General features: G+C 39.5%; 1 protein-coding gene across 4 annotated transcripts; it reads right to left on the reverse strand.

The window, feature by feature from the left end:
* Positions 1-6,684: 6,684 nt before the first annotated feature.
* On the reverse strand, positions 6,685-56,311 carry LOC101875339 (period circadian regulator 2). 4 transcript variants are annotated; one of them, XM_034063725.1, is made up of 24 exons: positions 56,172-56,311; positions 47,671-47,729; positions 37,384-37,855; positions 36,759-36,827; positions 33,551-33,705; positions 32,946-33,067; positions 31,240-31,441; positions 29,701-29,752; positions 28,175-28,317; positions 27,764-27,842; positions 23,101-23,207; positions 22,354-22,507; positions 21,837-21,945; positions 21,282-21,413; positions 19,707-19,803; positions 19,117-19,273; positions 18,914-19,035; positions 18,366-18,539; positions 17,846-18,106; positions 15,618-16,465; positions 13,109-13,295; positions 12,051-12,243; positions 10,276-10,426; positions 6,685-9,180 (listed from the first exon to the last, which is right to left on the reverse strand). In XM_034063725.1, exons 3-24 carry the CDS (start codon positions 37,755-37,757, stop codon positions 9,031-9,033), a joined length of 4,038 nt encoding a protein of 1,345 aa, XP_033919616.1. In that variant the 5' UTR covers positions 37,758-37,855; positions 47,671-47,729; positions 56,172-56,311; the 3' UTR covers positions 6,685-9,030. The 4 variants fall into 4 exon arrangements, 3 of the variants coding, with proteins under 3 accessions (XP_033919616.1, XP_033919615.1, XP_033919617.1); XM_034063724.1 differs by lacking the exon at positions 56,172-56,311 and adding an exon at positions 55,858-55,906; XR_004549680.1 differs by lacking the exons at positions 6,685-9,180; positions 10,276-10,426; positions 12,051-12,243; positions 56,172-56,311 and adding exons at positions 14,190-14,285; positions 55,858-55,918 and having other exon boundaries at positions 13,249-13,295.
* Between the last annotated feature and the right edge of the window lie 15,778 nt (positions 56,312-72,089).

Raw genomic sequence — 72,089 nt, forward strand, 5'->3', positions numbered from 1 at the left:
GCTTTCTGGGCTGTGAGTGCACACTGCTGGCTCATGTTCACTTTCTCATTGACCAACACCCTCAAGACCTTCTCCATCTCCCATCTCAGATAGAGAAGGGGAGGAGAAAAAAGCCTAGAAGAGAAATCAACTGCATTATTAGCCCCAAACTTTTCCAACCATGTAATTCACCAAGGCCTGAATAACCCAAGGTTCTAGGGAATTTGCCTCCTTTGGGCCTGCAAATGCTACTTGATACTTATGACCAGGCTTCATAAAACAAGGATGCCTTCATTACTCACAGCAGACACCCAAACATGGGTGGTAGCTACCCACATATTGCTCCTTTCCATAAAACAACATACATGAACTCCTTTCCTGCTCAACAGACTCCCAGCAGACACTTGCAGATCACGAGGAGTCCAAGACCATCATATACACATCTGGGCCTCTTCCAGGTTCTGTCCATCCTTCACAGCAGTGGATGAACTGGTCAGAGAACAAATGTAACGGAATGCCCTCATCCAAAGGGAGCACACAGCTTCTTACCCAATCCAGGATTCTGGAGCAAGTCTCTGCTGAGTAGCTGCTACTTTCAAGCCTCCCACTGCTGACACCTCCACTGAACCAGCAGTTTCTTTATAAGCCAACACAGGTTCTCAGTGAAGTCTGTGACAGCAACCTACAAGTAAGAATGGTGTGCTTCTCAGGAGCTCTGGGATGCCTGTGCAGAGTGCCCAGAATGGCCCCTAGCTCACAGAAAGCTTTATATGAAGCGACACATAACTTATAATAGTTCTCAGTGTGCTTGGTCTCAAAAAGAGGGTTAAGACCCAGACAGCACAACTATTCCCACATTTTGCCTTATGTGCCCTGTGCAGATTACAGAATTAGAGAATGGTTTGGGTTGGAAGGGACCTTAAAGCTCATCCAGTTCCAACCCCTGCCACAAGCAGGGACACCTTCCACCAGAGCAGGTTGCTCCAAGCCCCTCTGTCCAACCTGGCCTTGAACACTGCCAGGGATGGGACAGCTACAGCTTCTCTGGGCACCCTGTGCCAGCACCTCAGCACCCTCACAGGGAAGAGCTTCTGCCTAAGAGCTCATCTCCATCTCCCTCTCACCATCTTAAACAGGGGCAGATCCAGGTGCAGGACCTTGCACTTGGCATTGTTGAACTCCATGAGGTTCACACAGTCCCACCTCTCCAGCCTGTCCAGGCCTCTTTGTATCCCATCCCTTCCCTCCAGCGTGTTGACCACACCACACAGCCTGGTGTCACCAGCAGACTTGCTAAGGGTGCACTGATCCCACTGTCCATGTCACTGACAAACATGCTGAACAACGCTGGTCCCAATAACATCCGCTGAGGAACATCACTCATCACCAGTCTCTACTTGGACCTTGAGCCATTGACCACAATGCTTTGATTTGTCAACCAAATACCTTATCTACTGGAGCAGTACATCCATCAAACCCATACCTCTCCAGAGACAATGCACAGGAGCAGCTTCTCAGAGCACCACTGTCATGCAGACAACAGGGACAACCAAGCCAACCAGTGTTTGTACCTGCTTTTCTGCTGCAGTGTGTTACCAGCAGCACTGAGCTGCCCAGTGGTGCCCATGCTGGCTGCCATGGCGCAGAGCCAGTCAGGGTGACTCAGTGAGCAGCAGGGCAGACTCCACTTTCAATTGCTGCAGGAAGCAGGAACAATGATTCACATCCTTTCAGCCAACATTGAACCATCGCTTCAAGGCTACAAAACTCCAGTGACAAAAAGGGAGTCTTCAAAATACAATGCAAAAACCCAAGATCCTGATGCTCTGTGATTACTGAAGAGTCTGTTCCCATCCTGTTCCATTCCAGAAGCAGTGCTCCTCTATTTGCAAAATCATCATCTACTCCTTGAACCCCTTTTTAAAACCAGAAAACAAACAATAGACACAACACCAAACCATACCAACCAGATTCTCACCTCTCTGCTTTTTGCATTTCCAGGGAGGACCAAGTAGCAATATCTATCTGCTGCCTTAACACCTTGGGAATGATTTTATTTGTTGAAGTTTAAAAGATGCAACAAAACCAATATTATACTGACACAAGGTAGAGATTTTTTGCCTAACTGGCCAATTCAGCTAACCCCCCAGAACCTGCTTATAATTTATGTTCTGAAGTCTATGACTAGAATGAGACTCAGGTACTGGGTGAAACACTAAGGTTTTGCATAAATTGCAAGTGTTGATGTATCTAGGGCGAATGACAGATACACGAGTTCTATCTTCTAGCTCTATTTGGTCACCCAAATGAGTTTTGTAAGTCCCATTTGACCCTGAACACTTCAGAGACGAGTTTTCCTTGACCAGTCTAGCATGGCCACACATGCATGTACAGGTAACAGATGTGGATGACATAGGCCAGATGGCAAATGAAATATGCAAACAAAAAGACAGTGTCATGTAAAAAAAGTAAATCAGGAAAGGCAAAAAGCATTCAAGCATGGTTTGGTTTAGCTGTGGGCTTCTTGTTCTTCTGCTTTCCCTCCCAACTAGCATGCTTCCATGCTGCCTGATTTGGGGTAATGGAGCACCACAGTGCTGGCAACACCAAGTGAATTCTCAAGTTCTACCTCCCTCCTTGAATACACTAGATGCCATGCCCATTACTTTTACATCTTGTACACTTTAGACTTTATCTGGCAAGCTTTCTGTTAGTTGTTTTTACAATACAGTATAAACAGGCAGCCACTAAGTAAGTCATTCGACACATTGGCTCGCCTGTAACAAGTAGGTCCTTGCAACAAGGAAAACAGCGATGGTTGGCCAAGCAAGAAGTAAGGGATTGAACTGTGGATCTCAGTTCATTTTGCCACTTCCAGGAAAACCTATCAGTTGGTCGGGAATTCTCCAGCTAAGTGTGTGGCATTCACCTTTCTTCCATTTCTTGCTGATGAGGAACCAAAGCAAAAAATTGTTGCTTACCATATATTCCCCCCTAGAAATGCAGCAGAACCCTATAATGTAATTGAAAGGATTAATCTCTCTGGCCCAAATTAGATTTTAGCATTTTCTATTGCTGAAACACATCAGTGTGTTCAGCCTCACTCCATTTCCTGTTAGATTCCCACTAATGGGCAGAAAATCAGGACTGCTGGGAAGCAGCAAGGGAGCCTACCTGCTGCCACTGGTTTGTTTGCTGTAGTGCTTGTAACCATGGCATCTGAGCAGTAAGAAATACAAACCATGCACCTTCAGAAGCGGAAGGGCTTCCACTTCCCCTGTCCTTCCCCTGAAACGAGAGTATCGTATTTTACATGCTTTGTTCTTACTGGGTTTGTTTTTAGAGAACACTGAACATTAAGAAACTCTTCAGACAAAGTTATTTCATACTTTGCTTTCAAATAAAGCCATAAACAGATGCAAGTGGCCAAGTTACTACTTTGGAGTTTGCTTTTCAAGAGACACCAAAATCTGGTGTCTGGACACACCACTTTGGTTTGACTCCATTTCTGAACATTACTTCTAGGGTCCAGAGACATACAGAGACTGTGTTAATTCAGGAACACAGCTTGGCAGAGAACCCAGGGAAACAAAGCCCCCACGGGATTGGGCTCTGCAAACAAAAGCTCCAAGCATCACTTTTTCCTCTGTCCTCCCATATTTTTTCTCTTTGTTCTTTTTCTCTAGATTTAGGGCAACTCCAGCCTTTCCTGTTTTGACAACTTTCTCGTCTGTTATGGCCACAGCTCACAGAGGCAGATTTAACCCTGTGCCTTCCTTTAGTGTTTTGACAACTCCTGTCTCCATTCAACTAAACTGTTCCTAAAGGCCCAAATATTCACATGACTCAATACTCATTTTCATGCTTTCTCAAGGTCTCCCTCTGATGAGGATCTACTACAGCTCACCTAGAGAAAGAGAAAACACTGTTTTGCTGTTGATAAAGCTATTTTAATCTAAGACATAGTGGTAAGCAATTTCAAGGAAGAGACAGTGTCCTTTGGAATTGTGTTGTTACCCTCTTCCTCCAGTTCTTTCAGGAAAGTTACAAACTAGAGTGCAACAACCCAAATGTTTCCAGAGCAGCAAACTGTCACCTGCTATATATAGCCCAGGTATCTCAGCTCAGACCCAGACTAATCTAACAGGCTTAGAGGTATAGCAACACACAATGCTTGGAAGGCTGTGGATACCTTTCATTACAGGAATTCATTCTCAATAAGGTTTGGCAATCAGCTTCTAGTCATTACTGTAAAGTCTGCGAGGCTTGGAGAAGGCTCTTAGCATCCATACTACTGGGAACAGACCTGCAGGACAAATAATACCGACTTTTCTCTCACTCCCAGGCAAAAACTCCCCAAATTCTATATCTTAGGAATTTTAAAAGTCCTCTTTGGAACTGCTTGAATGAGCAAGTTAGACTGTACAAACTACCTACACCTCCATTTACAAACCCTTCTTAAAACATATTAGAGGCAGTTCTGGACTTCCTGACCTAATTTACTGCAGGCTCATTCCAACTCATAAAGGATTTACATTACAGTAGCCAAGATATCTTGACCCTCCTCTGCCTTATTCAGTTTATTCCCTCAGAAGACTCTATGGGCAGCACCACTCTTCAACAGCTTCCTGAGCTTTTGAGCCCCTTGACCCTGTTAAAAACATTCAAAAAGACTCTACCTGTGAAGCTGCTGTTGTCAGCCTAATGAGCAAAATTTAACACCATAACCTTCACAAGCCTATGAAGGCTAAATTAGGTGACAAGGCAGTTGTAAATCACTTCATCAAACTAATTCTGTCACTAAGTGCAACCTGCAAAGCTGTTTACAGTATGCAGTCCAGTTCCATTTGTACCATTCTGCTGGGAAACCAATTCAAGACTATAAAGGGTTCAATCACATTAGGATACAGTCACCTTTATTTTGCTAATTTGTTAGCTAATAGAGTATCATACTTCTTTAAAAAAACAAACAGATTTTCCGTAAAAACCCAAACCAGAAATCCCAGAAATTTCCATTCTTTTCATTTAAGACTTAAGCATCACTCATAATGGCAGAGTACATACAGGGAAGGAATTTTAGGTGGACTGATAGGACTGACAAAACAACCTTCTTTCCAAGTGCTTTCATAATCAGGCCTTTACAGTTGATCTCCTTTAAATTCACTGCTCAGGCAATGCAAAGTAATTATGAAAAGAATACTAAATACACTGCCTGACTACATCTAAAGCTTTAGGAGCCTGCAAAGAAGTTTGGCAACCATCTTTTTATATACACACAGCTAAAGACACAGGCAGAGCTCCCTGGTTCTTTACATGATATAGGAATCCTTCGTTGTTGCCACGTGATTTCAGCAGTTGAAAATTTCACGTGTTAAACGCACTAAAAGCTGATGCTTTTCAAGAATCCATTTCCCTTTTCCAAGCAGAAAGTTTACACTTGCATTCCCTGTCATCGGGCCAATGGCTCTTCATTACAAATGTTATCCTCGTTATTTGAAATTCAAGCTACAGTTCCTTACATCAAGCAACATCACAGCAAACTCAACAGCCTCAAAATACAAGAATCTGAATAGAGGAAAAAAGGTGGCAAAGCTGCCAAATATGATTGCAGGACACCAGTGACACCTAGGGGCTACTGAAATGGGAGAAACTTGGTGACAAAGCCTGTTCCCAATAGTCCTGCAGTCAGCCATTATGCTGAGGTGCTGATAGAAGGCATGTCACACCAAGGAGGAGCACATGAACACCTGAAGCCACATTTCTTAGTCTTATTTACATTTACAATTGCAAAAATAACCAGAAGCAGAACTGTGAAAAATTATCAGGTAATTTATTGTGGCAGCAGCACTGCAGTTCTCCTAACATTATAGATCCATTGTCAGAACTTGCATCCAAATGCTAGCCCAATGCCTTCTCTCAGCTGCGGATACCTTGTGTACATGCACAGCTCTGAGGTGTAGTTCTGTAAACTGTTTCATCAACACATCTCTCCTCTGCATGTTTAGCTAAGCAAGGAACAAAGGTGCTATTAGGACACAAGCATTTTCAGGCTCATGTATTTAGGGCCTGTCAGAAGACTTCAAACAGACCTGGATGATGTGTTGAAGCAGCATGCTTTAAAATTGTATGTCTCGGCAACAGAGGACACAAAACTACAATTCTACCCTTGGCGTGAAGGTAATTCACCTGTGTGGTGAACTGCTTTGTGGTCCAGAAACATCTTCATTTTGCTGCTCACAGAAATATCTGGATTCCTGATGACATGACCAAACTAGGGTTTGCATTACTTGTTCTGGTTTACAAAACCAGAAACCACTTATGGCATGGAGAAAAAGACCTAATGAGAATCTCACCCTCAGTACACCCTACAGTGGAAGGGTGCTCCAACACAGCATCACTGCTAAAACGACATTACTACTCAAGTGAGAAAACAGAAACTTCCCAGCCACTCACCTTCTCCACTCTTCAAAGTAGTAAACCTGTACATGTTTTCAAAACAACTAGTCAATGTAAGGATTCAGTCTTCCATCTGACCACTGAACTTACAGGTCAGACAAGCTGGCAGCGATTTTACTTCAGGACAATGCATCACAACTAACTCAGCAGCTTGCAAGTTCTTCAGTTTGAACAGTTCATATACTACCAGTCATGTATATATTTTTGCTTCTTACATGGAGTAGAGACCTCAAGAAACAAAAAGGCAACTAAAAATATATCTGTTTTATTTACCAGTTTTCTAAAAAGCAAAGTCATAAAAATTAGTCACAAGTGGCAAAACCAAAATATATTGCACAGTGTACAGAAAAACATTGTTGACATGTTGACAAAGTGTCATCACAAATAAATCATCTTACAACAGTTGGAAAAATTACAGCTTCAGAATCTTATCTATAAATGGAGGCATATAGATTTAAAGTTACAGGAAAATATTTTAATACCACCCTGTAAATGCAAACACTTTAAGGATGCAAGATTAAGTCCTTAAGTAAGCACATCCACAAAATGCTCTAAATATACTTTTCTCTTCCTTCCACTAAGTTATGGTTACAAGATGGTAATTGAAAAAGAAAAAACAAAACAACCAAAAAAACCTCAAAAAAAGAAAAAAAGAGAAATGAGAACAAATTGAAAGTAACCAAAACAAAGCCAGAAAAAAGCATGCTAAAGCAAACAGGTTCAAAGTGGTTGAGAAGTCCCTGAAAGTAATTGGTATAATTATGATGTGCTCCTTATACAAAGCTTTCATTTTTCCCAAACCCTGGTCCAATTAAAACTATTTGTGTTTACATGTAAAAATGGAATATGGTTACTATGTTGGTATAGCTGCACTGTTCCATTTTAGATTAAAACATTTAATACATTGGACTTGAACACCAACATCTGAAACTTTCTCATTCAGTTTATATTTACAGATATTTAAATTTGACCTTGCTAAGCTATTAAAGATGGGAATCAGATCTTGCTGGGTAGTGTTTCACACTACATTTGAGACACTTATGTTTTCAACTGTAGTTCTATTTGTTTCATCACAAGCTCACACTCAGCTATCTGCAGAACCTGATCCCAATGCAAATTTCCTCATGATACTGTCCAATTAATAACTAATCACTTTGCACAAATTATTTCTCCCTCTAAGTGAATACCAGTCACTTCTGCATGGTTTGGTGGTGTCAGATCTATCACCACATCATTTTTGTATGCAAAGAGAAATATTCTTATACAATGAAAATAACCTCAGATTTCAGCAAATAGAAATGTTATCTGAATAAAAAAGGAAACGCTTTCCATGTAAAATATTTTAAGACAAACATATTAAAGTTAAGTGAATTTCTCCATGTTGTTCCTTCCCAGACCTAGAGCTGACATTTAGCAGTAATGCAACTGAATGTCCACCAACCAATATACAGTTGTTCTTTTGTGTTCTCTTCCCACATCCAACACGTACAAACAGCACAAGAACATAAAGTACACATATTCAAGTCAACAATCTCAGAGGCATTAAAATTAAATCCTTGACAGCAAAGGATTTCAGCCACACTAAGTTTCAGATTATGCAATTCAAATATTGCGAAAGTCAATGCTATTCTCAAAATCACTTCTTTTTTATAAGAACTATCTCCAAATGACAAGAAACATCTAATTCTCTCTTGCCACTTGTAAGTTTGATGTTTGTTTAGCCACACACAGAAAACTGATGGCCAACCTCCTGACACAACAAATCAGAAATACAGGTTAAAGTCATACCAAGCTTTGTCTACCAGTCACTGGAGCATACATGCTCATCCTCTGTGGTCTTAGTTATTAAAATCTTTAAGCATAAAGATGTCTTGTGTATAAATTCTCAAAATGATGCTTCAAGGTAATAAACAATTCATAATATTGCAGCGTCCATTTAAATAAAAGGCTACAAAGTTGTCAGCACTCCTCTGCTCTTTTACATATTCACACGAATATTTTAATCCAAGACCATCTTACAAATTTAGTTTAACATTTCTGAGACAGAAAAAGTTCCTACATTCAAAACTATATGAAACAGAGGATGGGATCAACTGGTATGAGAAGGGCAAGTGTGAATTAATTTGCTTGAATGTTATTTCTTCTACGACACTGGACCACTTCAAGTATTAAGAACGATGCTAAAGAGCCACTAAGCAAAACTGCTAGAACAACTTTTAGCGTTGAATCATTACCAAAAAGAGATTTGAAGACCTGTTTGTATGTAAGGGGATTTTCAGTACTCATTAACCCACTCTACAAAAAACAGTAGGCATCAATGAAGGTTTCTGTAGTTTGTAAAGAAATACTTGAGGCATGTAAGTGCAAAATACCAGTTTGTCTTTTTTAAAGAAAAGCTATACCATCTTCAACGATGTCCTTACTGGGAAGAGACTGCCACCATTTAAAAAGAGATTCATTCACAAATGACTCTTCTAGAGCATGAAAAACACATTTGATTTATGATATAGATTCATCTTGCTGGGAACAAGATTAAAACCAGTATGGATCATCACTGTAGTTTTGGAGCAGCTTTGAAAACAACAGGCTCAAAGGCTATGTTTGTTCTTCAGTGACTTGACTCAGGGAAACCAAGTTGTTTTCCCCGCTGTCTTCAATCATCTCATTGAGGTCCATTTCATGGATTTCTTCATCATATGATGTATAAAAATTGCTCTGTATATTGTCCTCACAAAAAATACATTCCTATAAAAGAAAAAGTTACAGAAACATCTATAAATCACAAAGAAAAAAACCCCTTTGCAAACAACTGTTCATTTACATTTGATCCCTGATTCCAAGGGAACATTTACATCCATGCTACAATTATCAGATACATTCCTTTTTCCAGCTTTCTCCCACACAGTCATTTTATAACATATAATGATCAATACAAGTACTTGAGAACTCTACTGGAAGCAGTTATATCATAGATCCCTTACAATGCTGACATTTTCCATGCATTTCCAGTCACCTTTTCCACCATCTGATTGCTTAACCCTGCAGTAATACGTTCATGTCAGTTACAGTGCGTAATAGACTGAAGCAACTGTAGGCTTACACAAGCTGCATCCTGAAGTATTAATGTTGCAGTAACATTAACATCAGGATTAGGATTCCACTGCAACTGTAACACTGACTTTTGATATAGTCATGTGCAAAGAGAGCCTCTGCATTTGATAATGTATGTCCAAAAAAGCTACAAGTCATGGAAAGCTTAGGGAGAGGAGAATGCAACCAGGTACTGGTGTGTGACTAAGTAAAATTACGCAGACAACAAATAAAAGTGCAAGGATGCTGTGGTTTTTTTTTTTTGTTTTGTTGGGGCTTTTTCCTTTGTTGCTTTTCAAGACATTAATCCACTTAGAGAATCAAGGCAAGAGATGATCCTGTGGGAGAGAAAAGCCTGATCCTGATGGAAAAAAGGAACAGTGTACTCCCGTTAATTCTGGGCTTTCTAGAAAGCAATGGGCATCAATTTCTGCACATAAAATAGAGATTTTTACATAGTAAAGTTTCTGGCTGTGTTGGTAAAAGATTTCAAACAGAGGAAAAGAAATTAAAAAACAGGACAGAACTTTCTTATACTCTATTCATCTCTGCTTGTAATTTCCCATTGGAAAGATGTCTTATGGTAAATTGAATCAAGCCAGAAACCACTGCATGGAAGTCTGGATGAATTTTTTAATCTGTCTAGTTGACCAAGCTTTCATAGAAACAGGAATGGAAAAGTCTGACATAGGCAGTTAATAACGTAAGCACTATTGTACATGCAGAAGTAACTAACTCATTTAAACTTACGAAATTAGCAACAGTTTTTGGCAGTCCACCTTGCTGGATCCATGGATGAACTTCTATCAGCTCTCTTTTTTGTTCTTCTGTAAACTTTGGCTGCAGTTTCTGCATTTGCTTTAATTTCTGCTTATCTTCTTTTAAAACTGTTTCCAAATCTCTAAAATAAAATGTATTTAGACATTGAGCTTCAGTTTCTGGGGTTTATGTCTATATAAGGCTACATAGTCAAATACTAACATTTTTAAGACATTTTTGTTCTGGATTGTTAATGTTAAAAATCTTATAAAGGAAGAAAAATAAGCATGGTTATTTCTGCAGCTTTCTGCATTTGCAGACATCTTAATGCATTTCTGATGGCTCATTGTCTTTTCAAATCCCATTAGGAAAACTTGTTTCCTTAGAGTTATTCAGGGAGTACCGCTGGTGAAACCACCAAGAATTCCAGTTTCCCCCTTCTGCATTAAGTTCCAAGTTCGTTTTCACTGGGCAGAGAACCCAAAAAAGACCATAGATGCACATATGAGATAGTTAAGCAGAAGTAGTAAGTTATGATTAAGAAGGCTACAAAGAATGGATTAAACATCAGGACTGAGAGAAAAAGGCTTAGAAAAATACTGCTCTATTTCAGTAGCCCAAGTTCTCTCTCCCCTCAGTGTCCTCCTTGATTCAAACGTAAAAGCCCACACTACTCCAAACACTTACCAGCTGTACACCTCTATAAAGGATGACAATAGAAAGATAACAAGTTCTAAGAAACCCAGTAGCATTTCTGTTCCTTACAGTATCCCTCAGAACAGCTGGCTTTACAACTTTGACATTACCCTCTGACAGCAAGCTTAACTCTTCTTATCACAATATCTTCTTATCACCACAATATCCTGGTTTATATCATGTTCTCTTTGGCAGGCTTTGATATTCTTACAGCCTGCTGGAATTCCCATCTATAGCTGTCAACCCTTAAAGCTACAAAAACTAGAAAACACTAATGTATTTTTAAAATCTAAGGAAAAATTCTAAAGTTCCTGTTTTCTTATATTTTTTCCCCATCACCCCCCTGCTTCTGTATTTTCAAAGCTTGTTTTCCTCCCCTTTCAAAGGGCCTGTCTTTATTTTGTATTGTTTTCAACATACCACTCACTGCTCCCAAAAAACACAATGAAGATGTAAAAGCATCTGCAGACTTGTCACCCCCCCTTTCTCTGTATCTGCTCATATCTACTGAAGCAGGGAACGTTTTTTAATAAACATTTTCAATCAGAAACCTTATTATTTCCACCTTCTACTTCCTTGTCCCATTAGAATGGGAATTTATGGAAAAGAACGAACATGTGGAAATTGGCAACCCGGAAACACAAGGTAGAGAAAGCAGCATGCCACTGAACATGGCATCACAGGGACAGGGATTACAGAGTTTCCGTGCTACAGATCATCATTAGACCTAAGCACACTTGCGAGGATCTAATGACTACAAGAATTTATAGGCAAGTAGTTACAAAACACTAACATAGAATAGCTTCAAAACATATACACAGTTAACTTCAACTGAACTGATTGATCTAAAAATACAGGTAAGCCCAAGCAAGTAATTTTTACTTTTTGAAAACTTCTCGTATAGTATAAAAAAAGATAAAACAGAAGCAAGAATTCTTCATGACAATCATTTAAACATTAAAACCTATTTACTTCTACTGAAACAGAGATTCATATATAGCTTGCCTTCTGAATACCCTGCTCACCCCAACACATACATAGTTCATGAAGGATTACAGTATAGAAATTACCGTGAAGGTATCTGGTAAGTCATCATAACACTGTCATCCGTGTTTGCCATCAAAAGCCATATAGGATCCTGAAGAACATACTTAATGAAGTGCTCACTTTCGTCTATCTCTGCCTTCATCTTGGTTTTATGATGGTTTTCTGAGGAATCAATACTCCCAAAGTATTTGCTGGTATGACTAGTTTCGCTACTACCTTTAAAAAGAAATTTAAGTTTACATTATAAATTGTCAAGTACATAGATAATTTGAATGCTTTTCAGAACAGAAAAGATTAAAAAAGAACTGAAAGTGTAAGTACAACCACTATTTTATTTCATTTATTTATTTAACAGAAGGAACTTCCACCCCTAGGTAATGGCATCAATAGTTTTAGAAATCAAATTCTCAAGTTAAGTCTCCATTAAATTTCAGCAGAATAACTGACTTACATTAAAAATCTGAAATCAAACATGGAATCAAACAGTATTTTCATTTTTCTATCAACCTACAGATCATCTTAATTTCTGTTTTACACAAACTTTAAAAAGATCTTATATTGTAACTCAAGTATAATAGAAAAAAATTTCATGTTGTGCAATAAAAAAAGAAATCAAGAATAAACTATGTAATGAGGATTGAAGACAATAAAGATTTTTGCATAAAGCACTTCATGTACTAGTGGTGCTTGCAACATTCAAACTCCCCTAAAAATCACACAATCATAGAATTACAGACTGGTCTGGGTTGGAAGGCACCTTGAAGCTCATCTGGTTCCATCCCCTGCTGCCCTGGGCAGGGACACCTTCCACCAGACCAAGTAGCTCCAAGCCCTCATTCAAGACCAGCCCTCTCAGTCTATTTCCATAGCAAAGATGCTCCAGCCCTCAGAGCTTCTCCATGGTCTCCTCTTTGCTCCAACAGCTCCACATCCCTCTTCTGTTGTTGCTCCCAGAGCTGGGAACAGGACTGCAGGGGGTGCCTCACCAGGGCAGGGTAGAGGGGCAGAATCCTTGTCTTCAACCTGCTGCTCACTAAGACCTGCTGGCCAAAATGCTAAGAGTATTCACTGCCAGTGTTACCTGTTCTGCTCCCTGACATGCCACAGCCATTGGATCCAGATCCCAGAGACTCAGCAGCTGCAGATACAGCACTCCCTGAAGAAGCTGAACCAGTGCCTGAACATGCATCTTCCTGCAGTAAAATGTCAAGCAGGACACTAGACATGGAGAGTTCATCGCTATTTTGAGCATCCATTGGGGACTCAGCCTAAGGATAAGAAGGAGACAGGAAAAAAGTTAAAAAACAAACAAAAAAAACCCCACACCAAAAAAAAAACCCCCAAGCCCCCCCAATGAAACCCAAACCACAAGGCTATTTCATTACTACTCATTTACATTTAGTATTAATTCATTTCACTTTATATTCTACCACGTTTATGCAGTTACTCAAAGAAAAGCAACCAACACCAACAACATATGCCAAGACCAACTAGGAATAACGAAGTAAACTGATAGGTAGACAGTGGTCGTTTCAGTAGATTGAGATTTTAAGTCAACTTCTCTTACAAATAATATATATATTATATACTATATATATATATAGTTTGTACTATATATAGTTTATATATATAAACTATATATGTAGTTTAGTGAGGAAGCAAGGAAGGTATTTGTTATTCAGTTTTTACAGCCCCTTTTGTTCTAGGCAACTTACATTTTACCCAAGCCATCTAAGATATACTAGCAGTTGTCCCTCTTATAATCTACCTGAAGGAGATTTGTATCAACAGCCCATTACTGTTACTCCTCTTAATGCAGGATGAAAAAGAAAGTATTCTCAGATGCAAGCTTTCTTGGCAAGATTATTTATTTGTATGTTTTTAAGGGAAAGAGCATTAACTACACCAATTTCTAACATAAGTAAGCAAAACATCACTGCAATTCAGTCTGAAGTATTAGAAATGAAGGTTGGCAGAACTTAACAAAGCACATAATAACGGAAAACTTTAACCTTAACACAGTCCTAAAAAAATGCCCATTGTCCAGTAAGTGATAAGGAAGATACAGGAAGTCACATTTTGCAAACTTTTAAATAGGAACTAACAGTTGAGGAAATTCAGAAGAATTTGCCAGCAAAATTGTTACTATTAAGTTTTGTTACCGAGCTTCTTTTAATCCAGCAGAGGCATCTCAGAGCATACTGCAAGTTACAGACTGTCACAGATGCACTGTTATACCACAGCACAAGTCAGAAGTCCTTTTAGAGATAAGATTTCAGACATGTTATGTTGCATGCAGAATACATCAGTCCAAACACGGCACTGCATGCATATATCCCTCAAAATTTCTCCTAAGTGGCATCATGTAACACCAGAGTGTGACAAGTTTTTGCACTGTACCAAGTTTGGAAGCTTCTTTAGACAAACATAGATATAACAGCATCAGGTTTTTTTCTATTCTCCCTTCATTTGTCCCTCTTAGGAGTCAGTATCAATAATATCCATTAAATAAATAATCTGGAAACTAACCAGGGAGAAAAGTTTAACAATGCTATTTTACCAATTACACTAGAACTCAGACATGTCTAAATTATAAGCCACCCCTTCCAGTGCCTGTTTTCCTTTTATCAGCAGCAAACCCAACTTCTGCTTTGGAACTGCATCATTAGATGCAGAGACCAGTTACAAACCACAGCACAAGAAAAGCAGGAGGAAGGAGCCAGTCTAAGAGGTTAAGGTTGCAACTCCATCCCTTCAGTGACTTTAATGGTTACAAAGAAGGTGTCTTTAGAAAGCACTATTATTAGTCTACAGATTTCTGTCATAGAAACCTTTAGTACGTATTACTCCATCGGAAGTTTGGGAAGTTTATTTGTTAAACTGATACACCAAAAATTTGAATGAGAAAGGGAATAAGAATTAAAAAATTAAAACCCTGAAGTTACCGAATAGCTTTGCATAGTTCCAGTGCACCAAACAAAACAAAAATAAAGTAACAGTTATAATAATAAACTTTATAATAAACCTTTATAATAATAACCTTTACTTTGGTTGTTTGTAAGCAAAAATGTAACGTTATCTTAAATAATACCAGCTTCTTTCAGACCACTTAGAGACTGTTTGCCCCCTCCAGACAAATTCACTAGCACAAAACTTTTTGCTAAAAATAACATGATCATGTTACTTTAAATCTATTTCAGTACTTTCCAATGTGCTAATACATATTCATACTTGATAAAAGAGAGGAACAAAACTGTTTCAGGATGTATTTCCAAGTTTTATAGTGTAACTTTAGAACAACAATAACAAGGTGACTATTTCAATGATTGGATTTCATGTTTTACTCAGTCTGCTTAAGTCTGAATTTACTAACTATAACTGTGAGTCCATCTCCTGGAATTATATCGACTGATTACTGTCTTATCATTACAAAATTGGTCCCACAAATGAAAGAATTGAAACTAATGTAGCCGAGATGGAAAAATGTAGGAGGAAACCCATTTTAGGCATCTGTACGTATTAACAATTTTGGATATGTACAAGAATATGAAGACTTGAAAAAATAACCCACAACCCATCAGTGCACTTACTGGTAAGGATCCCTTTCCACTACAGTTATCAGTTGTCATGATTTTGCCTCTGGCTCCTTCCTCACTTAAAGCTCCGTGTAAACCTGCAGGAGCTCCACTTTCAGCAGTTTTTGTGGTTTCTTCTAACTGTAGAAGATTCAGAGGAGAACTGCACCTTGACTGGAACAGAGGTGGTGAAGCCTGGTCTTGAGGACCCACAGACTGTGGAGTGCAGGAACGGGATGGCTCATTTCGTGGCTCAGTGACAGGAGCCTTTTCACTCTCTGCTGGTGGATTATAATGGAATGGCTGTGTTGGGAAAAAAGCCTGTTGTGGGAAAGGGCTGGGTGTAGCAAATGGTGGCTGTGTTGGAAATACTGTCTGTGAAGAGAAGGTGGAATGGGCAGGGAAGTTGGGTTGGTTGTGGTAAAGTGTTTGAGGTAAGTTACTGTTCACCTCTGGGTAGACATAGTTGGGGAGCACAAGAGCTACAACAGGCGTCATGAGGGGTGCAGAGAACTGGGATGGTTGTGTAGGGCAAGTATTTCCAGAGTCTGGTAACTGATTAAGACCAGAGAGTGAAGTCTCAGGAGCTGGTGGCACAGTCCCTGCTGCTGGAAAAACAGGAAGTGGATATGCAGGCATAACAGTGGGAAAAGACATTGCTGAATAGCTCGCTTGTGAAGTGTCTGATGGTGACCAAGCAGTAGTATTTAAACCTTGAAGAGGGAACCGATGGGGGAATTTAGTTCCAGAGGTTGTACTGTCAGAAGACTCCTGTGGCTTAATGCGCTTTGATTTCCTGTTCTTTCCACTTTTCTTCCAAGTCTGATCAATTCCAGAAGTGGCACTTCTTTGTCCACGGCCACCTGCAAAAAAAACCCCCAAAAGTCAGGAAGAATCCTATTTGGAATCTGATGGATTCCCTTCAGATTTGTTATCTCTAGTAGTTGCTCAAAACTGCAGTTCTGGACTTAGCCTATCTAAATGGAAGCATTTGTGGAAGGGTCAGGTTCACTTTTAACCTTCAGCACATGAGCCAAGCTAACTGGGCAATGAAAACCATGCTGACACAGCATGGAAGAAGAAAGAAGCAGTGGATCAATTCAGGCTCAAATGTGTGTCACCCAAACAGCACAAAGCTGCAAAAGAGTGGCTCCCAAAGAGGCAAACTTCTAATTACTCAAGCAATTACAATGAAAGCAATATGGGACTCCACTGTAAGCACTTTTAGAGACTTAGGGTCATGTAGATCTATAATTGAAGAGGTGAGGGGGAAATAAGGCAGAAGGAGAGAAAGTACACCAAGTAATTGCCTGAGGGGAAAGAAAAGTGTGCTATTTTCATAACCTTATTTTAGGAGAAGTCTGCACCAACCGACTCTTCCCTAGGTGAAGGCTGTCAGACGATCTGATTACAGACATGAGGAAATCCATAAAATACCTCTGGCACTAAAAGCTGCTCCAACTTTTAGTTTGTCTAAAGCTTATTTGTATAGTCTGAAAGTTTCTCAAGTATGAAGAACACAAAGGGCCTAACGTGATCCAGAACAGGTTTCCTTAATCAAGGACTTGCCTAACTATTTAAATAAAAAATGAGATAAGAACCTGCACAAAACCACTTAGCAGTGTCTGACTGCTGTTCCAAGTCAAGTCAGGACTGAAACGGGAACAAAGTCAGATCAGTATCAAGCACTTTTGAAAATGCCATACAGAGTTCTTGGTCCTAACAAGCAAAACAATTTCACTATTACAGTTAGCTTGTACCATTTCCATCCCACTGATCACATTATTAACTTAAAGGCAACCAAACAATTATTGGATTGTTTCACCAAGTACACAAGAATGTGGGAAACTGGATATACAGCAAAGGGGATGAAAACAAAACCATGAGCCTGAAAAAAAGACAGAAAAAAAAGAAAATAAAGGAATATAAGCATAGATGCAGTAAGTAAACATGCTAAAACATGTTTTTTCCATCCCTTGAAAGTAGAGGCATGACAGTATAGCAATAGTATAGCGAACAGATAAAAATCAAAACCTTAGTTACCAAAGTGTCAGGTATTACATTAAAAGCAATAATCCACTCTCGGTCTTCAAGCAAGACTTACCAGAAAAAAGTTAAAAATAGCATGCAACTGTCACTATTCACAGTGCCCCCACTGTGCGCCTAAAAATGGAAATGCCCTCTCAACAGGATTTGCTTCCTATATAAATACAGGTTTGATCACGGAAACGACATTGCCATACCCCGTTCACCAGGTCGTCCTTTTGGTTTATCATGTAAGTAGTAGTTGCAGTGGGACTGGAATATATTAAATCTCTTGATTTCTTTAAATTTATTCAAGAAGCTCTGCTCCTCTTTTTGTGTATGCACTGCAAGGACTTCCTTTGTAAGTCCCAGCTTTTTAAATTGCTCCTTTTCTTGATTTACATGCGCAGAGGTGGATGGAGGGGCAAGAAGCTGGCCATCTACAAGTTCTGCTCCACTTGGACCATCTTCTATCATTTCTACAGAAATAAGAGAAAAACATAAACTAATGTGAAGCAATCAAAGCTCTGCATCTGCATTTTTAAGCTATTGCAATTCTGATATAATTTTGCTGTAAGTTTAAGATACAAATTCTCTTCCCATTTATTCAATTTCCATTGGAACATTTTAGCAGTAAGAAAATACAAGTCACAAGCAGATACCAGCTGTTCATATGCCTGAACTTCCAACTTGCTAGCAATCATCATTTTGAAGAAACTGAAATACTAAAATCCATACCTAATTCAGGTTGTGTTTTTTTATCTCCAACATGAACAATGGTGCTACTGTAGCTGCATTGACTTGTGAGAGACACAACACTTTCAGGCTTGCCAGGTAAAGCCAAAGATGTTAAGTGAGCACCCACCACTGGGGGACCACCTGATTTACCAGATGCCTTCAACACAGCAGGATCTATTAAAAGAAATAAAGATGTCATGGTTGCAATAAATTAGCTGCCAGGCTCTTCAGCTGGTTGTTATAAGCAGCCCTACTGCAGAACCTACTTTTTACATTTGATAAAGATTCAAGTACTAAAACTCAAATCCTGCTGTATTTTGTATAGAATAAAGTAAGCTTTTGCATCCACAAACAAGATGTTAAACCAGCTATTTGCTATTTTGACTGTAGGGAAAACTTGCATGATACTAGTTAGGACACCAACATCCAACATTAAGGAAATGGCTATGAGGTCATGCCTAAGCTACACTTGTCATTATTCTGCAAGGAAGTAACATCCAACTGGCTGCTAACAAAAATATATCAAGAAAAACCTGTAATATAGATACCTCCCAAGGGCTGTATAGCAGCTGGTTTTTGTTCATGAACTCCAGAATTCAGTGAGCCAACACTTGATGAAGGTTCAGATTTTCTTTTTGCTGTACCAGGCACATTACAACTTTCCAAGTATCTAAAATACAATGATTTAACAATATTAGTATGCAAGTATTAAGTCTAGAGGTCAAGAATAATTTACACACTGTTTGCTTACCTGATGACACTGTCCAAGCAGCTAATCTGCTGGTAAGAATATACAGGTTGTTCTTTCCAAGCCAACTCTTCAGTATTTGCATTTTTAGGAGCAGCTGTTACTGAAGTATCTTTTCCCACTACATCCTTCACCTGACCACCAGGACCATTTTGTTTTTCTGTGAAAAGATACGTTGCCATTATGCAATTATGGCATTTAAATCCTTACAAATTCCTCTAAAAGCAGCAGTGAAAGTTCTCATTTATGTGTATTTCTTACCAGGTCATAAGTTAACCACTGTAAATCAAGTAGAGGTTTGTGCACTAGTAGAGCTAAGATGAGCTACAATCAAGGTACTTCATAACAACAGCTTTAGGACACACCTTAACTGTGGTTATACCATTATCAGGCATACATCACATACACCCTATTCAGACATAGCTGAACATGGTGTCCTGAAGACAGTGAAGAGACAGAGGATGATATAATTTAAATTCATAAAAATTCTCTATTTACACATTGATTAGAACTAAACTAAAGAAAATCCCCTACTATCATATTATAGAAGGAACCAGTGCAATAGACTAATAATTAACTTGCTAATATCTCACCTGGGAAAGGCTCTCTCTTATATTCCAGTTTTGCTTTATTGTCAGTGAAAATATGTTGTCCTTTATTTTTGACCTTACTGGCATCGTGGCAAACCTCCTGAAAGCAGGTCATTAAAAATGAGTTATTACTGAAGTCTGACATAAAACACCATGCATAGCAATTCCTCAGTAGGCAAAATGTAACCGTAGTTAATCTCTATCTTACAATCACTCTGATGACAAGAGAGGTCCTAATGTACACAACTGTATTGTGCAATAGCAGAACTTTGGATGAAAGAAATGTACAGGACTTGTGCACAATTACTCTGGATTCTAATACACTGCAAATAAGATTGCAGAAAAAAAAAGAAAACACTGTATCACTTGGCAAACAAAATACTGCTGCTAAGACTTAGAACTTACTGTGCTTAAAAGTTTAACTAAGCACTGACAAGATCTTACAGAATAATGCTTTAATAGTCTTCACTATCTGTGGATATAGTGAGGGAAAGAGAGGTTTCTATTTTCCTCAAAACCAAGATCTCCTTAAACATTCTTATTCTGCACAGCTCTGAAATGTAATGAGGTATCTGTTAAAGAAATCTAGAGAATTCCTTTGCTTAAGCCACTAGTGTTTAAGGACTGAAGGGCAGGAAAAGTGACCACCTTGGTAAGAGTAGTCTGCCATGGCTTATCACAGCAGCAGAAATACTGGCCTATAAGCAGTATAATGAAGTAAAGGAAAACTTTGGCTTTCAGAATTAAATACAACTCGGCGAGCTACAAGAACTTTGGGAAGAAAAATAGGAAAGCCAAAGTGACTAGAGATGTTCATGCTGATGCAGGAACTGAAAAGGAACTGCACCTCTTAAATACATTACTGTCTGTCTTTGATTTACTTTGCCTATAAAATGATTCTGTTAAGTATAGGCATAAATTTAACACTGCTGTTTTGCTCAGACTAATAGAATTTTAAGAGTTGCACCTCACTATCAGGTAAGCATAACAATGGACCAACCTATGGTAAAGTTTTAAGCTCAAAAAGAAGAATTTTATTCCATTACATTTCTTTCTTTCCATATTATACAGTGTATTTTTGCAACATGAAAAGCGGTTAACGTCAAGCTATTGCTTGGTTATGCAGGTATTACTGCATTTCTTAGTTTCATTTATTAGTTAGATAGTTCATTATGTTAATTAAATATTATTACTGCACTCTTAGTTTCATTTGGAAAACAGTAGTAATAGACTTCCCTTCCCAAAAGAAACTGCTTTCAAATACCTAGCTGGTTTTTCCAGAAACACAGCATATAACGTAACAGACATTAGAATAATTTAACACACTGTACAGGTTTAAGTTCCTTATACACACCCACTTTTACAGCTGTAACTATGCTTCAGGACCCTGAGACTTCATCAATATCAGAAATGCTTACACAGAAAGTTTTTTTCCAAGTTAAACAACAACAAAAAAAAGACCTTTTCTTCATACTTTCTTCCACCCCTAATTTGAAGGAGTTACACCAAAAGTAAAAAACACACTACTTTTACTGTAATGTAAGTGCCACCTATTTGCATAAGAAAAACCAAACCTACTGGTTTGTCCTTATGAGTCTCTTCATTATTATTTCCTGTACTGTCACTGGAGGATGCCACACTCATTAAGTGTTCATGTGAACCGTTGCTACCTAGACTTCCATAGCCACTGGATCCACTGTTGTGTACAGGCTGTTAACAACAACAACAAAAATATATATAGACACATACACACACATCTCAGTACACTAGCTTTATACATAACTGACACTGTCACCAGTAATTCTATGTGAGGAGAAAATCGTTTACTCGATATTTGGGTTGGGTTTTTTTTTTGGGGGGGGGGGGGGTTGTTGGTTGTTCTAATTGTTTATTTGTTTTGTGGTTTTTTCTGGTTTGTTTTTTTTTTGTGAGGACTCCACAGCTGCATAAATGAAAACACCAACTGAAACTTTAACATACTTTATGTTTTGTGTGGTATCCACAAGTGTAAGTAATTTCCAGGACTGTGGCCAGAAATTCCAGTACCGCAGCAGACAGCTAAACAAATGTCACAGATAAATGCCCTTTCTTCAGAGGGAAGTGAAAACACTAACTTTAAAGCACATGGTGTACCTGCAATAACAGCCGATATATTTGCTCAGTGATTTCCTGAACACTGGGATGAAGGATTCTATCCTCTGTATAGTTGGGAGCAGCAAAGACATCTTCATTTAAGGGACCCCTGCATAAATCAAATATATACCAGCTTGTTACACATACATGTATTTCAATCACAGAGACACCACTGCTTCAATTTACCATCTATATAAACAACATCTGATGTTTATTCCATTGCATCTATAACCTTTGAATCTGATAAAATACATACCTTTCATCCCTTTGAGCATCACATTCCTCTTCTGAAGCAATTTTTGACAGTATTGGAAGAGTTTGAAGGCCTTAAAATTTCTTTTTAAAACAGTTAAGGTATCTCAAACCCAAATTTAAAAAGGAAGAAATTTGTATGTATGATTTTACCCTCTTCCCTGAAAATTCCTTATTTCTTCCTTATGGATCACTATGTAAACCCAAAGGGAGGGAAAATACTAAGATTAAACAACCTTGAAGCTCAAACAGTTTGTTGACTTACGTCCTAACTTTGTGTCTTCCAATAATAAATGAAACTTTTCGACTCCAAGGGTTGATGAAACTGGACCAGCTCGTGTCCATGGTTATGTAGTCTCCATTTCTAGTGCAAAACCTGATTGGCGAGTAGTCAAAAGGCTGTCCTCCATACTGAAGTACTGTAATGAAGGATTCGAATAGAAATTTCAGATTTAATATTTGCACAGATTCAGTTATTTACAATAAATTGCAGGAGGAAGCTGATATTTGAAGGAAAAAGCACCAGATCGGTCTATACATTTAGAAATGCGGGGCTATGAGAATAAGCAGACCTTCAAACTTAGGGGACTATGTCAAGAAAATCACCTTCAGAACACAAGAAGCTAAAGATGACTGAAGAAACAGCTTTACATTTCCCAAGTTTATCAAATCAACATTGCCAGAACAGCTCTTATTTTCTAATCTATGAAATAAGAAAGACTATAATTGAAAGCATGAAAACTTCTATCATTACATTCTGAAGAAGATTTTCTTTATGAAATCCTCATTTACAGTCAATGCAGACACACATGTTTCGTATCAAACAAAATTAAGTGGCTTCTCATTTTCATCTATTTGCATTAAACATCAAGTTGTAAAGAATTCAGGCTTTTCTTGCAAAAAAATAATGATAGCAAAAATTAGTTTTCATTTCCTAATTGCTGAGGTCTTTGTAGTCATTATTTTATAGCTTCTAGACTGAAAAAATTTGCCACAGTAATGTATTACATACTTTTTTTGTGAATTGCTAGCATTAAGGGTCTGTCATTTGGGTGAAGATGCACCAAGACTGGTGTTCCTATTAAGTCCTGAGGTAGGTATCCCAACAGAGGTACTGCTCTGAGGAAAGAAAAACAAAGAAAAACATAAGCAATCAAATGGAATAATGTATATTTAATAGTTCAGATGATTCCATTTTAAGGAGTTTTTTTGCTCTTTTTCTTATTAAGGGAATGAATAAATTTCAGTTTAAATTGGTAAAACAGCAGTGCCAACTTATCAGCAATAGTACTCTTAGAACAAGGGATGTTTGGTTTGTTTGTGGGGTGGGTTTTTTCATAACTGAATGTAACAATGTAGTAAGATCAAACCAAGGAGTCTGCTACAGCAATTGTGTCCTTCCTATGCTGCCTAGCTCTAGAGGATAAGTACCCCAGTTTTAAAAGAGCATTAATAAAGTTCAATTTCATAAAGCTCTCATAAAGGTAAACAGTACTCCAATCAATGGGCTGCAAGCCAAGGCTAAGTACCACAGGACTGCTATAGCTGAACTAGCAACAGGGTCTTTTTCTTGAGTCTTAAGTCAGATTTCTCATAGGCAGGCTGAGAATCCAGCTCATAAAGGAGCTGCAAGGAAGCAAACTTACGAATTAGAGAATTAGAAGTATTCCTGCAATTATCAAAGGCCAGTTACACTGATGTGAAAGACTAGTTTATGTGATTAAATAATTTTCACTGATCACTTAAACCATTCATATGAAGGAGAAGGAGTGAAAGTTCATGAAAGAGCTGTCTGCACCTTACTCTGAAAGCTACACGCCAAAAATACGCTCTGGAACAAAGATAATGGATTAAGTCAATACTACTCTGTAATGTTTGAGAAGTTGCTAGATTCCAACAAGTAATCTTGTAAACCCAAAACACTCCACCTTTCTTCCAGTCCCATTCACTGACAAAGGCCCAAGAGCATAAAGACACTCAGGTATCTTAATACCTTGAATGAAGAACTCAGATCCTGTATCTGTGGTACACTGCAGCTGAGTTGTGCTGCAACTCAAAAGCATTGGAGGACAAAGGCCTTCCATGTTGCACTTCCAATAACCCACTGGAACTAGATCAGTTCCCCAAAACACTAAACATACGCTGCCAGCAAAGAGGCAGAGATACTCAGGGGAAAATGAGGATATAGCAACTAATGCCTTATTATTGAAGCAATTAATTAAATAATGACTACTTAAGTCTTGTGGATCACCTCAAGTAGCAAATTTACAAAGCTGAAACTGGCATGAAACTCACCAAAACTTTCATTTAAATACACTGCCAAGTTCAAAACATGTGAGAAAAGTTGTGCCCCTAGAGGAGTTTAAAATACTGATCAACTCTGAATGACTTCAGTTAGGACTTCACCACCAAACTTTACAAGAGCAAAAGAAAATAGAAGGTTTTGTTTGACATGGTTCCTATTCTTTGCCACCTGCTTTATGACAGCCTGGCTAACTCCGCATTTGTTTGCAAAAGAACACTTACCCTAAAAAGGGCCAAATTTTAAACCTGGTTATAAAGATTTATGCAAATTCAGTCATTTATATGGGGAAAAACCACACATTTTAAAATTTATATATATTTATATGCCGCACAATAAAACCATGGGCAACGGCCCCAGAATGCAGCCTGGAAAGCTTATGCTGGATGTCAGGAAAAGATTTTTAACTGAGTAGTACAACTTAGGAACAGTTTCCCATACAGATGGTGCAATCCTTGGAGATTTCCAAGCATTACTCAGACAAGGTCACTGCTGACCTAACCTTAAACTGGGCAACAGCTTAATTTTAAGCAAAAGAATAGCACAGAGACCTCCAGCAGTCCCTCCCAGACAGTATTTCTGTGATTGTATAATGCGGTAATGGAGAATAGTTACATTTTTATCTACTAAAGGCAGTATTTCAGCATCATTGTTTCCTCATAATGAGTAATTAAAAATAATTCAGAGTTTAGGCTAATGAACTCATTTTATGACTGCAAATGCACATATGGCATAAGAATTGCTGATGAGGACAGGCAGCAGTTTTAGTTTGCATTTTATAGTATGTTTAAATGATAATTAAAGTGTCAAAACAACATGAATAAGAAGTCTCTCTATATTTTTATTACAAGTTAAATGGGAAGCAGCTTTAAATTCATTTACCAAGATCACTCCATTGTGAACTATACAAAACTTCTTATACACTTCAAGTGTCAAACACATTTAAAGGACAAATATCTATAGGAATGATCTGTTTAATTTCAAAAAAGGATTTATTTTTGCTTAACATATTCTGTGCAGAAATCCACTTGCTGAGTTAGGACAAACAGGCATTTTTCCAACCCATGAGCACATATTGATTACAAAATTAACTTGATTTTATGCAACTCAGACAACAGCTTCAATGCTGTATTGTGAAACAAATCTCACTCAACAGCAGGTGTTCAGTCATATTTTTAAATATTAAACTCTGCTTTCTCTAAGAATCTAATGTTTTGTCTATTCCACACAGCCCTGGAGAGCTCACGAATAAACTGCATATGCATATCTTGGTAAACATTTATCTGGCTGCCAATGCACTCAGGAGTTAAAAGCAACATCAACTACAGATCAATAAATGAAGGAAAGTCCTAATATGAGACCAATATCTAATTGACCCTCACAGTAAGTGTTCAAAAATGGCATTTGAGAAAAGATGCTAACACCAGACTAACAGTAAAGAAGCTTCCATAGTAGCCACTGAGAAGGGATTTACCATATTTGCTCCACCAAAGCCCAAGAATAAGGGCAAAGCTCTCCACTGAGTCATTTTGCCATTTCTGTTAAATGAGTACTGGAAAGAAATGAACTGGGGGTGCATGGAAAAAGGGAAGCTTTACATTGTGCCATTAGCCTATTTGAAAATATACATCCACCCTGCAAAGTCACAGTTGGCTTGGAGCATGTGTTGCAATGAGGGGAAGAGAAAAGAATGTGAAGAGGACAAAACTATATCCAAGTAAGTAGTTATTTTGTCAATTTAAGCTGTTTAGAGAGACTGTATAAATCATACCATGAAGAAACAGCTTGTCAGCATTGCATTGGCTTCTATACTCCAGGAACTGCTCACACTAAGACATAATGCCTGTGCACGTTAGCCAAAAATAGCTGTACCTTAGAGTCCAAACTTATCCTCACTGATCAGCCATTGAAGATTACTAATGAAGACAAAAATAGCTACCTTTTCCAATTCTTGTTCAATAAAACGCATGCCCGCTGCAGTCATACTGATGTACCTGACCTCCTGCAGATAAACTGTCTCAGAATCCGGAGTAATCTTTTTTACCTTATTGACTGCAGCTTAGCTAAACTTCACAATAACCTCCTTTCTCCCAACCCTTCTTTCTTTTGCTGCAGTTCAAGGTTTTGCCAAGAACAGCACGTATCTTCAGAACAAGAAGATTCTCCCTCAAAAGGTACCACAGAAATCCATACTGTCCATCCTACTGCTACTCTGCCTACAGGCATCCTTCCCATCTGGACCTACAAACAAAATGTTAGCCTTCTTAGAATGCTTATAAACAAGTGGAGTGGGTGAAATCTCAGAAGTCAGATGTTACTATTGCAGCCAACTTAGTTTTCACTAAGGATTTAAGAAATCAAAATTACTTCTCACAGTACAACAGAAATGATCATGAAGAAAATCTTAAGTAAAACTAGGGAAGAGAAATAAAGGGAAAAGGAAGAGAAAGAAAGGGAAGAGGTAGCTTGGGTTTTTAACTAGGGAACAAGTGAATTCTTGTCTTCAAACACTATAATATTTCAAGTACACCCCTGTCCTTAAAAGCTTGTTGAGATTACTGTCTCCTTCTCAGACAAGTACATTATGAATTCTGAAGGAGTATCTTCTGTCCTTTCCATAAACCTCATTTCTGCCACCCAAATGTCCTCCGAAAGCCCCCAGTCAAAAGCAATCCAGAAGACTAAAGGAGAGGTTGCTTTACAGCTTAGTTTCCTGAGCCTCTCTGTATGCCTTATAATCCAGGCAGCATATTTGGTGCTACTCTGAAGTGTGAACACTTACCCTAAGCAGCTCCCCTGATTGTCAAAGCAATGAGAAGCCTTCAGCCAGCAGAATGTGGGCAGGTTTTGCATACAGACAACAGCAAGAACTATGAAGACGGCAGTCTGAACTGAGAACACATACTCTCTCTTTTTTAATTATTTTTATTTAAGACCTGATATTTCATTTGAAAGACACTGCTGGTTGTATCTGGGGCAGCACAAAGTGACAGCAGCATATTGTTTATTATTATTAATTGGATCAAACTTTAGAAGAAAATAAACCAAGAATCATACAGGTAATGACTGTTAGCATGGAAGCTTTCCTGACCATAGGTTTCAGTCATTAATGGAATGTCATAATGTCCCAAATGGAAAGACTATGCAACCAGTTGTTAGCAGGCAAATAGCTTTCCACTTAAATACCACAGAGTAATGTGTTTTCACACTTAGTGAAAAAATTAAGGATCTACTTTTCTTGGGTTAAGCACTCTTCAGTAGTCACAACTTTTTAACCCCACACATACATCTCCATTAAATCCTAAAAATACCTGTAAAGATACTGGATAACTTACTTATTGGTAAATGAAAAAGATCATTTTTTCTAAGTTACCTTTCATCTACATCCTGGAACAAACAGGTCGGGGTGTGTGTAGTTGTAAAAATTCTTTTGTCAGGAGGAATTCTGGGTGCTGAGAGAAAAATACAAGCAGATTAATAAGTAGGGTTCTTCTTTTCATACATGGAATACTTCAAGCTACATATTTCTTTTAAATATTGAATAAAGTATACAAGTCAGTCTAAAAGCATATAGGAAAGCAGCTTGTTAGCTCACCACCTCTCATTTAGGGCAGAGAACAGAACCAGTTATCTTTCACTTTAATAACACTTGAAATCACTGAGAAAAACTCATACACTTGGCTTTCTTAGGCTGAAATTCAGTTGTGGAAATCCCTGTAGCAGAACACAGAACAATTCTTACTATCAGGAAAACAAACTAGTCTTTGTGCATTCAAAGAATTACCTTCATAACCAGAATGTACTTTTTCCGCAAGCAACACACAGCAAAGCTGCTCCTCTGCTATTTCTGGATCTTGCACTTTGATAAGGTAAGGAGTCATCCGAAATGGGTGATAGCATATCTCATTTTCACGCTCCTTTCCTGCACTAAGAATTAAACAGAGTTAATTATTTCAACAGATTCATGCTATGTGAAACAAAGTTTTTATTTATCTATTGTAATTCCCTCAAGATACAAGGACTTCAGGATAGCTCCTAAAATAGCACCCAAGCTCTTAACTTCCCAACTTAATTTTTTGGTAAAAGAGAAGCTAAGTCTGATGGCATGCTTTGCATTCCAGCTGCCATAAAGCATACACTGTCCTCTCTACTACCTGAAAAAACAATTGTTTTATATGGATGTTTGATGGAAAAATAAAACCTCACCTCCTGTGATAGACTTGTTTTTTTGATCGAATACTCCTAATTGGTGATATTACACCCTTCAGAGGGATGAATGTGTAGCTGTATTTTATTAATACTGCTATATCACATCAAGTAAAGACCTTTTACTCAATATGCATCCCAATTTATAAAGAATGAAGACTCAGAAATCCTAACATATAACAACAAATTTTTACTTAAGAATCCAAGGCATAGTAATGAATATGACAACCATTTATACAGTGACAACAAAAAACCCGTTGCAAGAAGTTTATAACAGCAGAACTTCATAAAACAAAAGCTTCTGGGACCAGTCTCAGCTGGACAAAGAATAAGGTCTGCAAAAACACCTGCAGCACTTTTACAGTACATCCAATCCAATGCTCTGGAGCAGTGCATTGTCTCTCAATTTGTTTAAAGTTGACTCATACCTCAATGCTAAGTATTTATTTACTTTACCAGAAGTGATTAAGTGATAGGATCCACATTTTTTTTAGAAACAGATCCACAATTTGTTTTCGGAAATGCTACCGGAGAGGCAGTAAACAGCAAGAAACCAAATTGCACAAAGAAAACCAAAACAGAACACTGAGTAAGTTGCCAGCATTTGCTAAATAAAAGCAACTAAAGGGTAGTGCGGGCAGGAGAGGAAGGAAGAAAAGCAAACCCAAAGAAAATGTATGATCTAGTAACTGCAAAAGAGACAAGTCACTCTCACCTATCTTTCTCTACGGGACACTTGAGATAAATGTAAGATTAGACATTAGTTTTCTAGAATGAAAGAGCCTCTGTGGCAGAACAGTTCTATTAACATCAACTGAAGACTTCCCACAGTGGTAGGAGATAACCTATCAGCTTTCTTTACAGTGCAAAAGTCAATGTTCATACTGATTAACTTCTAAAATGCAACTTCCTGAAAGCATGTTGCAGTTTTCCCTGCTGCTTTGAGGAGTTAATCAACTAGAGCACATGCATATGTTCTGCCTCATGTTCACATTATGTAATAGGAAAAAAACTTACATAAAATACAGTTCTTACAAAAGCCAAATACTCTTGTAATGCATGTTTCATAACATAACACTAAGCCTGAGAGTATCCTTGTCTTACCTGATGCGACAGAAAAAAGATTTCTCTTCCATGCAATCCTGGGTGGAAGACTCTAGAAATATTAAACATATTTCAGAGCAATTTAGAAATTATTATGAAGTTATGGTATTTGAAACAAGAATGGATACAGACTGAATTCTTCAAGAAATTTATGTTTCCCTGAAGTCTCCATATGCATCTACTAAACAATGTGCTTTGCAAGCAACTAAATCAAAACACCATTCAGATTCTGAGGCTGGTGTGTGAATCACAGCTGCCTGCTTATGTTTTTGGCAAAAGGCTTAATACCTAAACAGTTCTCCAGTTTGAGCTGTTCACTCTAATCAGCTTTTTCATTGTAGTTTATAACACTGACCTTTTTCCTAGAACAGCACTAGGACAGGCAGATCACCAAATCTCCTTACCACTCCCTAGCCCCCAAATAAAGTATTTTTCACAAAGACTTCCTCTCACCTTTTAAGCCTATAACCCTCCTTTTCCAGACTAGCCATAGATGACTTTGCAAAGCAAGCTCCAACCTTTAAAGGCCTCAGTGTGGAATACTTTCAGTATTATATTCTCTGGCAGCTGACACATGGGATAGTGTGTGCAATTCCATTTATTGCAGAGTTTTGAAATTTGAAGCTATATACAAACATAACAGAACTACAGAAAATGTTTCAGAACATGATTTGCATAACTGAATAATATCTGTAATTAGGATTACATGGCCAGAATTCACCACTGACCACAAGCCAGAGGTTGGACTAAAGACCTCACAAGGTTCCTTTCAACCTTCTTTATGTATGTATTATTTAGTTTATATTTATTGCTAACTGCTTTTTCTGCTTAAATACGGTTAACACTCTGACTTCACTTAATGGACTTAGCATACAACGGATTGGAATTTCAAACACTTAGAGCAAACCTTGAATTTCAAGTGTTTGGTTAAAACAGCTGGCAGCTATTTCTCATCTCAAGAGCTGTATCTATACTAGTAAACCAATCCTCCCACAAACATCAAATGCTCTAATACATCTGATCCTTCACCATTAACATTTTTCTAAGGCTAAAATAATAAAGAAATGACTACACTCAGTGAATGCACAGTGATGGCAGCTAAAGGACATCTTGGTACACTGTAATCAAGATGTCCAATATTCAGATTATAACCATTTGAAAAAGAAGGAGGCAGAGTATTATACCCACTGTATTTGAAGAAAAAGTATTTTAAAGAAAAACTGTGGTCATTTGATTGCTAAGGGGAAAGCAAACCCACTATCCAGCATGAGTGTCTACTTTGTTTTCATTCATCATTTGGAAGAACACGTCGTGAGAACCAATAAACAATGACATTCAGAGGACTTTTAGCCGATGTACCAGCCTTGCTTATTTGAAGTATATTATACATCTAGTATTGCTCAGAAATGTTCTCATTAATATCTGTGTTATACCCTCATAAAGTGATGTAGGCGGATGGAAGGATTAAAAATCTGTTCAAGTATTGGTATTTGCACAACAAAGGTGGTCAGAGAAATATCTGCTGTTGAGACCACTCACCAGCTCTGTTACAAATATTCCACGATGGCAATCTGTATGGGGTAGTAGAAGTATAGAACACGCTGACGTCCTGAGGTGCCAAGAACTCCACAAATTTGGCATTTTTAAAATAACCCCTCTTACAGCGGAGAATAGAAGCAGCTTGATCTGAGATGTACAAAATTTTCCCAGTAATCAAAGAAACAGCTACAGCAAACATATCCTAAAACCAAAAAATATATCAGATTAGAAATTTTAAAAAATTCATCAATCCAGTATGTATTTCTTAGAAAAAACACTTAAGATAGAAAAGCGTTAATAAGTTTAAAATTAAAATTAAGGAAATAGTGTTAAACCACATCTGTTTAGGAAGCAATAAAATTCATCTGCTTATGAAGCTGACACAGACCATCTGCTTTTTGAACCACACATTATTTCACTAGCATCGTAACAGGTTACAAACCCTAAATATTACTGCCTGAAGGGATGCTGGTGAGGGACAGGTTACAAACCCTAAATATTACTGCCTGAAGGGATGCTGGTGAGGGACTATTCATTAGGGACTGTGTGACAGGACAAGGGGTAATGGGTTCAAACTTAAACAGCAGAGGTTTAGATTGCATATAAGGAAGAAATTCTTTACTATTAGGGTGGTGAGGTACTGGAATGGGTTGCCCAGGGAGGTTGTGAATGCTCCATCCCTGGCAGTGTTCAAGGCCAGGTTGGATGAAGCCTTGGGTGATATGTTTAGTGTGAGGTGTCCCTGCCCATGGCTAGAACTAGATGATCTTAAGGTCCTTTCCAACCCTTACTGTTCTATGATTCTAAGTTCAGTGATGTAGAATCAATTTACATATAAAGAATTGAAGAGTCTCCAGCTATGAAAACTGCACATTTCCTTTGTGCCTGTCACAGGAATATTTTTACACTTATAAAATTCAGCTCGTTTGTGAAAGGCTGTTTCTGATTGTCCATCACTGCAAAATGAAACAAAGTGCTTTAAGCCACTTGATAAAATAATGAGTAGTCAGGTGGGGAAAAAAATAAAACAGAAAAAGTCCCACACAACCACACACATAATCCATTTGTATGGTTTCACATTGTTTCTCTTCTTGACGCAAGAAGAGCTTCCTGCGTCATAACTATTAGTGCTCTATCCACTAACATTATACACAAGCTCAAGAGCTGTCATCAGGATGCTGGTTTCACAACTCAGATGCTTTAGATCAATTGAGCAATGATAATTTAGCTCAAGTTTTTAGTTGCACTTTAGACTTCCTATTCATTTTACCTTGTGGGCAACCTTTACTATTCATAGTTACAACAAAACCCACCTATTTCAAGCTAGGGAACATCCCCCACTATGCCATTATTTTACCTATTTAGAATTTCATACATAAAGGCAGAGGCTTCCCTGAAACAATGGGAAGGTGGAAAATAAATAATAACTACCAAAAAAATCAGACTATCATTTTACTATTAAAAACTGTATTGATCGTCATAGCACAAAAATATATAGGACACAAACACACATAGGAGAAAAAGCTTTGATCAAGGTGCTATTGGGAAAGCCTGCAAAGGCTCAGTTTCTGGATGGCAAAAGCTACTTTCTTAAGCTTACTGGCCTAGCTACCAACTCTTACCTTGTAAAAAGATGACATGCCTAAGAATTCTAGTTCTAGAAAACATATTCAGTGTACACTATAGACTTGTGTCACCATACTCACCGCATTTTTCATGATGTATTCTGAGGTTATAGTCTCAACTTCTTCCACTGTGTAAGATGACACATTGAGTCCAGCAGGCTGGGATTCATTAATCATCAACAATTGGTAATACTCCTCATTGGCTACATGAGAACATGGAACAACTTATATTCAGAACTTAGAATCTCATCAATAAAAATCCAACCTGGAAGCCTTACAGCCCCAGAATCCTTATTAGCATAAGCCCAAAGAAATAAGAAATCTAGGTACTACTCCAAATAAGTTTTACCATAGTAGAGCTTCCTCAGCAGTAACTCAAATAAATTTACCCATCTCAATTTATCCATATGTGCATGATCATGTAACTGTCTGTGACAGTTAAAATAGTATGAACTTCTAAATCATTTTCAAATTAATTTTATAAACAGAGCAAAATATCAAGCTTTAACTCCCAAAGGAACACAGGTTAACAGAGCCAACAAACAGGAACAACAGGAAAACATATATTTACAGAGGTTTTCAAACATAATAAACTTAGATTTACAGATAACCACATTTAAATACCTATTTTAAGGGTTTAATTTTATCCAGGTTGGTATTATCTAGGTAGTATCATACTTGTTTACCTTTAACTTGCTTAATGCTTTTAAGGGCGTATTTCAACGTGGTTAGGACACTAGATTTGCCTTTAATTCTCTTTTCAGAAGGAAGGTGAGCTTTCAGCTCTTGTAATGTTTTCAGCAATTCCTTTTGTGTTTTGGCTTTAGTGGACTGCTCGCTACTGTAAAATTGAAGAAAACAATAAAACATCATTTAAATGCTTGAAGAGATACACCATCCTCACAGATGCCCAAATATGCTGACACTTGTCATATACCTGAATTTGTACAGATAGTCACGTAAAATTTTCCAGTAATTAGTTTTGACATTCAGATTTAACAGAATTCCTAAATTAGCTAGAATCATTTAAAATTAAACGATTTACCACCATCTAAAGTGTTATTGTAAAATGTACTCTTTATATTACATATATCCAAACACAGATGATTTAACTTTTCTTAATTTTCTTTCTTAGTGATATTAATTAATTTCAAACTCAAACTCATAGAAATGTTTATGGACTTTAAAGGAGAGAACCAGGAGGTTTGTTCAAGTCTTCACCTCCTGTTCAAGCAGGTTCTAGTAAGAAAGGTCCCAGAAAAGGGAATGGCAATGGGAGAACATCAAGTTAACAGAACAAATGGAGAAATCCTTGGAACAATGTATCCCAGTTAGGCATGGCAATACATTAGAAATACATAAAGAAACTTGACTAAATATACAACAGGGCAAAAAATCAGGAGGCTGGAGACAGCAATTGCATTCACATTTCTCAGGTGCATATTTGGAAGTCCTATCTCAATGCAGAAGGCCAAACTACAGAGATTATCAGTTCCAATGTCAGAAAATTATCACCTTCCTTCATATCTTGATATCTCTCTCCATTAAGAGATACTAGCAAAATCAAAAAGGAAGAGAAAAAGAGCTAAGGGAAGAGAAATGAAGGATGACAAAAGATGGCAGGTGGGTACAAAGCAGTTAAAGGGAAAAAAAAACCCCAAACCAACTTTGACTTTCTCTTTTGAATACATTTTAAAAGCTAATCAGTCACAATTATAAGCTGCATTCTAGAGCTTTTCTTAAACCTTTGTGAAAATAATTTTTTTGCCATCAAAAGGAAGGCCTTTCTTATCACCTAATTGTCATGGCTGGTAGCACTTAAAGGTACTCTAAGAAACCCTGTAGAAACAACAGACTTGGCAACTGCACTGCAAGTGCTCAGCAAGGTGGTTTCAGCTCCCAGGTAATTTTTCAGAAGGATTTCTGAACACTGTCCTGGAAGTTTGCTAAGTTCTTCAGGTACATCAATCATTTGACTAAAAAAGCCTGGAGAACTGCCTGGTACTAGAGAACACACATTGTTCTTGCTTACATCGCAATGTACTGTGAGAAGCCTACCATCCATTTAAGCAGCGGTCATTCTGTACTGACAAATAATAGTAAAGAATAAGACAAAAGAGTACAGCACTCCCTTGGGAAACACTGTGCTCGTGCTGTATGTTAAAATCACATCTACAGCGTGGCTTGACAGTTTGCACTGATGCAATCAAACAGGTCCTTGTTAACAGAAGAACCCTCTATGCTGGCTGTATAGAAGAAAAGAGAGGGAAAAGATTATGAAACAACTCAGCATGTTGCTGGTTTTGTGCTCACTGAGTATGCTTTATGAGAGCGGTCAGACTTATTTTTACAGGAAAAGAAACCTTTGTAAATTCACCTACAGCAGCAGCAAATAGAGAGGGCAGGCCTCCTTGGACAGTAAGTTATACAACACAAAAATGTTTTATCAAAGATCAATGCTGTCAGGCACAGTAGCCAAAGAAATGGAAGGCAAGACTTGCAAAGGACAGAATAAGTTCTGCAAAACAAAATAGGAAGCTCCTATCTTTATGTTGACAACGAACTGGAGAAGTACCTACAGATACTAGTTTAAGTAGTTCGTTGGTGCCAGTATCTAATCCAAAGCCCAGTAGTCTTAGAATCAAAGACTAAACCTATAGCTTATCAGTCTATTTTAGTCTTCTCTTTAAAGATCATTCTCTAGATATCCTCAGTCTCCCATTCCCAAAAATCTGCCCTGTAACCCTCTAGCACTGTGTCCAACAGCGGGGAAAAACACTGCACCATCTAGATTTGTATTTATTTCTGAGCAGAAAGCTATTAATCAAATTTAAAACAAACAAAAAAAAACCCATCATAAAATCTGTACTAAGTAACCTTCATCCACCCCCAACCCCCAAAAATCTTGCCATGAAGAAAATGGAACCAATGGCAAAGGAAAAATAATAAATGCTTTTGGTTCACATTGTTTCTCATACTAAACAGCATGAACTTTAGAATACAATTTCCAATAGAAAATATAGCCTAGAACAAGATTTCCAGGAGCCTGCAGGGCAGACACAGAAACTAAGTTCATCAAGCACTAAATGGTGCAAAGGGGTAATTGCAATTTACCACTTCTCCAGGAACTGCATCAGACAGAAACACTTTCAGGTAGGCACATGTAGATAGGGGTCTTAACATCAGTACACTATATATAGCAAGATATCCTTGATCTACTCAGGATTAGGTTTTGCTCTCCTGATCAGGAGCTGACTTAAAAAACCAAACAAGTACAGTAGGGCACTCTGAAGTGTTCAGATTTGAGCCTTCAATGCTATCAAGTTTCTCAAGGATATCAGGGTCAGAAGCACAATTTATACAGAAGGATTCCTGTAGCTGATGTTGGTTTGTCCTTACAGACTTGAGGCTTGAATCCTGGCGAATGGAACACAGGAGAGACAGGTGATATGGCTGCTGGGCATCAGAACACATCCAACTGTCAGGATGAATTCTGATGCTGAAACACTTCTAGATTGTCCCCAGGCAAGGGCTAAAATTCTAATTAGCAGAAAATTTAAAGAAAAGCTTCAAAAAAAAAGCCACTACAGTTGAAGCAAGCGAAACATAAAACTAAAATTTCAGAGTAAAGCTACCAAATCAATAGAAAGATGTAAGCTACCAAATACAAAGTAAGATGACTTGCAAGGTGCACAACTTGCATGGAACAACAAGAAAAAGTTCTAATTCAACCAAGGGGCTATTAGGACCTGCTACTGATTAGGGACAGAAAAAGAATCAAGGATAGGACAGGATTTCCTGTGTACTCCTCCAGTTTCAGACAAAACAAAAAACCAAAACACAACACTATTATATACATGCAAATTACTGAAAAATATATGCACATTAATTTACCTGCATCCACTGCTAGACTGATTGTGTTCAGAGTTTGCAATCAACAGACTAAATGCATTTGAGCTTGAACTAGAATAAGGAAAGAAAGATTAATATTGGGAAACCTAAAAAAACTTTCTGTTCATTATAACTTTTTTCCTATTAACGACTATTTAGAATAAGAAAACACTTTGAAAACTTCTGCTTAGTGCAACAACTGGAAACTATAGCTGTTATCTATTTGCCTAAGAAGGTTGTTCTTCCTATAGCTTTGCTCTGTACATTAAGCTAATTAAAAGATGAAAACAGCAGTTGCATCCTTACACATAAGAACAGCCTGAAACTTTTTGATAAACAATTCTAGAGATTTACAAGAAAAATCTATAAATAATGCAAATTAAACACACAATGATGAGAAGACTAAAATTAATCTGTGCCAGAACACTAGATACCTTATAAATTATAACACACATCACAATTTACATCATTTACAAATTTACAATTTACAGAAGTTATCTAAAACACTCAGCTTCAATCTGAACATGATACATTTAACACTGTAGTTATTATTCAGAAGTTAGACTCAAATTGAAAAAGCCTTTCATGACAAAAACAAAACTGACATTTATTTAATATTAGCTACTACCTTTTATGACAGTCTGAAGATTCCATAAGCATTGCTGAATCTTTCCCATTTTCATCAGATTCATGGCCATGAGAATCATGCCCACTGGAGTAGTTTTCATTTGTGTCATTTCCACTGAAGTCATTTCCACTGGATCCACTGCTCATTTCAATATCTTCCTGAAGAACTTCATGAGAGTGTTCAGGCTTTGTCTGAATGTCTGAATCTTCAGCAATCATCTGTCTATGGTTATTGGCAAGTCCAGAATAATCACTCATTTTCTGTTGCTCTCTTAAAGAGAATGACGAAGGAACGTTTTCACTGATACCAGGTTGCTGCTCAGGGTTCTGCTCCTCAGTGCTAGAGTAGAACCCCCTGAACTTGATAGAGTCCATGGGACACTCATTAGAAACACTGCCAAGACCAAGAGCAAATCAAGCCATATTCAGAATTTTCTCTCTCTACAAATGGTGTATGGAAGTGACCAACAAATCTGAGGAGGAAGGGAAGAAAGAAAAAACATTATTTTCTTTGTTTGCTGACAAACTGTAATTCCCACTGACTGATGAAATCAAAAGTGGTGATATTCATGGTTAGTATATTCAGCATTTGCACAGTGAAGAGTAACTTTAACACGACTGCAAACCTAACAATGTTTTGTTGTACAAAAGGTATTTATTCTTTCTAGTAAAAGCTCACCCAAGAAGATGAAGTGGAATAAACATTAAAAATTCCTTAAAAGCTTAAACATTTACTTGTTTTCTATTCTCCTACTTAACACTTGACAATTCTACTGACTGGATTTGACCAATAGCTATACTGTCAGTGAAGCCACTCCCCTGGTTTTCCAGTTTACCCTGATGAACAAAAAGATTCCATTCAGACATGAGAGGATTGCTTGCTTGGTTTGGAGGTTGGTTGGTTTGGGTTTTTTTTGTTTGTTTTTTTAAATGCATCGCCTTGTTTTTTTTCTTTTAGGATCAGTTCTGCTATTTTTACCAATTCTTCACATACGTTTTTGTACAAGAGCCTCATAGGTAGGAGGACTGGTCAGGGAAACTGAGTAAGCAAACCCACCTATTTATCAACAACAGAAATCGTGCAAAAAAGGCTGTGAACTTTATCTACCGATTACCACCATTTGGGGGAGGGGGATATATATAATAAAAACCACTCCGCATTGTTTAGAAAAGTAAGCTTAAAACTAAACAAACAAAAATTCCTGCTTTAAAAGCCAATTCAAATGCACCAGGCTCAAAAATAGCTTGGATACTGAAATGAATTAGGAACAGACTAATACTGAAGAGCCAAAGAAGGACTCAAAAGCAATTCAACTTTATGAATAAAATAAAGATTATCTGAGTAATTTCCTCATCTATGTCAGCAACCAGAGACAGCAATACTGCAAACCCATGAACTGAGATTCTCTGAAAAAGGTAATTCAGCATCAGGAAAAAAGGTGTTGCGCTTAAAACAGCAGAACCATGTTTGTTCCTTCTTCTTTGTTCCCTTAAAATATTCAGTATTACGACTGTTGACTAATAAACCTGACTGGAATAACAAAGTCGATGAAGAAATCTGCAACTAAGTTATGCTAATATTAATTGCAGCATCTCCCTTTTTAAACACACACATATAATGCATTCATTTATTAGGAAGCCTTTAACAGAAAACATGAACTTAATATTCATTTAAAACACACTATGATTCAACTCCCCTCCCCCAAGAAAAACATTGAAACTCTTTTCTTATCCTCCTAATTGCTGTTTTTCCACACATTTTACATCTATTTTGAATTTTTCAGAAGAAATTACTACTCATCTCCTTGTTTGGCCAAAGTAATATGCATGATATCTGTTGTCATTTGAAAGAGGAAGTGTCATGTGAGGATATTCATTTAAGCTATCAGCAATGGTATACAAATATATATAAATAGTGGGGTTTTTTTCTCCTTTACAAGATAGTTCATTAGTACTTTGTTTAGCTAATAAGCAAAACCTCTTTTGTATAGAGTAAAATATACTGACATTTCACTTCCAGTACTCTAATCCAGACTGAACAGACATCCTGTTGCACTGTTGCATTGAACTGCATGCAGGCAGTAGATCACACTTGAGTAGGTTTTTTTGGACTAAGCCTCTTCTGGTTTAAAAATTACATAACTAGAACACCCAATAAAACAGTATTTACTCTTAGATGAAACTCCACTACTATTTTAGAACGGCACATACTTTGGTGACCAATGATTAACTAGATTAGACAGTTCATCTTGGATTTAATCTCTTGGGTAGATAAAGCTCACACTTTCACTTGCCTTACTTAGCTAGACATTTTAATGAGGTTCTGTTCCTGTTTATAGAGTTCCCTCTGGCCACACATGCTCCTCATGAGCCTGACTGGTCAGTGCTATCCATGCTACCATCTGCAGTATCACAGTCTGTACTTAACAATGTAGTATTAACCATGACTCATTTTGTCTGAGAGTGACTGAAAATGTCAAAAGAACCCAGCAGAGTGAATACAGAAGGTGGCACTGCAAATACCTATGTGGACAGCACAAGACAAACCTCCTGTTACTGTAAAGGTAAGGAGCAATTTATAAACGTGCTAATCCATTCTAACCCAGGAAATGCTCTTATCACTACTTCAGGTATTGCAAAAGTATGAACATAGAATCACAGAATAGTTAAGGTTGGAAAGGACCTCAAGATCATCTAGTTCCAACCCCCCTGCCATGGGCAGGGACACCTCACACTAAACCATATCACCCAAGGCTTCATCCAGCCTGGTCTTGAACACTGCTGGGGATGGAGCATTCACTACCTCCTGGGCAACCTATTCCAGTACCTCACCACCCTCACAGTAAAAAATTTCTTCCTTATATCCAGTCTAAACCTCTTCTGTTTACATTTCAACCCATTACCCCTTGTCCTGTCACTACAGTCCCTAATGAAGAGTCCCTCCCCAGCATCCCTGTAGGCCCCCTTCAGATACTGGAAGGCTGCTATGAGGTCTCCATGCAGCCTTCTCTTCTCCAGGCTGAACAGCCCCAACTTTCTCAGCCTGTCTTCATACAGGAGGTGCTCCAGTCCCCTGATCATCCTCGTGGCCTCCTCTGGACTTGTTCTAACAGTTCCATGCCCTTTTTATGTTGAGGGCACCAGAACTGCACACAATACTCCAAGCGAGGTCTGGTTAATTAACTGAAGCCACTCAAGCAGCCACTTCTCACCTGTCATCTGTACTATACCTCAGAGGGCAACCCAGAGGTTGTGAAGTTCTATAGAGGATTCAGTGAATAAAGATACTCCAGCAAACTACACAGCTAGCAATGAAGGCTTTTTACCTCCTCAGTGTAGGTTAAATGTAACCCTGGAGATCATGTACAGCAATTTGTCCAGTTCAACTACCTGCATCAAAATTACTCAACCCACTGTGATTAAAATGAAGCTTTTTGAAAAAAAGACAGCCACAGCCCCACCTAAAAAGGAGGTCTGACATGTAGGAATTAAGACGAGACTAGACACGACTTGTACTTTATTCCATACTCAAGGTAGGCCGTTCCTCCTGTTTTTCTGACCAAATGGTACTTGTGAAGAACTTTAGATACAAGAGAAAAAGCCCAATGCCTAACTGAAAAAAACATGAGCTGCCAGTACACCATGTTACGAGATTTCTTGAGAGGTAGAGGGTGGGAAAACAGCACTCTCTCAAAAAAAAAAAAAACAAAAAAAAAAAGAAAATCAACAACCAAAAAAAAACAAATCCAAATTGATCAACCAACTAAAAACTTGAGGCTGCTATACTTAAATCCACTAAAGAAAATTATATAAATCACTATTGATAGATCCATAAGCATGAGCTTCCAGATGACAGACTTTTAGGGTAGCCCTAAATTCCTTAAAGATAATTACTCCATTATTCATAGAATAGTTAGGGTTGGAAAGGACCTCAAGATCACCCAGTTCCAACCCCCCTGCCATGGGCAGGGACACCTCACACTAAACCATGTCACCCAAGGCTTCATCCAACCTGGCCTTGAACACTGCCAGGGATGGAGCATTCACCACTTCCTTGGGCAACCTGTTCCAGTGCCTCACCACCTCCACTATTACAGTAACACCTACATCAGGAAAACTGTGGTATTTATGGGAAGAGCAATAACTGTACTACAGCTTTCCTACTCCAAATACAAAGATTTTGTATTTCAGTCTTTAACTGTGAGAAACCTTTTCTGAATTTCAAACTCAAAGCATATTACATATGCCATAGTATTTTCAGGCTCAAGAGCTGTCTGCAAGTACCTTTTTGGAACAACCTTCCCTTGGAAAATTATTTCCCTCAAGTCTTTTCTTTGGGGCTTTTTAATTTGTTTGGAAGTTTAAGAGTCAATGAGATTGTGCCCTAACTAGCATGTAGAGTCTTACAGTTTGAAATCCTGAGCTGTTAAACCACTGATGAGTAATTTTTTCCACCTCCAAATACCATCCATTGTCTTGTCTCCTCTTTCCCTGACAGCTAGTCTAGCTTCTTCCAGGGTTCTGCAGGAAACTTCAATAGTGCTCTTTAGATGTACTATTTCGGTGGAAGATAATTGTTCCCAATATAAGTATATAGGCTGTCCAAGAACTCTGAAGGAATTTCCTGTGTCTCCTTGAACAAGAGTTGAATAATTTCAATGACAGCCAAGATTGCAAGGGTTTTAAAATTATTTTTATTGTAAGCAATGAGTTCAAATTGAGTGAATCACCAACAGAAATGGATATTGGCCTATAGCAGATACCATGTGAATTTTCTTCCTCTTGATACCTTGCAGAAACTTGTGTCAGGAAACATTTAAGTTGCTTTACTTCTGTCTCCAGCTAGGAACATGCCAGAACTCCTGCAGCTTTGCTCACAGTACATGTCTATGTGATTCCTACATAACTGTTACATAGTATGATTTGGAGCCTGAGGACAATGGTGGCAGAAACAAAATTACTATCTTGGTTAACAGAAAAGATACAAATTGGACCTTTTTAAAGGTATCTTTCAAGAAGGACTGACTCGACTCCTTGAGGTGAAATGGTGTTCTTGGGCAGCACTGAAAGATTAATGCCACTGAAAGGCTTTCTTGCACAAAGTATTTTCTGGTTCAAAATCTCAAAAGCTTCAGTGCCAGAGGCACACACCAAAGTAAGAGATACAGGAAGAATAAATAGGAGTGAACAAGCAAAACACTGTGAGAGACTCTCAACAGCTTGTGGAGAAATAAGGACAAGGACTGTTTTTAAAACAAGAGCTCCAAAGTAGCAACATTAATATATGTCATAAGTTCGCAGAGATTTTCCACGAGATTTGAACTACTGTGGAAAAAAAAAGAACAGACTTACAATTACCCTACACCATGCTCTAATGCCTGTAATTTTAGGTAAGAACTGATGCATTTGGCTAGACTCCACTCTCAGGCAGAGGAAGACCTTAAGTGGAACATCTGCATGCATTCATAAGCACAATAAAAACACTTCAGGAACACAGAGGGTCAGTCATCCCAGCAAGATTAATTAGCATTGAAAGTCATCTCAGTCAAAATGGCATAATAAATTGTATGTATTCATCCCACTTACATACTTGAAAACCACCTTCAAATCAATAACCAAACGAGAATGGAAAGGTAAAAGCTTGCATGCTTTCCCAGCCTTAGTTCTCACTCATTACCATAGTTTGAGCAACATAATTGCATCTCATACCAAATACACTAAACAACTGCAGACAGTCACATGGAAACAGAGGAAATGCTCTTCTGGCCTTGATCTTGAGAGAAGTACGTTAAGCCAGTTTGTTCTTTATTTTCTGCTCCATCTTTCTAGAACTTCTAAGGAATAGTGTCTATTTTGACCCTGCAAATAAACACGTTTTAATCTTCAATGGACACCAGTTATGCTTGATTTTAAGGCAACTGGCTCACGAAGAAAAACATTGTTTTTGCGTCTTCTACATGGAGCAAGCCTCCCCAAGTCACTCTGACAAAGACAGAACTCTGAGATCCTGATGCAGTGTATGAAAAAGGCAATATAATTCCATTGAACTCTAAGGACAAATGGAGGCATTAATATGCCAGGTGAGATGGGCAGAAAATTTCTGCTTATTCATTAGTTACAGTAGCTCTATTATCCTGCAGTAAGACAACGGAAACAGCCTGAAGTTTAGTGCTCCCAGAAACACACAGCACAATATGTATGGACAAACACTTGAAGAAATAATGGGTTTATGCTTTTGAAAAACACTCTTAAGAAGGTCTGTAGAACACTAATGAGAGAAATTTCTTTTGAAACGTCAGCATTTAAACCCACAAATCCTGTTCCAGCAGAGAGCTGACTACATTCAGAGAATATTTTTTTCCAGATTTCTCTTCACACAAACCATATAATGTATAGCACTGGTATTTAAAGAATGAACAACGAAATCATCCATTATCAAAACAATCAAATTCAAGAACTAAGAGGAAAACATATGAAAATTTAAGTCTAAATTTGCAACTAATATGAACTTACCAATATTCCTAAATGAAGCAAGAGGGATACCACAGTTTGTGTCTGCACTGTAGATGTATTTGGAGACTCCTAACTCTACTAACACTAATAGGAGACATTCCTAATGGTCAGGACTCAATTTTCCTGAAGATCTTACAAACAAGAGTTTCCACATGTCTTTGACATGGTTGTTTTGGAAAACTAAGTTTTCTCATTTGTATAACAAATAACTAGCAAGGATTTAATAATGTCATGCAGTTTTAGAGAAAATTGAAAATTAACATCTACAATGAATGCATTCTCCCTGTACAATTAGACAATAATTAAACATTTGGTAGTAGCAAAACGTTTGGAGAAAGTGTTGAAAAACAAACGAAAATCCCAAAAGCAACTCGTCTCACTGTCCAGCTTCACCACTGATAACACTAAGAGCTTTCTCTTTTATGCCAAGAGGCAGAACAATTAAAATATCTTCGTTAGGACATTTTCTAGGAAGGTGGGACATGGAAAGATGCAGTATTCTCAGACTTCATTATAAGAAAAAAAGAACACCCGGAATTTATAACAGCACCTATACTGAAGGAGGAGGTCAGCACAAGCAACTTGCATTCCTAGCAACGATGCTTGCAACCAGATTGTTTCCGTAGTGAAGAAACTTAAACCTGAATTTAAGAATAAGTGCGAGTTTAGGCTAAAAATGCTTTAGCTCCAAGTAAGTAAACTCCCAGTTTTCACCAACAAAAATAGTTCTGAATGACTACATACAAGACTAAAAGCACAGTTCTAAAACCAACACAGAACAATGTATTTTTTGCATAAGCTCTAGCATATGGGAGGGAAACCATCTTTCTACGAACATTAACTATAACAATTACGCATGTTTCTTACCTGGTTTTTTTATATGGGAAGTTGGTGAAAGTGTTTATCAAGCTCCCTCCCAGCTAGCATCAAAAGCACGAGGTGTCTAGGTCCAGTCTCCCACATGCACTTAATTCTTGTCTCATCCTCTTCTACTGGAAACCTTTCACCATTACAGTCCGGACACCTCTATAACTATAAAATATAAAAGAAATACCTGGGCCCCCCAACAGTGTCCTCTTCAAACAGATACCAGATTGATGCTCACAGTTATGCCATGCCTATGTAGATAAACGTTGGTTACACATTAAACTGTCATCCAGATACAAATTGTCATTTTAAACACTTTTAGTCTGAAATAAGGTCTTACAGAGTTTTAAAATAAAACAAGCTTCTACACTAGATAAAACAACTCTTTCAATTCATTATCAGTATGGTATCATACATACTATGTACAAGCCCAGTACATACATAGCCTGTATGGGCTGATACGGCCACTAAGAAGGAAGGGCCAGCCTCTCCAGTAGAGAGAACAAAATGTTTGATGTAGTCAACAGGAGCTCTATGTGCTTAAGAGGCTTGGTTAGGACACCGATCTTTTGATTATCTCCAAGATGGATATATCCACAGCATCTCTGGGCAATCTCTTGCAGTGCTCACCCACCCTCACAGTTTAAAAAGTAGTGTTTCCTTCAATTCAAAAGTCTGTACTAACAATTCATCAACACTATTATTCTTCCTAATAAAAACAGTTTCCCAGGAAAGACAAAGGGAGTTTCAACAGGAAAAAGAATATTTGAAAGCTCTTCTATTAAATCTAGTGCAACAGTTGGGTGACAAACAATTACATCACTTTAAGTGTTTCATTTGAATATGCAACAAGAATGTTTGGAACAAAGATTTGGCACAGTGTTAAATCCCAAGCCAACCATTTTGGAAAAGAGCCCATGGTAACAGGCCTGAATTTAAAATGCTGTATGTCTACCAACTGTTAAAAGTACATTTGTGTTGGCCAGACTTAGGGAAGAATTTATTCACAACATTCCATTCTGCACAACATTGCAATTCGAGTTCTACAAGTCTCACATAATACAGATCTGTGTACAGTAGGTTTTTTTAATGCTTTGCCTCTATCAAAAAGTGATAAAACAGAATTTAAATTATAAGCTCTGTATCTCTGACCACAAGAAGCATCAGAAATTGCTCTATCTGAAGCCACTTGCAGATATAGCAATTTTTAGCTTGGACGCTGAAAAAGCAGGATGTCTTTCAGCACTAGTTAAATCCCAGTTTAAAGACAGCTTTTCCAATTTCCTTACACTAGCTCATCTCCCAGTAATCTGTATTTCCTTAATGGAGTTAGGTTTCTATCTTCACTAATCAAGATGTTCAACGAAATCAGCCACAAGGTCTTGCTTGCCTATTCATGAAGTGACACAGCACTTTGATGACTATAGCACTTTCCTGACTATCATCATGACAATTTAACAAACAAACTAAAACTGTTTACCAAAGTCTAGGTTTAAAGGGAATATTCACAGTAGTAGTATATGCAATTTTAATTTGTATCAGTTTCATCTAGTTAATACATTTAGGAACACATTAAGAAACAACGTCTTGTCCTTATAAACTACTCAAAATTCTCGGGATTAGTCTTTTTACCATTTAACTGAAAGCTAAGAAAAATCTATACCAAAAACATTTTTATGTCAAACCTAATACAAGAAGTGGAAACCAAGCACTTTATCAGTTTGAGTAGAATTAGAGGCAGGGAAATCCAATCTCCTCATTCTCTATTATTTATCAGAGGAAATGCATAGGTATGCCCAAATCCCAAAGAACTAAAAGAGTTCGCTTATGCATGGCACCTTAAGAAGGTCTTTTTGACAAGAGTATTTGACCAGTATACAATGACTACAGTACTTAGGACATTTCCTTTGATACCAAGATATATCTAGTCTAAGCACAGAAGACTTTTATATTAGAAAAGAATGAACCTGCTTCAGGGAACACACCTGTATTGTGGGATCCCAACCAAGTTAATTTTCTGTATAGACCTGAAGTCGCACCTGAAGAGAGAAAGTTGTCAGTTTTAAGAACCTATTCAGGTCACATTTTGTAGATATAGAAAAAGAGCTAGTTTTTTTTTTATCATTTAGACTAATCCAATACTGTTGCATTAATCCTCAAAAATCTGTTACAATTTCACCTATTTCGCAATATTACAGTACTGCTACCCTTCTCTTTCCTGTCTTGGATCCACACTGTCCCATCATCAGATCACATACAACAAAACAACTTGGATAAATGTTCTTTGCATCACAGATGACATGCTTCCATCATTCTCCTTTACACTCTTAGCTGTTTCATTTTTTGTTCTGATAACCATCAATTTTTCTTCATTTTCCAAATATTTCCATAACTCTGAGCATCTAGTCTGCTGTCAAAGTACCACACATACTACCTGAGTTGCAATAAGCTCTTTTTGGGTCACACATGCATCTGCCAGTATCTCCAATGCCTTATGTTCAACTTCTCAAACAGGGGTTAGAGTAGTACGAGTCCACTACAGAGTGGACCACAAAATACTGCTGGAAGCTATGACCTCAAAATTCCTTAACACACCTACAAGAACACTAGGAAGACTAGAAGTTTATTAATCAACTTCTGCACAGCAAATACTGCAGATATCAAACGTGATACTGGACACTACATTAAATTTCACTTTCCTAAACATTTAGGAAGCCACATAATTGACAAGTGCTTCATGATTCATGTAACAGGTCTTTAAAAACATAATGCTCCAAGTATCATTTTATTTTTTAGTATTCTGAAATTACAGCTCAAAGGAAGCACACAAAGCAGCAACAACAAAAAAAAATTAGTTCAGAATCACACAGAAACAATTACTTCCTTGGAGTCAGTATTAGACACTCACCTTAATGAATTTATTACTCAGAATTATTCCAAATCTGAGAGGGTCAGCACCATATATTCCTATTAAAAAAAAACAAAAAAAGTATTTTATAAGCAAGATAAAAAATTACTTACAAAATATAAATAAAATCAATTTAATATTGCAATACAAGCCCAATGATGTAAAAAAACATTCCACAAAGCAAGCACCTGGAAGCTCATTTTCAGTGTAAATGATTCTGTGAAATACAAAATGAAAAGAAATGCAAGAAATTAAGGGACCTGGACAGGGTGGAGAGGCAGAACCCTGTGAACCTCATAGAGTTCAACAAGGCCTAGTGCAAGGTCCTGCACATGGGTCGGGCCAATTCCAAGCACAAACACAGGCTCTGGGACACTGGATGGAGAAGCCCTGATAAGAAGGACTTGGTGGTGTTGGGTGAAAAGAAGCTCCCCATGACCCAGCAGTGTGCACTTGAGCCCAGAAACCACCCATGTGCTGGGCTGCATCCCCAGACTGTGAGCAGCAGCAGGTCAAGGGAGGGGATTCTCCCCCTCTACTGCACACTGGTGAGATCCCCTCCTGCAGTCCTGATCCAGCTCTGGGGCAACAACGCAAGAGGGATGTGGAGATGTTGGAGCAAGTCCAAAGGAGGCCACGGAAGTGCTGTGAGGGCTGGAGCAGCTCTGCTCTGGAGCCAGGCTGAGAGAGCTGGGCTGGGTCAGCCTGGAGAAGAGAAGACTCCTGAAGGGGAGACCTTAGAGCAGCTCCAGTGCCTAAAGGGCTATAAAAAACCTGGAGAGGGGCTTTTGACAAGAGCCTGCAGGGACAGGACAAGGGGAATGGCTTTAACCTGACAGAGATGAGATTGAGATGAGCTCTTAGGCAGAAGCTCTTCCCTGTGAGGGTGCTGAGGCGCTGGCACAGGGTGCCCAGAGAAGCTGTGGCTGCCCCATCCCTGGTAGTGTTCAAGGCCAAGTTGGATGGGGCTTGGAGCAACCTGCTTTTAGTGGAAAGTGTCCCTGTCCATGGCAGTGGTTGGAACTGGATGAGCTTGAAGGTCCCTTTCAACCCAAAACAGTCTATGATTCCATAAAATGTTACTGATTAAAATGTTAACTATTATTGCAAACATAACTTCTAAATTGGTTCCTTAAGAAATACACAGAAGAGCTATTCACCAAATTCTGTTTACTTAATAAACATAGGAACCCCCCAAAATTCCATCTCCATGATCTTCATTTATTGTTAGAACATTGTTTAGATAATACAGATATCAACACAGAGCATTTCAAAATCAACCACTCACTTATCTTAGATCATCTTAGGTGAAGAATGAGTATTGTCTAGTATAAGATTTAGAATTACGTATTTGAATCAGAATTTCTTCTTCCAAGGATTATAATCTTAAAACACCCACCACAGAAAGAAGCTTCCTTAGCTATGTCCCAGAGATCCAAACAGGAAAAACACCAACCCCTCAGTCCTCAAGTGATGGTTCCTACATGAATCCACACTTATGTCACTAGTCACTTCTCTTTCTGAAGCACCCATGGCACCACTCCTACTTAATTTCCTTCTAGTTTTAGACTAGTTGTGTTGGTTTTAAAGCTGCTTATTCTCCCCATGAAGCCACTAATTGCAAAAAGTTTGTCTGAGATCAGAGGTCAAAGTCAACTCAGTTTTACTATGAACAGCATGGTACCACCACATTGCTGAGCTTATCAAATTCACCTCGTGGAGGGTCACTCACCTGTGCTCTGCTGACTAACCTGAGCCAGCTCCTGACTCATCATTTTCTTTCCTGCAGCTATAAGCATCCAAGTACCAAAGTAATCTCTCCTCCTCTTCCCACCCCCAAAGCAGTCAGAGCCAATCCTCCAACAGAAATTGCTCTCTTTTCTGCCAGAGCAGAAACAAAGCTTATTTTAACCCTTTCAGGTAATTACTCTTTCTTCCATTAAGCCCACCACCTGTGCTCAGGTCTCCACAGTGGATGTGGACTGACCATCCCCAACAGCTGCCAGAAACTGTCTTTCTCAAGTTGATTTTTTCACCTTGAATAATAAAACATGACCCAGAGCTAAGCTTAACTGCCAGCAGGTTTGGTATTTGTCATTAAGAAAAACAGTGAGCACATACATACGTCTCTGACAGACAAAATGATTGCTGCCTGTGCCAAGACATCTTGTGAAGAAGCTAAAAACAGTGTCCTTGAGCTGCTCCACAGCCAGTCTCTAGACATCCTTCCTTCCAATCTTACAACAGGCACCTTCTTAAAAGGTGAGCTAAACTTCTTTGTATTAAGTGTGCATCTTTAGATGACATTTGATTTTCTCTGTAAAGACAAAATGCTATTATTTTCCTGAATGGAACTGGAGAAATTATTAAGCAGGAGATCTGTAATCAGAACTCTAATATTTGCATGTCAACTCTCTCTGAAGTATCTACAACACAATATTTCTACTTTAGTATCTGCTCACATCTCCATTAAGCAGTATGTTTGCATGCCTACTGCTCTCCTCCCTTAAAAAAGGGCAGACTCTCACCATGAGGTATTTCATTTACAGAAGTTCCAGGGTAATGCTGCTCTTTAGACTTTGCTGCAGCTCATAACCAGCTAAAAATTTCAATCAGAACAAAGTCCCATTCTGGAAGACTTTATGCCAGATAAATTCTATTGCTAATATAGCCCCTACTGCATAAGTAATATACTCCACAGAACGCAACAACCTCAGAAACATCATATACTTGCCCTGTGAGTTGGCTATATCACTACCGAAATCAAGAGTCACAGAGGAAACCTTGAGAGATGCAAAGAGATCAGTGAAGTGCTTTATATACTGAAGATCTTTGTACAATTAAAGAAACTAAGCAGCAGAAACACAAAGTACGTGTAGTAAGGTCAAACACAAAAGCCATACTAAGATACAAAAGCCGTAAGGAATAAGGAGGACAGGAACTCAAACTAACAAAAAAAGTACTGGACATCCTCACCACTTCATCTTGTCCCTTTAAACTTAAATTACAAAAAATTACAGGTGTTATTTCACAGTGAAGTGCCTCTGGCTGAGGACTGGATGTCTGAAAGGCAGTACAGCTTTGGTTAGACTTCTGAAAGCCGTCTACACAAGGAGGTATCTATTTTGTTCATGAGAAAAATGACAGCATTAAGAATTACCATGGTACACTCAAAACCAGCTGGAAGCAAACCCCCAAAGTCTTTCCCTGCCAGTTTGATGTACTAATGAGCTCTCTTTCCTGCTGTCACATCTTTCCAGGATAAACATAGGTACCTCTTGCACTGAACTTCTGCAGCCTTGCTCAGACCATTTGCAGAATAACGTCAAGACTCTTACCCCAGTAACCATGCTGTGTGTTTTAGTCCACTCATCATGTTAACGGCATGTAGATTCTGGACTCCCTCAGTATCCCTAGTAACTCTGGCTTTGTACTGGGAGAAAATGAAGGAAAAAGGAGTCATACTCCGTAATTATACCATCTTAAAGAATATTAATTTACCTTTGCTTCTTTTTGTGTTCTAAAAGCAAAGTTACTGAAACTCAGCTACCAAAAGAGACACCAGAAAGCTCCTCTAGAACTACCACACACTACTTCAGCAGCACCTGAAAACATCTGTACAAAAGCTTTTTCTGTCCTTACAACAGCTTCACACACACAAAAATTCTCATAACTTCACTTGCATTTGTGGATAAGCAGGGAAAATATGCTCTTCAGAACCTCAGCCTTAAGGAACTTGCACTAAACAGTACATTGCTGCTGCTGTCCCTCAAGAACTCTGAGAGAGAGGACCAAGTAAGAGAACTCTGTGCTGGACTGATACAAGCCCAGTGCAGGCATTTAGACATAAAGACGCTATCTGCACTTAAATGATAACCTTAGAAATACCAACCAAAAGCACTGAAGCCTGATCTGCCCATGTTCCAGCACTGCTGGCAGGCAGAGTACCAGCATGCTGCACAAGCATGCCTGGCAATATACTAAGCCACTTAGTGAAGTACCAGATCACTGCGTATGCTCAGGCATGTGGATACCCATGTGTTCGGGTGCTTTCCTACTACATACGGCTGCTGGCTCACTGTCAGCAAAATGCTCTAAATAGTGGCTTCAGAGCCTTTCCACAGCCTTTGCAGACATACCCAAACCATATGACCCTTCTTCATGTTGGTCTTCTCTGCCTGGGGCCACAAGAAATCACAGCAACAGGTCACATAACATTAGCCTGTGAAGTGTGCTTTTGGCTGCTGCATTCTTCTTTTTCCATGCCTTCAATTCATTCAGTGAAGTATGTTTCATCTCACCTGCAGCTAGTAAGAAAACAACCCCTAAACAACCCCTCCACCAGAAAGTGGAGTCGTTCTTTACTAAGCAACAACTAGAAAGTGAAATATTTGGCTTACTATCAACAACACATGCAGTGCTAGCAGCCTGGCCCCTGCTACAGCAGAGATAAAGGCAGTGGTTAAAGCAGAAGAGAGGACAGACACCTTGCACACAAAACATCAATGGCTTAACTTTCAAGACAACTATTGTCTGCATCCAGCCTCATCCCAGAAGTACACATCAAAGCCCTTCAGTATAATAAAACTACACCACAAAGAATACTACAGGTATTAATTCATTTGCTGTTCAGTGCTTGCCAAGCCAGGTTACCATCATACATACTGAAACACTTTAAGACTTGGACAATAGGCATACAAGTGGATGTGGAAAGTACAAATGCAGATAGACAACCCAGTTAATCTCTGTAATCCACCATCCTCATAGAGGAATTCTAGGCCATGGTACCAGAACTGGACACACAAATTGCTTTTCAAAAACACCTGATTATCTACTAATTATGATGTGGTAACGTTATGAGCACGGAACCGTGTCTACCGGACATTCCTGCAACGTATTTCACAACACCTTGCTAAGAACATGATGTTCCCTTTTAACATAGGCCAACCATAGCAACCCTATACATAAAACACTACAGCTGATCTAGACAAGTGATAATTTACTTGTTCTACCGGCTACTGGTAATCTACCTGCTTTTAAACCACACCAAATATATCTCATACCACAGTAAATCATAGGATGTGCTTATACTTTAAGGGGTTGAAAAAGTTTTCCTGCAGTAAAGCACGTTTTTAATACTCATAAAGATGTTGGAGAAATGAGGGTGTGGCAGGAACCCAGGAAAAAAGAAAACTGGTTTATCAGTCTGTATCTAAAATAAACACTTTCCGGTCATAACAAAGTCTGAGGTAAAAGAAAAATCCAGAACTCTATTTCCAATCACTTTCCCAACCTCACTCTATTCTCACACTATGGCTAAACTCTATCATAAAAGTAAAAAACTAAGTTACTCAAAAATGTGATTCTTCACAGAGGAAATATATTACTATAAAAATGCATTATCCTAGGACAGGCTCAAAGAAATTTCTTTGATAAACTGAGTTGTTACATATTTCAATCTCCTGACTGGGAAGAAAAACAACAAACAAAACCCAAAGAGAAGAGAGATATTACACCATCAGTTGCCACAATATGCTGTCTCTTTAATGCCCCTCTGGAAACCCCAAAGGAGTAAGAGTAAGCTGTAAAAAGGAGGATTAGGTTTTCACAAATAGCATTCATGTGTCAAAATGAACAGAGGAAGCCTACAACAAGTCCTACCAAGTGGCAAATAAAAAGCCCAACAAAACCACACAGTCTTGGGCTCACAAATTAAATCAGAAAATTCACTGAATCTGAAGGAAGTGCCAAAGAGCCAAAATCCTGCCTTCCATTCCCCTACCTTCTGGACTAGATCAAGCGAAATTATACTTCTTCACAACGCAGGACAGATCGTGCTCCTTCACTGCACAGTGTTGGACATTATACCAACTACCCAACTAAAGCATTCTCCCCTGTACCTTGAAATGAACACTTGAAACAGCCAAAACCCCACCAAAATGGAATCATATTACCTTTTTCTCCTGCTCTAGGCCACAGGCCCTGGCTTTCCCGTTACGTCCTCCTAGCAAGGTAACCAACCTCCACAGTCCAGAACAAGGACTCCACACCTCGGGACAGTGTCCTAATCACAAAGCTAATGGCAAGCACAGAGTCCAGTTCTCCAGTGAAACTTCCTCACTTTGCAGAAGTAATTCAAGTTTCAGTAAGAAAGGGCAAAACCAAATATCACAAGAGCACACAAACACACACAACCGTAAGCAAGAAGGAACTTGATGTTAAAGCACAGCAGGGACACCCTCACTGACATGAAGCAAACTCTAGGCCCTGCTCTGATTTTGCATTTAAAATCCACTGTGTAAAGTGCATAAACACTGCACAAGGCTGAGACAATCAAGGACACATACAGATACTGAGACACCTTAGAAGGTGGGAAAAAATTGAGTTTCATCAAATGCTATGCCTTCAAACAATCTAATATGCAACGGGATGCATTTGTGGAATGGGGCCACATCACTGAGGCCTTCGCTTCAGCCTGACATCCTTAAGTTTTAGCAACAACCTTATATTATCAAAACTAACTTCTTGCATTCAAGTAGACCATCACTGTGATTCATTCAAGTTTTACCTTGACAAAAGCAAAAGCCAGTTCCAAAAGACAGCTGCTGTTTTGACAAATGATAACTAACATTAACTGCCACCTGTAAACAAACTGTGCTTAAAACAACACTGACAACTTCAAACACTTTCTCACTAAACTAAATCAATTCTCTACTTTTGACTTGACCAGACAATCATACCGCTGGGATCATTACAAAACCTCCATCTTTTCCCCTTTACCTGTAAATACATCTGTGGCAGCTATTCAATCCCAGATATACAAGATTATAAAACTCACGGTCTTACATTTGTACATAAAAAAAACCAAAACAAAACAAAGAAAACTCACAGTGTAGAAACATAAAAATGCTTATTGAAAATCCTTCATATGCACTGCCTCAGCCAAGCTGCTGTTTCACCAGAATACAATTTCCAAGTACCAGACAACTCATACTGACCTCTCTGGGGACTTTCTGAGCTCCTGCGTTACACAAGAGAAACGCCATACCCTATCCCAACCTATTACAGAAAGTTGGCTTTAAAGTGTCAGCCTGGCTGTTACCACGCCGCTCACCTATTTGCATGAAACTGTACTTACATAAACTGTTTTGTAATCACGCAAGTAATAACATGCAATTAATGTCAACAGCAGCACAACCACACCGTCTCAAGGAACAGAGTGTCCTTAAACCTACATCCAACGCAAAAACCCACAGCACCTGTTGCCTATTCTACCTGTAGCTCACGCACCCCAGTATCTCACCGATATGCGGTTACTGACAGCCAGAGAGTTCCTCACATGAGCAAAGCCCCTCAGCCCGCTACGTACAGTGCAGTCCCTACGAGCGAGGCCACAGGCCGTGCTCACCGGGCCGGAACACGTGTGTTCCCAAAGGTGCTCCCCGCGTCTACTCCCGCTCCCTCCGAATCCCGGCGCTGACCTTTCGCACATTTGCGGCCACTGGAGCGGAGCCCCGGGCAGCGCCGAGGGACCGGGCCCGCCGCCACCGGCCGCCCCACACACCAGCCGGAAGGTCGCAGCCTCCCTGCCGCACTCCGGCTCCACACCGGCCTGGCCGCCGCCGCGTAGGCACTGCCGCCCCCCTCACTCCCTGATGCGGGGGTACCGCCGCCCCTCAGCGCCCCGGCGCGGCCCCACACAGGCAGTGAAAGGGCAGACGTTGCAGAACCGCCCCTCGCAGCCCCCCCGCTGCCCCGTGAGCTGAGTGGGGATAGCTGTGCTTCCAGACACCCCAGCCCGGTCCGAGGACAGAGCACACAGCCGGTGCCCTGCTCGGTCTGAGGTGTGTGTGGGTGCCGAAGCCTCCCCCGCTGCCACGCTCCCCACCGAGCCTCAGCGCCCCCACCACAGCGATCCCGGGGGGAAGGATGACACCGCGCTGCCGGACCCCCCGTGCCCCGCCCCGCCGGTGGCCCCGTCCCGTCTCCCCGGCAACGGGTTAGCCCCGGCTCGCGGGGGTTACGTAACCTCGGCCCAGCTGGCGGGGGAAGAAGACGGAGCCCCTCTGTGCACGCACCCCCCTCCCATCGCGGCTGCCGCCCTCTCCCGCCACCACCAGAGCGCCCACAGCCTCCCCCATACACCGGCACACCCGCGGGGACAGCGCCCGGTGTAACCGGACTCACCGCGCACACCACGTTCACTCCGCCCGACGTAGCCCGGCACCGACTTCATACAGGCAGAAACGTGACTGAGACCGCAGAGCCCGCCCCATCCGCGCGGCCATTGGCCGCCGGGGCGTGACGCGCGCGGGGGAAGCGGACGGGGGCGGGCCTCGCGCCTCCTCCATTGGCGGGGCCGGGAGCCGCTCACTTTACATAAGCCTCACGTGTGGCACCATGTTTCCACCGACAGCCACGATCGCCTCCGAGACCGCCCCGCCCCTCCTGTCCCTTCCTCTTCCGCGGACGCCCCGCTGCACCCCCGCCGCAGCACTCACCGCCGCCCCGCGCTGCCTGCCGAGGCCGCCCCGCCGCGCTCCTCCGCTGGGCCTTAGGACCGCCGGAGGCAGAGGTTACATCACGCCTCAGGGAAGCGGCTCCGCCCCGCCCAAGAGGAACCGCCCGTGACGTCAGCGCGCGCGCCCGCCGGGCCGGTGTGCGGGCCGCCGTTGGCAGCGGGGGCGCGCGCACGGACCCACTGAGGTGGGGAAGCGGAAGGGCGGGAAGCGGATGGGCCCCGCAGCGGCTCCCGGCGCTCCTCGGTGGAGGGAGGGGAGGCCGGGATCCCGCCGAGCGCGATCCAAGGAGGGCAGGAAGCGCTCTCCTACGCCTCCCTGCAGGAAAAGGCCGCTGTGGGGAGGGGCTCCCGAACGCCGCTGCAGTCGGGCCTGGCGAGAGCCCGATGTGCTGGGAGAGGGAAAGCGGCCCGGTCAGGAGGGCCTGGCGGCCCCGCTGAGAGAATGCTGAGGCTCTGGCTGCGGTGTGGAGGCACCAGCTGGAGCCTGTGGAGAGTGCTTTGCTGGCGGATCGGTACGCTTACATAAGAGACAGGCGCCCGTATCCCGTTTCCTGGTGTTGCCGCCCGGCTGAGTGCACGCCCTGAAGTTTCGAAACTGACCCTGTGTGCTGATCGGAGGTTGCCAGGTCACAAACCAAAGGGCAGGACAGGCGAGCCTAGAGCTTCACCTTCGTCCAGCACCGTCAGTTAGCATCAGTTTGAATAACTTCAGAAATGGTTAAACATAAAAGAGTTTCCAAGGCATTCAAGGCATGTGCTATGGAAAAATTAGTGCCTGATATGTCAATTATCATATTATTACTTTCCCTTCCAAATGTATAAAACCCCAGGTTTTCGTTTTTATTGGGGGGGAAATCCCCCTTTCTGTTCCAGCAAAACATTGAAAGAGTACTGACATTTCTCATCATAAAGTAAAATAATAAATAAATTGTCTGATGTTGGTCACAGAGGTTTTTGCTCATGCCCCTGTGCCGTCCAAGGTTGTGGGGAGAGAGAGCCTGGGCTCTCAGTTGCTGCAGTCCAGCAAATTGCCCACTGTTAAAGAGTTCAATGTGTTGAGTGGCACTCTAGTCTCCACATCTTCCAAGGCTGAGCAAAGCAACACATAGCCGGGAAATTAATGTTATGTTGAAAGTTCCTGTGCAAGGAAGGAACAGCAGACATGCCAAAACTCTGTCAGTCTTGCTGTGAATACAGCCATTTGGCATAACAGCATCTTTACACATACTACATATGTGCCATTGCTCTGCAGGATGTAATGCAGTGCAGCCATCATGGCTTCCACTGTTTATCTGCAAAATGAGGTTAATGCCACTTCCCTCCCTTAGAGCAGTGTTAGGGATAAGTCCATTAGGTACATAGATACTTAAGCTATGAGTGTTACAGAAACAGCCTCTGAGTAAAGTACTGTGGAATATTTAACTCCTGGAAAGCGGGTGGGCAGTGGAAGCATTAGGACTGGATCCTGCAACTGGATTTGTTGTAATGCACAAGTCAGCTTACCAAGATCTAAGTTTGCACTCCTCTGAGGCATCTATTTTAAAGGCTAATCCCAATTAGATATTCTCAGTGTAGTTTGGGCAACTTGCTGTCGCTGTTAGGACTTCACATCCAAAATTCCATCCTTTCTGTTTTAAGTTCTCTGCTTTAGGGTTGATGGGAGGTAGAATGATATTCTTGATTTTTACTGGATGTTGTTTTTCATGTTAGGTGCCAGAAAAGCCCATCTCTGGCTGTGTGCTAATGGCTATACTTCTTACCACAGATTTGAAGTAAAGTACTTCAACCAAGGCAAAACTTTGAGTGTGCCTCCTCACCACCTCAGAGTGCATGAGGAGCTGGAGGCAACCTATGGCACTGCTCTAGAGCTGCATGAGTTTCCAGAACAAACAGGACGGGAGACACATTAATCATCACTAGAGTGTCCCGGTTGTAGCAGGCAGACAGTAATCACCACCACCAGAAACAGACACTACCTTTTCCATCCTAGTAAATACCAGAGGCATTATTTGAGTTCTGCTTATTTTGAAGGGATACTAAAAAGTTAATTTGGTAGAACTTATAGGAATAATTTTTAAGTTCTATTCCTGACACCTTTTATTGTTCATAGCTTTCTATTTAATAGACCCAAAATTGGGGGAAAGAGTGTTACTCAAAATGTGATTTACACATCTTGAACCAGTTTATTCCAAATTTTTCTACTGTGGCAGTTTTCTGAAAGTTGTGGTCATGTATACATACAAGTTACTCCAGGCAACACCAATATGGAATGGCAAGAGGGCAGGCACATGGCTGCTAGAGGAGCAAATGTTAGTACTGATCCAATGGCTCATCTGCTATGAAACAAAGCAAAGGAAAATGGTTCCAAAATGCTACAGGACAAAATTGTTTATTTTCATTCAAGGTCATTCTATCAGTAACTATAACATAAGGATTTTAATAGCAGAATGAGTAAAATATGTTTGTGTGGGTGTACACAAAAAATTTTAAAGAACAGAAACATTAAGAAGATGTTTGTGGGTTTTTTCCAGCTTTGATTCTTTTTTTGTATTAAACTCTCGGAGCATGGTGAGAACAAATCATTCCTATATAAGGCAAATCCATTATAATACATCTGTTTTACCACATAACACACCACATCTCATTATATAACACTGACATTCCTCCAAAGTGGCTTTTGATTGGTGAGCCAGGGCACTGTTCTGCTTTACATTCTACCTGGCTTCCTCATTCCATTTCACAAGGCAAATACCAGTCTGTATGAAACACTGCCATGGAAGACAGCAGGCCTTCTTCACTAAGGGCCATCTATAAGCAGGCAGGGTTGGGCCTTGCATTTTTCTTTTAACTGCACAACTAGGATTGCCCAAACTGCACTGCTAATATGCAGTTTTCACATGCTATTGAATCTCTTCCTTGCCTAGTTATTTTTCCAGCATAGTAGCTTTCTGAAATCACAAAAGATTAATTGGTAGAACTAGGCCTTTTTGCTAGTTTTGCTTAACAAAAGCATTTCAGTCCTGATAAGCAGCAGTATATTGACAGAATCAATATTTTAAGTGTTGTGCTTTAACTCCATCCAGAAACTAAGTACCATGCAAGGCACTTAGTCTACCCCAGGATGGGTCAGAGATTTGGGAGAGTAAAAGTGGGAAAACCCATAGGTTGTAATAAAGGCAGTTTAACAGGTAAAGCAAAAGCCATGCACAAGCAAAACAAAACAAGGAATTCATTCACTACTGCTTACCAGCAGGCTGGGAAGTTCAGCCATTTCCAGGACAGCAGGGCTCCATCATGTGTAATGGTCCCTTGGCAAGACAAACACCATCACACCAAACATCCTCCATTTCTCCTTCTCCCAGTTGTATATGCTGAGCATGAGACATCATATGGGATATCGCTGGGTACTCTGGGTTCAGCTGTCCCAGCTGTGTCCCCTCCCAACTCCTTGTGCACCCTCAGCCTGCTAGCTGGTAGTGTAAGGAGCAGAAAAGGGCTTGGCCCTGTGTGAACACTGTTCACTAAACCATCCTTGTGTGATCAACACTGTTACCAGCACAAATCCAAAACATCATCCTGTGCTAGCTATGAAGAAAAGTAACTCAACCTCAAGCAAAACCAGCACACTGGGGGGGGAGGGAGGAATGAATCAAAAGGAATGAATCAAGTTCTTCAATGTGGGGAGGAAAAAAAAAAACCACCACCATAATTTGAGACTTTCTGAAAAACTACCTGAGGATTGCTTGCTTGGGTTCACTACTGTTCTTGACAGTGCTCATCTTGTTCAAGTTACTATGCTTCCCTATGGACTTGTCTGCTCACAGGAATTACCCATTATAAGTTTTGCCACAGCACTGATGGAACTGTATATTGGTAAAAAAAAGAAAACAATATTTTGCAGCTGGAGCCCATGTTTAATTCTTCATTTCCTAAGTCTAATTAATCATCATTTACAGTGACACTAACAGTCATTGATTGTTGCAAAGATCCGGAAAGGCTTTTTTTGCTAATGAGCAAAAGGCGTCACTGTTACTCTCTGTACCGACAAAGGATGAGGGAAGGAAAAAAACTACTTTCCTCATTACCTGTGAATATATGAAAAGGTTTTTCTAAAAGCATTACAAAGATTAGGAATGAACTGTCAGAAGAAAGAGAGCAATATACATACAGTCTTGAAAACTCTTGATTAAAATGTAAAGGAACATAAGAAACATGGTAAAGAGTTCCAACTCAAGCAGCAAGTTCCTGAAAAAAGGTGCAGCTCCCAAGTCCTTTGCAAAGGTGTATGGCTGTCCTCAGCCAGAAAATGTTTCCTCAAGAGTTCTGGGGAATGTAGTTTTTCATTTTGTACCCACTCTTATTCTTTTCTAGTTAATTAAATTCAGATTCTGTTGGCAACTTTGGTGTAACTTTAAGTTCCAAATATCTTGAAGAGTGACACATAAAAGAACCCTGATTTGTTCTTTTAAAATGACTGGAAGGATACAAATAGGAAGGCTGTGTCTCATCACTGTAGCTATATGTGCTGATGCCCAAGTCCATTGACGTGATTTCAGAAGCAAAATACAGCTCTGAGCAATAGAGGTCTGAGATCATAGATTCCTAGAATGGTTTGGGTTGGAAGGGGCCCTAAAGATAATCCAATTCCAACCCCCTGCCATAGGCAGGAACGCATTTCACTAGTCCAGGTTGCTCAAACCCCCATCCAGCCTGGCTGTGAACAGTGCCAAGGTATGCGGTCCCGCTGTTCAGTGTGTATCTGCAACTCATTTTCTGCAGTCAGCCTCACAGAAAGCCAAAGAGAGCCTGAAATTGAATCCCCATTGCCTAAAAGAGGTTTTAAGCTTCCTGTATAACTCAGAGAGTGCTAGTTCTGTTATTTCACAGTCTGCCTAAGGTGATCAAAGACCTTACATGTCCACCAAAAGGAAAAGTCCTTCTTGCTCCACCAAGTTAAAAATTTGAGATTATGCAGCTGTCGTGTTAGCCAGATTAGGAAACTGATTTGACTGAAAACATCCCATAAATGAAGTTTTTGGTTGGATAACATCACAATTGCAGGAGCACAAAACCCTAAACAAACCAGGATGGAAGAACATATTTCAGTTCCAGTGAGGGTCTAAGGCCTATCACAAGGTTTCTGAGCTGATCTAACTTTTTGCTTTCATTAAGTGGGAGGCAGTGCTACTCTTCACCCTATCCCTGCCACCACTACCACTTTGCTACCATGTACTTAGGTTATGTGCTCATGACCCTTCCTTTTGCTCACTCTTCTACTTGTCACCTCAGTGAGCCAGTTCAATGTGTTCATCTGCCAGAAAGCTTTCTGAGTTTGTTTCCTGCCTGTTAAACAACTGAATGATCCCTTCATGGGAGAGTACACTTTCAAGGCCACACATGGCATGGACAGGGCAGGGGAAAGCTCTTTTAAAGGCAATTAGACAGCAGAATAACATTTCCACAGCTTGTCATACCTGAGGCACACTACTTTCTGGATTAAACACGGAGACATAGCAACTGTCATTGAGACACCTGCATTCCTCAACACACATCTAAGCAGCCAGGCCTCTGACCTTATGCTGGGCCTGTAACACGGTGCATCCCAACCCTTGACTCCCCACAACCACTGATTCTCATGAACACTCTTGGTATTGTTTTAAACTCTGTATTTACTGACCAGAGTCAGTTAACCTCCATCACATACATGATTTCCTTTTGGACTTGCCTGAGTGAAGTGTTACCAAACTTACAAAAATGGAATGAGAGGTAGACCTTCCTTTAAAATAAGGACACAGAGACAAGATCTGGGTACTGGCTTCTCCACCAGTGAGCATTTATGCAATTTTGACTAAGTAGTCATTACACAAAATGTTAGACTAGGTCTTGGCATGGGATTGGAGATGGAGTGTTTCTTCTTCTTAGGTAAATTCACAGTCCTTGTGTCATGGAGTCATCCTGCTGGTCTTAGCTACTAGGAATCTAGAGGCACGCTTTGTTAATTTGTTCTTGTTTTGAAGAAATGTAACATTAACAGATTATAGCAGAAACATCTGTAAGAAATTGGATGGTAAGCAGCAGACTAACTAGAATCTGTTCCAACACACCTACATCTCTCCTCATTGCAATCATAAGCATAACTTAAGCCAGACAATCAGGGATTCCTTCTAGTAAGAATACTAATTCTAGATCATAGTTGGTGAGGAAGGAAGAACTAGGTTTTAAATGAGAAAAAGCCTCTTGATAATTCTGAAGAGTATATCTTAATTAAAAACATTTCATTTTCAGAATGAGTTTCCCAGTACTGTTCTGCCTCAATCAGTTTTCCAGCATTAGCTCACACATGAACTGTTTTAACAGAATGTTGCTGATACTGAAGTCAGTGGAAGATTGGTTTTGTTTTTTAGGGGAGAGTATATATGACTGACTGAGTTTGCTTCAGGAAGAGAAGCCTGATGTACCTGGCCACACTACTAGAAAACAAAGTTAGGATTTTAATAAGTTTTTCAGACAGTCCGGAAGTACCTTTTAGACTAAATAAATCACTTCAGTAAATTGTCACAGATGGTGTCCATAAAAGTATTAGAAATTTATGATAAGCATTCAGAAATTCATTTCTTTTAATAATTTAAAGAGAAATGACAGCTCACTTGGCACCTTGTCATTAATCCACAACACCAAGGAGTGGAGGATCAATACAAATTCAATTAGAATAACTGCCTTTGAATTAAACAGCTTTGGCAACTTACTCCAAAGAAAACAGTAACCAGAACAAAGAGGGAAGAGTCTTTTTTTATCTTTGTGGATTTCCTGGTGTTGAATTATTGTGGTCTTAACTACAGCACTTCCCTTAGTGCACCTCTAGAGTGACTTTCTCATCTACCTGGTTCCCGAAATACATAATTTTTATGTAGCTGAAATATTCTCAGGACTTCATCCAATCTGTCACATTTGTAAATAGTGGCCAAGAAATTTTAAATTGTTAAGTGAATGGGGAGAAGCAAACAAGCAGAGAGAATCAAAGTTATCATATAAGCCTTACCCAATAAGATACAGTAGTCATTATCATAATGAGACACATTCTATCTGCTTGTAACATGTGAGACTCTCTTAGCAGTAGGAGAACGTGGGAATTCAATGCTCCTGTTGTGTAACTACAAAATAAAAGGAATTAAGCAAGCAGTTTAATTCAGTCAAAAGGGAAAAAAAACCCACACAAAAATCCCAAACCAACCAGACCCCCAAACCTTATATTCCTTAAAGAAGAAAGGTTAAAGGGCATAAAAAGGAAGTAGGAATTCATAATATTACTTAAGTGCTGCTCATTAGAGGAAAGGCTGTTGTCATCTTAAAGCACTGTGCTACAGGAAAGCTAAGGAAATACATTTGAGAAAAAAAGGGGTAGTTAGAGCAAAACAAAAGGTTGAAAGAAATCTTACCTTGCCAAAAAGGTAGAGCCATGAGATATGCCTCCTGTAGGCAATTATAAATACACTGTATGGCTCATGGTTCCTTGATGTCTGGGTAGAAAACTCAGTAAACATCAGGATTTTTTTTTCCCGGTGACTCTGAAAAACATACCCAGCTGCCTCTCAGCCCTTTGATTGATCTGGGTAATTTCCAATTATTTTTTTCTGTCTCCACTCCTGCTCTTTCACAGTGCATTACTAACCATCTATTGTTGTTAATAATGCTAGTAGGTTTTACTGGCTTCACTTAACAATGAAGAAATCAGTGCTTAGTTATGGAAGCTGATTCCTCTCATACAGTAATAGCACTCCTGTTCTTTTCTAAACGAATACAGTGCAAGGAAAACAGTGAATTGGGGCAGCTTTAGAGTACATTTGCATTGTAGAAACAGCTTATGAAGACACATTCAAGCCAGTTTTAAAATAGTGGAAACTCCCTGACAGGTACAGAGCTGAATGTGGCTGCAGAGTCCACCCAAGGAGCTCAGCCAACACTGAAGCATTTAGCCTGTTCTGCCAAAGCATTTCTCTGGCTGGTTAGCACAGCAGATTTGAGCAGGCTGGTCTCCACTGCAGTCCTTGCAGCTGATATCCTCCTTAGTGGTGATGCCTAACAAGTTTGCTGAAGTATTTCCTTATGTGTTCGTGTGACTACTAGGGAAAGAATAATTTCCCTCTGCAGAAAAACTCTATACCTTTACTTTGTTAGTTTGCATGTGGTTCTATCTAGGGTTCACTAGCAAGAGTTACCCAGCTCAGAAAGAGCGATAAAAGGAACCTGGGTTTTGAATAAGCTTAACAGCTTCTGTTTAAACATTAAGCTCATCTACTTAAGCAATCAAAATTAATTGCTAAGTTTTAGCATCTCTTCTCTTCTAGCCTGAAATAGTCCAAGGCATGTGTACATCTCTTCTTGCAGAATAGAAGGCAAATTTGAGTTCCCTCTCCCTTTTCCCATCGCATATAGTAAGTTACTGTGGCATTTAAGCAACTTTACCAAAACTAAAACTGATCAACTTTTAAGACCAAGCCATCAGTTTATCCTTACCTGTGAGTCAAAGAATTTACAAATTACTTAGGCCGATGTAAACCTTTCCTTGCCTTTACCTCTAGAAGGAACAAGGTAGGTCTGAACACCAGCAGAATTTGAGGTGTTTTGGCCTAGTCAGAGAGCATGCATGTGCTACGCTTCAAGGCACTTCAGAAAGCAAACCACAAAAGGGAGAGTTTTTTAAATGACAGATTTTACACTTCACTGGAACCGAATAACCAAAAAATTAACTTTTTTTGTCATACATTGACAGTCTAATGAGACATCTCCTCAAGCCCTAAAATGCAAAGTTCATTGTGTCACTATGTAAAAGCTATTACCTCACTGCAAACTTGATCATTAGAGCTTGGACTTCAATGATCAGTGCTCAAGACCAGAGACATGGCACTGCAATATGTCATGAGGCCATTACAAGTAACCATGCCTCAAATCTTGAGATGGAGCATCTTTAAATTCCTACTGAGCTATTGCAAGTATCAGTTACAGAAGCCAAATCATTTAAACAAACTCTGTCCCCAGACATGTGTTGGATTGCAGTACATAGAATTCTATAGGGAGACCATTGATAAAATATACTGGAAAGATGAACTGTGCCCATGTAGACACAGCCATTCCTAGTGAAATCAGTGTATTACATTGTTTCAACTTAGGATGCCACAGCAAGTAAATTATGTAAAATCAGTCCACTACAATCAAATTGAAACAACAGGAGAAGAGCTAGTATGAGGACTAGTGTACCACACATTCAGGAAATTAAGATGCTAGTTGCATGTTGTAATAGCTTAATCTGAGATGAAGCCTCAGTTCCACTTGAATAACCAGGATTTTGTTGTTGCTTTTGGCATCAGTGGAGCCGAGATTTTATAGTACCAAAAATATTTCACAAATAAAGTTCCAATTTTTGACTTGTATCCTGACATGTTATAATTTCTACTATCTACTTTATAAAGAAGAGCTTTTCCAAGGTGGTTATTGATATATCATGAAATGGAGAAGCAAAGGAATAGCAGGAATCAATTTCTTAGCCCCTTGTTAAGAAAACCAAATATTGAAGTTGAGCACTCTTATGTGTGAAGTCCTTAATGGCTTGGTCAGACTAGACACAAATCTTATATGCAGAACCCTGTTATCATCTCAACAATCATCGTCATCACAGATGATTATCTCTCCTCAGCACACCAACATTTTGTATTTTAAACCTTTTTTTGGTTTAAATCCAGGACATGGTGTCAGTATTGTTTGTATTGCCGTGTCAGTATCTGCCGCTATGGGTGGCTACACTGTGAGAGCTGAGACATCCGGGAAGGTGTAATTGTGAAAGGATTGTTCTATCAATGCTCCTGCAGTGGAGTAAGTGGCATGTGACAGCACTGTGCAGAGCTGACTGAAGAACACTTTGTTCTCCCTTCAGTTCTAGTTTAGTGACTTTGGTGAAACCAGTTATTAAAAGGGAAGGCAGGGAATGTTCTTAAATGAGTCATGTTTGTTCTGTGACTGTCAGACTACATCTGTAACTGGTTCAGTAGCTCTGTTCAACTGGTGAGGTCACTTCCATGCAGCACATGATACAGGGAGCCTTTGTACAGACAGCTGCAGGCAACACACTTCATATTGGTTCCTGACTTAAGAGGTGTTCCAAGAAAAGATCACAGGTACTTCTCCACATTGATATTGTGTTTTTCGATGCATCCAAGGGTACTAAAAAAGACCTAAAATGTGAGAAACTTAAAAGCCTTTACTTGTAAGACAAAAGTGCATTTATATTATATACTTGTGTTTTAAACAACAGTTGAAAGAGTTTCTTAAGGACAAATGAGCCAGTGTAATCAGTCACCCTGAGCAACGCCAAAACAGAGAATGCCAGTACATAGGAGGCAACCCTGGAAATACCAGAATACAAAGTCCTTGGTGGTTTAGTCAAAGTGTGCAACCATTTTGGCTAGACACACTAGTCTGATTTCTTTTTTCCATAAAGAAATAGGGGAATGTAAGAGTTACACAAAATTACTTGAAAAGAAATAGCTGTTGTACACAAGAGAGGGAACAAGATTTCATTCAGCACCATGAAACAGAGAACAGGTGGGATGAAGTGAAGAGAGAGACTGAGAAAGTGCCAAAACCACAAAGAAAAATGCCATTAAGTTAGAGAATGCTTGAGAAGTTTGAAGCCTAGGCTGAAGTAACGGATGTACTGGAAATGAAAAAGAGATCTGAAGAACTGTTAAAATAATTGCCAGTGTCAGAATGGCTAACCCAAGGGGTGGACAATGCAGTTTAGTCCTGTGCAGACAAATTGTGACCATATTTGCTTTGCATTAGAGAGCAACATTTGTGAAACAAATTCCCTAGGACAGTCAGCAGTGACTGACTGTGCCCATGCTGTCACAGGGCAATGCCGCCTGTGTTGGCTACCACTTGATGGTCACAGCTTGGCTGGCCAGATGCCTCCTGAGCCCAGTACAGACTGACTCTTGAGCACTGCTCTGTTGGCTGCTAAAACCTGAACACGTGTCTTATTTCTTTTTTTTTCCCTTCCATTAAGGCATTTTTAAAAGCAATACCAGATTTCTTTTTCAATGTTTACTTATTTATTTAAAGGAAAACAAAGTTTAAAAGACAGCTTGGTTTCTGGCACTGCAGATACTTACTAAGTATCTTGTCAACACATTTTCAGGAGGACAGAGCAGTTCTGCAAATCTTTGCTGAAAGCCCCCACAGATTCTGCTGTGGTCTGCAAAGAGAAGACTATTAGGAATAGAAGCTGCTAGTTTAGGTGGATAAGGTTTGATTCCCTCATGTCAGGGTCAGACAGGAGCACACAGGTTATATATGCTGAAGGGCTCCCTGTATGCCTTTTTGCTGCTTTTTCCACACATATATATGTATGAGTATAATGTGTTGTACAGCTATAGAAGGCTAAAGAATGCACTTAATCACATATTAATCATCTAACTGCCCAAGGACCACTTTTTAATAAAATCTAGACACAGAGATACCCGTAAGACAGCATTGTCTTAATAGCATCAGAAGAAACTTCAGGATATTACACAAGAGCTGATAAGTCTATGCATAGCCAATGGAAGCTCATAATGGACACAGCACCACCAAAATGCATCAGTGTTGTTTTATACAGTCAGCCTGGCTTTCTCACTCCGTAGGGCTTCAAGTTCTAGGCTCAGCTGCAGAAGAGTATGTGGGCTGACATCTCAAAAATAGCATTTGCAACTTGCATTTGTATTCAGAAAACAGTGATGACTGAGTAGTCAAAAATGCTTAAGCTGGTGAGTACCATAAGCAAGAGTCTGGCTGTTGGTATGCTCATATACCTCTGGGTGGAAAAAAGGTTACTCAGACTTTGAGACTTTTGACTAAAACAAAGAGCTCTGAAATGAAACTGTTAGTTGATTTTCTGCCACAAGCAGTGGCCCAGGCCACCTAGCTGTCTCCTTGGCTAGGCACTGGAGGCATCAATAGGATTTGTTTTGGTGGTAGAGGCAGGAGAATTTGGATCAAATTAATCCTTGAGGATATTGCTTACTGTTGTTTCACAAATGGTAATTTTTTTGGTCCTAAACTGTAGAGATAGGAGAAAGAGATTTTAAAAAAGCAGCAAGTGTAGCACATGATTGTTAGGATGACTGCTATGGGAGAGTTAATGCAGTTGTGAGAAAAACTAATATAGTCTTAGGGTGTTGTGAGAAAAACTAATATAGTCTTAGGGTGCTCCTTTAATGCAGACAACAAAATGTTTGTGCCATCACATACAGCATTTGTCCAGTCTTTACTTGAACCAGAGCACTGATGGCTGCTATGGTAATAAGTGATAGAATTGGCAAATGGACAGAGATGGACTGTCAGGATGACTGCGGACACAGGCTAGTCAAACTGCAGAAAAATAGCAAACAAAAGAGTAAGGACTATGCATTGTTCCCGGATAGTGACCAGGATATTAGAAAGGGTTTTCTAAGCAGCTCAAGAATGAAGTTGAGATCGAGCATTCCAGAGGACTAAAGAGAGGCAAGAGTGCTTGTGGCTATCAAATGGGGCCTGATAAACAGGTGGAAGGATGGCAAAGCTAAGCCAGACAGTTTTAAGCCTAGCAATAAAAAAGATCGAACTTGTAGGTGTCTTCCAAGTGGTTTGAAAGGAGATGGAATTATTTGTTCCCAGTGCAATCCATACATTGTAATCACCCCATCTTTCAAGGCTTTCTTTGTCTAAAAAGCTATATAAAACTGTTTACTTTCCCAGCTCCTCAAGCACTATTAACCCTAGTGTTCTTTGTGGCATTAGAGTTGTAGATGTTTGCTTTCTGCATCCTATTCCCAGTTGAACTCATTGGATTCTGAGCTGAGAACAGGAACTCCTCCCCACTGCCCTGGCCATTTGACATGACTAGGGAGAATTTGTGGGTTTCTCTCCTCTGTAGCTTTCTTGGATCATTAGGAAGGAAGTTTAACTAAAGCCTTGGTTGGTGCAGGGCTATATGATGCTAGCAACACACTCGATCTATCTAGCTCTTTCAGTGCACTGTCATGGCTTACTAGAGATTATATCAGAGGCATGCACTGGATGCTATTGGGAAGTCATTCCAGGCTCCATCTGAAGCTGGACAATGGAGCAGGTGTTTTCTAGGCTGAGAGAAAACATAAACAACATGATGCTGTATAGTACATTTCCTAGTAAAAGGAAAAAGAACAAGCTGCTCGTTAGACAAGCACTGGAAGTTTAATTATCTACATTCAACAGAGCAAAGCTGCCTTATGGCTAACAGGCGGTAGAAAGCCCAGGCTTACTTGCCTTAGTAAAGCAGTTCAGCTAAGAGCTCTTAAAATATAATCAGATTGTTCAGCTACTAAGGAAGAAGGCAAGGATGTTATTTCTGCAAAATCACTCTAAAAGCTGCATTAAAAGTGCAGTAGCTCAGTGCACTTGGTACCAGGAAGTTCCCATAGTAAAATGTATTTTATAGGTCTACCACATAGCGGTAACAAGTTTTGATGATGGCTGCCCAAACCACAGGTGGTGTTACAAGGTAATGCTCCCTGGATTTGAAACACACAGGAAAGCAAAAAGGATGGTTTGGTTTTATAATAGTCACAGCCTAGTGCTCCATCATACAGAGCTCTAGCAGTCTCAGTATTACCTGCTTTTCTTCTGCAGTTGTGGTTCTGATCATCTTTAGTCATGAGAGAGATCTCTGAAATTTTGGATCTCTCAGGAGCACTTAAAAGCATCTTATTCACTTACCTCCATGTACCTCAGCTCACAAAGCAAAGTATATAGACAGTCACTTCGAGATTTGTTTTGTGTTTGAACTATTTTCTCTAAACTTTGCAAAGCATATGCAAGTGCCAGAGCTCTTCACCTAACATAACTTAGTGACCCCTAAGCAGTCCTTCCTTTTGCTCCCTGAACTTCCAAATTGCAAATCTGCTATCTGAATAGAATGCAAAAAGAATTTAGATTTTTCTATATAATTACTCATTCTGCCATATCCACATTAATCTGTCCTTTACATTACACCTACTTTCATTTTCCCTTGGTTTTATCGTTTGCTAGAATACTTTATAAGCTCAAAGTCCGAAACTGGAACATTTTGTTTCAACAAATCTGAGCTAACTACACAATGTGATTAGAAGAGTGCTAGTGGAGTATTAGCCCATTGTGCTCTCTTAATTATTAGCATAAGTCTTATTTTGGCTTTGACCGGTTTCCTGTGTTTTTCCGTATTACATTCATGTGCACCAATCTACCTAATTTGCCTTGTCACTTAGTCCTCATTTGCTCTTTCACCTAGAGCAGAACATGCACTGTATGACATCAAAGGATTGCTTTTTCCCAGCTCTTCTTTACAGACTCAAAGTGCCCTCAATTTATTGCCACCTATGCTAAGAGTTACCAAGGGAAAAAAACCTATAGTTTTACTAAAAAAGCACTGAAAAACACATCTTGACATTACCTTGTTTTGGTGTGTTTGGGTGGGGAAGAGAGGATATTGTGCCCTTTATATATGCCAAGTTGATTTGCAAGAAAATTAGAAGATCTGTTGGATAATGCCCCCACATGTATGAAGGTGCAGAGTGCCCCAGGAGCTACTGCAATGCTCATGTATTATAAAATGTAGATGTAGTCACTAGAAGGGAGAGAAAAACAGCTTTCAACTTTTGTCCCTTCAAAAAGCTTAATTACTTATTAGAATTAATGATGGTAACAGTTACCATGCTGTTAAGCCATCACATGAGTGACCAGCATCAGCTGTTTCAAGTTAAGGCAGAAAATGATCCTGCAAGACAGTCTGCATCCCTCTCACAGAGAATCCCTATTTCCTCACTTTAAAAGTGTGTCCAGAGTACATGAGATTTGTAAATTAGCTAGTGGCAATGAGTTCCCTGAGTTAACTGTGCCCTATTAATAGGAAAATATATATATATTACCATTAAGAAAGTTAAGGTCAAATGCAATGAAGGCATTCTCTCATCTGCTTCTCTTCACATTTCTTTAATGACTGTCTCCCCCTTTTTGTACAGGGTTAATCGTTTTTATACAACAGAAGTGTGGGTTTTTTTCTTTTCTATTAGACTGAACATATAAAAACTCTTTGTGAATTAGAAAATCTTAATTTCCAGAAGTTTTTAGCACAACACAGAAAGGGAATGAAAGCTGAAGCTGCTTAATTGTCCTTAACTGTGTGTATTGGGAAAAGAAATGATACAAAAAGCAACTTCTTAAAACAAGATTTATTGGCACAAACATACATATTTTACAAATGTCTATGATATTCTTGGAAAATATGTTCACCACTTCAAAAAGATCACTGTCCACAGAAAAGTACAGTAATATCAAACTTTGTAAGTCATCACAATTTCAGCATCAAAATGCATGCACTCATCATTTATGAATGGAATTCCACTGACCTCCAGGTAAAGCACTTTAAGAAATTTCCTGGCCTCCACAACATGATTTTTCCTGCACAACACAATTTTTCCTCCACAGGTAGGCTCTAATAAGATGCAAATGGAATGTTTTCTGTAGAGGCACAGATCACAATTTCTTGCTCAGTACAGCTGAGTCTATGAGGTGAGAGATGCTGTTCTCAGCACAGATTTTTCAGATCCTATCTGAGTGCATTACTACATAGCTTAACACTACTGTTTGGTCTTTAAACTTTGAGTTTAGTTTTTAGAAAGGCAACTGAAAACTAATTTCTGGTTATTCCTAGTAGAAGTTAAGCCTGAAGAATTAAAAGGAAGGAGGTAGAAGAAAGGATTTTGTTTTGCATCGCCATTGCAGCAGAGTTTGAAAGAGGGGTGGCATTGCTAAGGTGCCTTGGAGGAAAAATAGTAATCTCAGTAAGTCCTCTTGTTTCTTTGGTGCCAGT

This window comes from Melopsittacus undulatus, chromosome 6, assembly GCF_012275295.1.
Source record: "Melopsittacus undulatus isolate bMelUnd1 chromosome 6, bMelUnd1.mat.Z, whole genome shotgun sequence".
Lineage (NCBI taxonomy): Eukaryota > Metazoa > Chordata > Aves > Psittaciformes > Psittaculidae > Melopsittacus > Melopsittacus undulatus.

Bases quoted from the DNA above. Each gene is read 5' to 3' on its own strand.
- LOC101875339 (XM_034063725.1), bottom strand. From the start codon at position 37,757: ATGGACTCTATCAAGTTCAGGGGGTTCTACTCTAGCACTGAGGAGCAG. The intron at 19,274-19,706 runs GTGAGATATTAG...ATCTTTTCACAG, and splicing joins TAAGAGAGAGCCTTTCCCAG to AAAAACAAAATGGTCCTGGT. The intron at 18,107-18,365 runs GTATGGATTTTA...TTATTTCTGTAG, and splicing joins AAAAACACAACCTGAATTAG to AAATGATAGAAGATGGTCCA.